Genomic DNA, 72,089 nt, shown 5'->3' on the forward strand with positions numbered 1-72,089 from the left:
CTTCTTAACAGGTGACAATGACTTTAACTTTTCATTAATATGTAACAATATTTTATTTTATTTTATTTTATTTTATTTTATTTTATTTTATATTATTTTATTTTATTTTATTTTATTTTCAATATATGAAATTTATTGTCAAATTGGTTTCCATACAACACCCAGTGCTCATCCCAAAAGGTGCCCTCCTCAATACCCATCACCCACCCTCCCCTCCCTCCCACCCCCCATCAACCCTCAGTTTGTTCTCAGTTTTTAACATTCTCTTATGTTTTGGCTCTCTCCCACTCTAACCTCTTTTTTTTTTCCTTCCCCTCCCCCATGGGTTTCTGTTAAGTTTCTCAAGATCCACATAAGAGGGAAACCATATGGTATCTGTGTTTCTCTGTATGGCTTATTTCACTTAGCATCACACTCTCCAGTTCCATCCACGTTGCTACAAAAGGCCGTATTTCATTCTTTCTCATTGCCACGTAGTATTCCATTGTGTATATAAACCACAATTTCTTTATCCATTCATCAGTTGATGGACATTTAGGCTCTTTCCATAATTTGGCTATTGTTGAGAGTGCTGCTATAAACATTGGGGTACAAGTGCCCCTATGCATCAGTACTCCTGTATCCCTTGGGTAAATTCCTAGCAGTGCTATTGCTGGGTCATAGGGTAGGTCTATTTTTAATTTTCTGAGGAACCTCCACACTGCTTTCCAGAGAGGCTGCACCAATTTGCATTGGGTTCCCACCAACAGTGCAAGAGGGTTCCCGTTTCTCCACATCCTCTCCAGCATCTATAGTCTCCTGATTTGTTCATTTTGGCCACTCTGACTGGCGTGAGGTGATACCTGAGTGTGGTTTTGATTTGTATTTCCCTGATAAGGAGCGACGTTGAACATCTTTTCATGTGCCTGTTGGCCATCCGGATGTCTTCTTTAGAGAAGTGTCTATTCATGTTTTCTGCCCATTGCTTCACTGGGTTATTTGTTTTTCGGGTGTGGAGTTTGGTGAGCTCTTTATAGATTTTGGATACTAGCCCTTGTCCGATATGTCATTTGCAAATATCTTTTCCATTCCATTGGCTGTCTTTTAGTTTTGTTGGTTGTTTCCTTTGCTGTGCAGAAGCTTTTTATCTTCATAAGGTCCCAGTAATTGATTTTTGCTTTTAATTCCCTTGCCTTTGGGGATGTGTCGAGTAAGAGATTGCTACGGCTGAGGTCAGAGAGGTCTTTTCCTGCTTTCTCCTCTAAGGTTTTGATGGTTTCCTGTCTCACATTCAGGTCCTTTATCCATTTTGAGTTTATTTTTGTGAATGGTGTGAGAAAGTGGTCTAGTTTCAACCTTCTGCATGTTGCTGTCCAGTTCTCCCAGCACCATTTGTTAAAGAGACTGTCTTTTTTCCATTGGATGTTCTTTCCTGCTTTGTCAAAGATGAGTTGGCCATACGTTTGTGGGTCTAGTTCTGGGGTTTCTATTCTATTCCATTGGTCTATGTGTCTGTTTTGGTGCCAATACCATGCTGTCTTGATGATGACAGCTTTGTAATAGAGGCTAAAGCCTGGGATTGTGATGCCTCTCCAAATTCCTTTGGCTATTCAGGGCCTTTTGTGGTTCCATATGAATTTTAGGATTGCTTGTTCTAGTTTCGAGAAGAATGCTGGTGCAATTTTGATTGGGATTGCATTGAATGTGTAGATAGCTTTGGGTAGTATTGACATTTTGACAATATTTAGTTTTCCAATCCATGAGCAGGGAATGTCTTTCCATTTCTTTAAATCTTCTCCAATTTCCTTCATAAGCTTTCTATAGTTTTCAGCATACAGATCCTTTACATCTTTGGTTAGATTTATTCCTAGGTATTTTATGCTTCTTGGTGCAATTGTGAATGGGATCAGTTTCTTTATTTGTCTTTCTGTTGCTTCATTGTTAGTGTATAAGAATGCAACTGATTTCTGTACATTGATTTTGTATCCTGCAACTTTGCTGAATTCATGTACCAGTTCTAGCAGACTTTTGGTGGAGTCTATCGGATTTTCCATGTATAATATCATGTCATCTGCAAAAAGTGAAAGCTTGACTTCATCTTTGCCAATTTTGATGCCTTTGATTTCCTTTTGTTGTCTGATTGCTGATGCTAGAACTTCCAGCACTATGTTAAACAACAGCGGTGAGAGTGGGCATCCTTGCCATGTTCCTGATCTCAGGGAAAAAGATCTCAGTTTTTCCCCATTGAGGATGATGTTAGCTGTGGGCTTTTCATAAATGGCTTTTATGATGTGTAAGTATGTTCCTTCTATCCCGACTTTCTCAAGGGTTTTTATTAAGAAAGGGTGCTGAATTTTGTTAAAGGCCTTTTCTGCATCGACTGACAGGATCATATGGTTCTTCTCTTTTTTTTTTATTAATGTGATGTATCACGTTGATTGATTTGCGAATGTTGAACCAGCCCTGCATCCCAGGAATGAATCCTACTTGATCATGGTGAATAATTCTTTTTATATGCCGTTGAATTCTATTTGCTAGTATCTTATTGAGAATTTTTGCATCCATATTCATCAGGGATATTGGCCTGTAGATCTCTTTTTTTACTGGGTCTCTGTCTGGTTTAGGAATCACAGTAATACTGGCTTCATAGAATGAGTCTGGAAGTTTTCCTTCCCTTTTTATTTCTTGGAATAGCTTGAGAAGGATAGGTATTATCTCTGCTTTAAACGTCTGGTAGAACTCCCCTGGGAAGCCATCTGGTCCTGGACTCTTATTTGTTGGGAGATTTTTGATAACTGATTCAATTTCTTCGCTGGTTATGGGTCTGTTCAAGCTTTCTCTTTCCTCCTGATTGAGTTTTGGAAGAGTGTGGGTGTTTAGGAATTTGTCCATTTCTTCCAGGTTGTCCAATTTGTTGGCATATAATTTTTCATAGTATTCCCTGATAATTGTTTGTATCTCTGAGGGATTGGTTGTAATCATTCCATTTTCCTTCATGATTTTATCTATTTGGGTCATCTCCCTTTTCTTTTTGAGAAGCCTGGCTAGAGGTTTGTCAATTTTGTTTATTTTTTCAAAAATCCAACTCCTGGTTTTGTTGATCTGCTCTACAGTTTTTTTAGATTCTATATTGTTTATTTCTGCTCTGATCTTTATTATTTCTCTTCTTCTGCTGGGTTTAGGCTGCCTTTGCTGTTCTGCTTCTATTTCCTTTAGGTGTGCTGTTAGATTTTGTATTTGGGATTTTTCTTGTTTCTTGAGATAAGCCTGGATTGCGATGTATTTTCCTCTCAGGACTGCCTTTGCTGCATCCCAAGGCGTCTGGATTGTTGCATTTTCATTTTCGTTTCCATATATTTTTTAATTTCTTCTCTAATTGCCTGGTTGACCCACTCATTCTTTAGTAGGGTGTTCTTTAACCTCCATGCTTTTGGAGGTTTTCCAGACTTTTTTCTGTGGTTGATTTCAAGCTTCATAGCATTGTGGTCTGAAAGTATGCATGGTATAATTTCAATTCTTGTAAACTTATGAAGGGCTGTTTTGTGACCCAGTATATGATCTATCTTGGAGAATGTTCCATGTGCACTCGAGAAGAAAGTATATTCTGTTGCTTTGGGATGCAGAGTTCTAAATATATCTGTCAAGCCCATCTGATCCAATGTGTCATTCAGGTCCCTTGTTTCTTTATTGACCATGTGTCTAGATGATCTATCCATTTCTGTAAGTGGAGTGTTAAAGTCCCCTGCAATTACCACATTCTTATCAATAAGGTTGCTTATGTTTGTGAGTAATTGTTTTATATATTTGGGGGCTCCGGTATTCAGAGCATAGACATTTATAACTGTTAGCTCTTCCTGATGGATAGACCCTGTAATTTTTATATAATGTCCTTCTTCATCTCTTGTTACAGCCTTTAATTTAAAGTCTAGTTTGTCTGATATAAGTATGGGTACTCCAGCTTTCTTTTGGCTTCCAGTTGCATGATAAATAGTTCTCCATCCCCTCACTCTCAATCTATATGTGTCCTCAGATCTAAAATGAGTCTCTTGTAGACAGCAAATAGATGGGTCTTGTTTTTTTATCCATTCTGATACCCTATGTCTTTTGGTTGGCGCATTTAATCCATTTACATTCAGTGTTATTATAGAAAGATACGGGTTTAGAGTCATTGTGATGTCTGTATGTTTTATGCTTGTAATGATGTCTCTGGTACTTTGTCTCACAGGATCCCCCTTAGGATCTCTTGTAGGGCTGGTTTAGTGGTGACGAATTCCTTCAGTTTTTGTTTGTTTGGGAAGACTTTTATCTCTCCTTCTATTCTAAATGACAGACTTGCTGGATAAAGGATTCTCAGCTGCATATTTTTTCTGTTTAGCACACTGAAGATCTCGTGCCAATACTTTCTGGCCTGCCAAGTTTCAAAAGAGAGATCAGTCACGAGTCTTATAGGTCTCCCTTTATATGTGAGGGCACGTTTATCCCTTGCTTTCAGAATTTTCTCTCTATCCTTGTATTTTGCCAGTTTCACTATGATATGTCGTGCAGAAGATCGATTCAAGTTACGTCTGAAGGGAGTTCTCTGTGCCTCTTGGGTTTCAATGCTTTTTTCCTTCCCCAGTTCAGGGAAGTTCTCAGCTATTATTTCTTCAAGTACCCCTTCAGCACCTTTCCCTCTCTCTTCCTCCTCTGGGATACCAATTATGTGTATATTATTTCTCTTTAGTGTATCACTTAGTTCTCTAATTTTCCCCTCATACTCCTGGATTTTTTTATCTCTCTTTTTCTCAGCTTTCTCATTTTCCATAACTTTATCTTCTAGTTCACCTATTCTCTCCTCTGCCTCTTGAATCTGAGCCGTGGTGGTTTCCATTTTATTTTGCATTTCGTTTAAAGCGTTTTTCAGCTCCTCGTGACTGTTCCTTAGTCCCTTGATCTCTGTAGCAAGAGATTCTCTGCTGTCCTCTATACTGTTTTCAAGCCCAGCGATTAATTTTATGACTATTATTCTAAATTCACTTTCTGTTATATTACTTAAATCCTTTTTGACCAGTTCATTAGCTGTTGTTATTTCCTGGAGATTCTTCTGAGGGGAATTCTTCCGTTTGGTCATTTTGGATAGTCCCTGGAGTGGTGAGGACCTGCAGGGCACTTCCCCTGTGCTGTGGTGTATAACTGGAGTTGGTGGGCGGGGCCGCAGTCAGACCTGATGTCTGCCCCCAGCCCACTGCTGGGGCCACAGTCAGACTTGTGTGTGCCTTCTCTTCCCCTCTCCTAGGGGCGGGATTCACTGTGGGGTGGCGTGGCCTGTCTGGGCTACTTGCACACTGCCAGGCTTGTGGTGCTGGGGATCTGGTGTATTAGCTGGGGTGGGTAGGCAAGGTGCACGGGGCAGGAGGGGCAGGCTTAGCTCGCTTCTCCTTAGGTAATCCACTTCAGGAGGGGCCCCGTGGCAGCGGGAGGGAGTCAGATCTGCTGCCAGAGGTTTGGCTCCGCAGAAGCACAGAGTTGGGTGTTTGCGCGGAGCAAGCAAGTTCCCTGGCAGGAACTGGTTCCCTTTGGGATTTTGGCTGGGGGATGGGCGGGGGAGATGGCGCTGGCGAGCGCCTTTGTTCCCCACCAAACTGAGCTCTGTCGTCCGGGGGCTCAGCAGCTCTCCCTCCCTTTGTCCTCTAGCCTTCCCGCTTTCGGAGCAGAGCTGTTAACTTATGACCTCCAGACGCTAAGTCGCGCTTGCTGTCGGAACACAGTCCGTCAGGCCCCTCCGCTTTTGCCAGACTTGGGGTCTCTGCTTGGCCGGCAGGCTGCCCCTCCGCCCTGGCTCCCTCCTGCCACTCCGTGGAGCGCTCACCGCCTTGCCGCCCTTCCTACCCTCTTCTGTGGGCCTCTCGTCTGCGCTTGGCTCCGGGGACTCCGTTCTGCTAATCCTCTGGTGGTTTTCTGGGTTATTTAGGCAGGTGTAGGTGGAATCTAAGTGATCAGTAGGACGCACGGGGAGCCCAGCGTCCTCCTATGCTGCCATCTTCCAGTTCTCCCAATATGTAACAGTTTTTTAACAGTTACTGTGAAGATGATATGTCAGATGGAAACTTGAAATGAGTGGGTTATTTGGCATCATGAAGAGTGGGGTTAAAAGTTGTATAATTCAGAAGTAAGAAGCATATTTTAAGACAAAATAATCCCTATTGAAGATTGTGAGTTTACTGTGATGTGTAAGAATTTTTCCTGTTGAGTATCTAAGGCGGTGTGGTAAAGCAAAACATAGTCCTAGTTACATGACAATGAAGTAGTGAGGTAACTGAAGATGCTTAAAAACTCCATGCAATGTTACCTGACAGTTAAAATGAGAAAGGAAGTCTATTGTAAGAGCAATACACATATAATTAGGAGGTTTATTGTTATTTATGATTGGAAATAAACAGCATATAATGGAAATACAATATAATGGAATGCATTACATTAGTGGATTTAAGCAACCATGTGTTGGTCAATGAAGTATATGAAGACACAGGTGTCAAGAGGAAGAATTCTAGAGTATTCACTGTCTTGTGACTACAAAAATTGAGTCAAAAAACCATTTGGGGTTCTTCCAAGTGGAGCAGAGTGAGCTGTCTAATAGTAAGCTGTGCTGATATTGCTGCTCAACCTGGATATAGGAAGTATCTGTGTCCAACCCAAAATAAAAAAAAAAACCACATGTAAGTAAAGTAAAATGTAGTTAATTGCAGAGCAATATATGGTGTTCAGAGCTTCACCTTGAAGGAGAAGAGATTGCTGGAGAGTTGGGGAGGGTTTTAAATGGAAGAAGAAGAATGAGATCTTTGGGGGAGGAGTTCATACAGTAAATAAGAGATTTACTGAGTTTTCCAAGAGTATATTGGGTATGACATCTGTCATTTATTTTGCTGGCATGGTTTCAGAATGTTCACCTGCCTCTTCCATGGAAGGAAATCCTAAGGAGTAAATATGCCAGCAATAGGAATGATTATATTATTGCTGAGATGTTAGAATTGATTTGAGTCTTTTTTTCCCCCCAAGCACTGAACTGATAAAACTTCTGGTTCTAAAGAGGGCTTCAAACTAAACATTTTGAGGACCATTGCTGAATGGGCTTCAAAGATTTGTGAACAATTTTCTTCCCAACTGACTTGAGAGTATTTGTCATTTGCATCATAGCTCAGCATGGGGAGTTTGGTGAGTTCAGCTACTGGTGTGATGGAGATAGAGCAAGTGAAGTTCTAAAGAGGAGAAGGTCTGAGACTATAAAGAGACCAGAATCCTTGTTTTCAAATCCAAAGGAGATTCAGCTGAGAAGCAAAGCAAAGGACAAATGAGGAGCACTCCTTGCCTAATAATGCCTTCACAGAGGTCGCTAATTTGTGATCCTATACAAGAGAAGAATATATCCCAGTTTCAAGCTTGGACTAGTGGACAACCAAGGTAGGCCATAATTGAGGAATATAATAATGTGACTGAGTTAGATTTGGGACCCAGGAGTATTTCCAGAGTTGAGTAGATGTAGTCATTTTATGTTCAGTTTCTGTAACTGTGTGTGGTGTGTCCCTTGTGATAGAAATATTAATAGGGAAGGGAGGTCACTTTAAAATGTCATGTACTGCAAGAGAATGAAGGTTTGGAGGAGCTCTGAAGTCTGGCTTGTTGGGGAACTTGAAAGCAAATGCAAAGATAGAGTTTGGAAAATAAACCAGAGAAGGCTATAAGGTAGAAGTAGGCACAGAAATGAATGGAAGCTTTGGGTTAGAAAGAAGATGCTTAAATAATATTAGCTATATGTTGTGCTGGGCAGGAAAAGTGTCTAAGTAGGATCTTTTATTGTGTATGGCTGTGAATAAATTAATGAGAGTTATGGCTACACTTACTCTGATTATTCTGGCAAAAATATTTTTTTGCCACAGTTGCCTAAATGAGGAAACATCTAATGATTAAAACTAGCTATTTAATATACTTCAATTCACCAGATAATTTATCCTCCTTTGTATTTTGTATCATAGAGTTAAGGACCTATCTTAAGTAGATTTTCCTATTTCTAGTCCTTAAATCTTTTTGTGAAATTGATCCAGCCTGTATAATTTCTGATAATTGAAAAAAAAAATACACTGCAGTGCATATTCCTTGGTCATCATTTGTTAAAGAATTAGCTTTTGTTTTCTTTTAAAACATTTTGGAATATATCCAAAGTCTCTTTCCTTTCTTTTTTAACTAAAAGGGTCTTTAAAATTTTTTTTAACATTTATTCATTTTTGAGAGACAGAGAGAGACAGAATGTGAGCAGAAAGGGGCAGAGAGAGAGGGAGACACAGAATCTAAATCAAGCTCCAGGCTCTAAGCTGTCAGCACAGAGCCTGACATGGGGCTCAAACCCATGAACTGTGAGATCATGACCTGAGCCAAAGTCGGTTAAGCAACAGAGCCAACCAGGTGCCTCTTAACTACAGGGGTCTTAACCAATTGTTCTAAATTTGCATATATTTTGGATTGAGTGGGGAGTGGCTCTTCTACTTTTTCTTACAATAGGAAATTCAGTGGGAGTAGAATTCAAATATAATGACCATTAGTCTCAAATATCATTACAATGTCAAATAACTGGTAGTTGTAAAATTTGGCTGTCTGTTCTGTGTTCCACAAACCTGTCACTTTTTCTAACAATATCTTGATTTTTGAGATGGTAGCTTTTCTATCTCCCTTACAGGTCATCATTAAAGTTAATAAATAACACTAATAAAACTTTTGACAAAATTTAGAAGCTACACTATATAGAAATCAAGATATTATTTATTATAAAGTTGATTGCTTATTGTTTAACTTCATACTTTAATTATTAGATAATAGTGCTATATTATTTTTATTATTTTATTATATTATTTTTGAGACAGAGAGAGACAGAACATGAACGGGGGAGGGTCAGAGAGAGGGAGACACAGAATCTGAAACAGGCTCCAGGCTCTGAGCTGTCAGCACAGAGCCTGACGCGGGGCTCAAACTCACGGACCGTGAGATCATGACCTGAGCCGAAGCTGGCCACTCAACCGACTGAGCCACCCAGGCGCCCCGTAAAAATATTTTAAAATTTAAAACATGTCCTTTTGACATACCTTTCAATCATTGCCTGTGGTTTTTGTATTTTGTTTTGTTTTGTTTTTATCTGTTTCTTACTTTTTGGAAGTACCAGATACTATATTTTCATTTTGTGTATTTTCTATATCAGCCCTAGACTCGGCCATTCCTCTAAGAAGTTTTGATTCTTTTTTTTTAATGTCTATTTATTTTTGAGAGAGAGAGAGAGTAGAGCGTGAGTGGGAAGGGGTGTAAAGAGAGGGATACACAGAATCTGAAACAGGCTCCAGGCTCTGAGCTGTCAGCACAGGACCCATGTGGGGCTCAAATTCAGGAATGCTGAGATCATGACCTGAGCTGAAGTCAGACACTCAATCAACTGATCACCTAGGCACCCCAAGAAGTTCTGATTCCTTTTATTGGGAATAGTATTAGTAACCAAGATCTGGCATGCTCATTGGTTCTGGAGTGATGTTGCTTCTTGGCCCCCTCAGCTGACATAGCAAAGGAATGTATGGGTTATACTAATCTGTGAGTGTGTGTGTGTGTGTGTGTGTGTGTGTGTATACACACATCTATAAATATCTAGAAATACATATAGGAATATATAGAAATATAAACAGTTCTGTATGTAACCATCTGTATCATGTTAAGCTAAACACAAGTTCATACTGATGTCTCCAACCTTCATTCATTACCATGTGGATCCTTCTAGTCTCCCCTTGCTTATGTGTAACCTGATTGAACAGTGAGAAATCTGGCTTTCACCATCTGCCATCTATTTATTTAATTGTTCACTTTCAGTATACATGTGTAGCAGTCTCAGAACTGCTAGTCTGTACCTCTGTGGTGAACAACATTATCAACTGCAATACAGTGCTTATGTATAGTTTATTTGGGCTTTCATTTTACAGCCTCCACTTTTTTCCAAAGTTACTCAGGTCTTTTCTTCCTCAACCCCTTTAGTGAATCTTTCATATGTTTTAGTACAGTTAGATTGTTTTGTGAAATTCTCCATTCCATTGTGGATTCTCCAAAGCTTCTAAATCATTTTTAAAAATTTTGCATACATTAAAGTTCACTCTTTGTGCTGTAAAATTTTGTGGGGTTTGACAAATTTGTAGTATCATGTGTCCATCACTACAGTGTCATACAGAATAACTTCACTGCCCTAAAAAATCCCTATACTTCACGTATGTAACACTTTGTTTTTAAATACCTAGCAGCCACTGATTTTTTTTAAAGTCATGTCTATGGTTTTACCTTTTCTAGAATGTTGTCCAATTTTTGATTATTTATTGTTTCCACACTGGTTTCTTTTACTTAGCAGTATGTATTTACAATTCATCCATTCTGTAGCTTAGTAGCTCATTTCTTTTTATCACTAAATAACATCACATTGTTTGGATTTAGCATAATTGTTTATCAACATCTATTGAAGGAGATCTTGGTTGCTTCCAGTTTTTGACAATTAGGAGTAAAGCTGCTATAAATATGAGCATGTAGGTTATTTTTTTCAGGATATTTTTATCTTTGATTTTCTGTAGTTTGAAAATAATATTCCCATGTGTAGTCTTTTAGAGTTTGTTCTCCTTGATGTTCTCTGAGTTCCCTGGATCTGTGATTTGGTATCTGACATCAACTTGGGGAAATTCTCAGTCAGTATTGTTTCAAATATTTCTCTATTCCTTCCTTCTTTCCTCCCTCCCTCCTTCCTTCCATCTCTTTCTTTCTTCCTTCTTTCCTTCCTTCCTTCCTTCCTTCCTTCCTTCCTCCCTCCCTCCCTCCTTCCTTCCATCTCTTTCTTTCTTTTTTCTTTCTTTCTTCTTTCTTTCTTTCTTTCTTTCTTTCTTTCTTTCTTTCTATCTTTCTTTCTTTCTTTCTTTCTTCTCCTTCTGGTATTCTCATACAAGTATGTTATACCTTTTGTAGTTGCTCCCCAGTTCTTGGATATTCTGTTCTCTGTTGTTTTTGTCTTTTTCTTTTTGCTTTAAACTCACAAAAGTATAGAAGCCCCCCCTATGAATGCATCTCCCTGTGGTTTTTAACTGTCAGAATTGTTTACACTGACCATCCAACAATTCATTAGTTACAGTTCAGTGTTTCCTACTTACACACTGGTTCTGGATGTGGGTCTCTGTTCAGGTAAGCCATGATTCCATGTATATGCCTGACTGACTCTCCAATTTGGGGGATGATGGTTTGTTCTGTGTCTTCCTCTCCTTTATGGATCTAAAAAGAGTTGTTGAGTTTTCAGTTGTTGCTGCTTTCTGTTTAGCTTTTTACTTGTTGTTAGGACAGAGTGGTGACTTCCAAGTTCCTTGTACTTAGGACAAGAAACCTGAAGTCTGTAGGTATTTTGTGAAAATAAGTTTTCAGGTAAGTTGGGTAAATACTTACAAGTATGACTGCTGGCTTATATAGTAAGAGTATGTTTAGCTTTGTAAGAAATTGCCAAACTGTCTTCCAAAGTGGCTGAACCATTTTGCATTCTTACTATAAATAAATGAGAGTTTCAGTTGCTTTGCATCCATGCCAACAACTGGCATTGTTAAATTTTTTATTTTAGCCATGCTAATGGTTGTGTAGTGGTATCTCTTTGTTTTAATTTGCAGTTTCCTAGTGACAAATGATTTTGAGCCTATTTTCATAGAAATATTTGCCATCTATATGTTGTCTTCGGTGAGGTCTCCAGATATTTTTTCCATTAAAAAATTATGTTTATTGTTGAGTTTAAAATTTTTTTCTATAACTTGGATATAAGACTTTTATTAGATATGTATTTTCCACATAGTTTATCCCAGTCACTGCAGAGAAAAATTTTAAATTTTTTAAATGTTTATTTTTGAGAGAGAGCATGAGAGAGTGAGGTGTTGAAAAAGAGACAGAAGATCCAAGGCAGACTCTGCACTGACAACAGTGAGCCTGATGTGACTCTTGAACTCATGAACCACAAGATCATGACCTGAGCTGAAGTTGGGTGCTCAACTGACTGAGCCACCCAGGCAGCCCAGAAAAATTTAATTTTAATGAAAATTCAACTTACAAAGTTTTTCTTTCACAGATGTGCTTTTGGTATTATATCTGAAAACTTAATCACTAAATTCAAATGTCACATAACTTTTTCTCTTTCTTTACATTTGTAGTGGTACAATTCAGTATCTTCTTGTTTACAAGCTTTTAACCATTGCAATTCAGTAAAAGCTCCAAAATCTGAAGATTTTTAACCACTTAATTATTGATTTTTAAGTCACACTGAGTAAGATGTAATCTAAATGTAAAGGACTTTTAACAAAAAGTTCCATGTTTTTAAAAGACACATAGTTTGTTTTACAAAGGTTTTGCTCAAAGACTTAAATATTTGAAATAGCAAAAGGAAAATGCATACTGCTATGTAGAAGCTCTTTTTTTTGGTTCTTGTTTTATTTTCACATTAGCTTTGTTGAAAAATTTGTAGTCAGGTGTATAGATATGTATAAAATATTTATAACGTTTTTTTGTAAAATTTTAATACCTCTACTTATTTTTCAACTGGTAGAATATTATGACATGTTTGGATACAGTTATGAATTATGTGTGCACCACAATCAGTTCTAAGTATACTTCTCTATCATATGTTTTCAATTTAATAAGAACATTGTTCTTATGATAATGTACTCTACTCCATCAAAATTTGTGTACATGTTTTTACTGGAAAAAGTACTTTTTCCTCAATAGCATGCATAATAATGTCAGATGTTTCATATTAAGTAGTATGAATTTTTAAGTGTTACTTTGATTCCATAAGTTGTATGAAAAAAATAAAATCATTAGAATTAACTCATTTTCTATTTGAAGTATCTGATAGCACAGACATGAAATTGGCATAATTGTTTATGATGTTTTCATTTTACTGATTGAGCCAACATGTTAACAGATATCACTTCACTTTTTATACAAGAAGATAAGCTAAATTAATATAGAAGCAGTGTCATTTGATCTAAATGAAAACTCATGCTTCACAGAGTAAGTGATGCACCTTCTATAGCTGCACATTTTCTTTATCATCTCTAGATGCAGCCTTGTTCATGTAAATATCAAAAGTTAAAACAGATGGTGGCATTCTTGATCAGATTTCTGACTACTGGTTTTGACACAGCCAATGATATCTCTATAATCCTCATGGCATGGAGGATAGTAAACATTTTGAGTAGGCTGTACATTTGTTATTGCCCTTTGAAAGGGATTTAGCGTGATTTTTGATTAAATATGTAGTTTGACTTTTTTGAGGCCATTGCTGCTGAAAGAATATGTAAAATAATAAAAAAATTACCAGATAGCAAGCTAAATAGTTGTAGATTTATATCCTATAATAAATGACTAAAGTGTAGCATATGGCATTCAGGCTAATATCTATCTACTGTACAGCAGAACTGTTATGCTTTTACTTCTTCCATATGTTTCATATATACCTAGCCTATAAGTTCTCATGTTCCATACTAATCTTTTCTCCTTTTCCCAGTTAGTGGTCTGGTGGCTTTATGCATCTAGCAGACCATGACACGAGTCATGCGCAACTAGCCATTAAGACAATTGACTCACAGGATAGAGGCACAGAGTATTTTTCCTGCTACCCACCTGAGATTTGAAAGAGATGACTGCCCTAGTCACTTGTGTTGAGGGACAGCTGGTGTCATAGGCAAGGATCTGCGAGCTGTCTTGGAGGGTAGCATTTGTTATGCCGAGTCTGGAAAATCTCTGTGAAGAAAGGCAGTTTATTGCTGATTATCTTTCAGATTTATATACACATTAAGGTGAGAACTGTACTGCACATGAGACTTTAAGTCACTAAATAAAGCCATGTCAGAAGCTGGAAAGTCCAAGAACAAACTTCATTAAAGATGAATAATCAAGGAAAATGCTAAATTGGACAGGAATAATACTGAGGAAAAACTCCATAAACAGACTATATGAGCAAAACAGAATATACAGTCTTCTTACTTATTATCCCAGAATCTCCAAAACATCCTTGTATCTTTTGGTAATGTCCTTCATTTCTTAATTTCTTGTCCTTAGAGGCAATTACTTTATACTTTCAACTTTTTAATTTTATTTTTGACATTTATTTCTATATTTTTAAATATGTGCAAACTATTCTTTTGATTCTTTACTTTTTCGGCAATGTCTACTGGCTTCTTAACATTTTATTTATTTTTTTAAGTTTATTTATTTATTTTGAGAGAGAGAGAGAGAGCAGGGGAGAGGAGAGAGAGAATCCCAAGCAGGCTCCACACAGACAGCATGTAGCCCAATGTGTGGCCCAAACCCACTAACCATGAAATCATGACCTGAGCTGAAATCAAGAGTCAGATGTTTAACTGACTGAGCCACCCAGGTGCCACTATAGGCTTCTTCTCGAAATAGATGAAGATTCCTTCTCTTTATTCTTTCCCCAATTCTTTTCTTTGTTCTGCTCCCCAGTATAATATCACAATTTTTGGTTAAACCTATTTTTTTTTTTTGTTTTTCATTACTATGGAAGTGTGTATGTGGATCTTTTTCACTGCTGAGCCCAGGTATTATAACATGAATACAATGTGTTGTTAGAACCTTTCCCCTTTGAAGTTGGCAATTGCCTTATTTTTTCCCATTTATCTACTTTTATTTAAGTCAAAATCTGAGGCTTTCTATACCCTCTAACAGTTCTATAAAATATTTATGAATATAATTTTCAAAGTAGTCAAACTTCTAAGATAATATGTCAGTAACTGCACCACTACCTTTTATTTATTTTTTATTAAAAGCATGTTTTTCTGGAACTTTACATCTTCTGTTCCATGATGGCTGTACTGTAGGCTTTCTGCATATCTCTTATCTTGGGACATCCTTTTGACAAGTTCATACAAATTCCTTTACCTCTTTCTGCTGTTGGATCCTTTTCCCAGATCCTGTGTATTCTTTCTTTCTTTATTCATTTTAGTGTAATATATCCTTTAGTAGCTTAAGAAAATCTACCTGAAAAGTTATATTTTTAGCCACTTGATTTTTTCCTGTGACTTGTGAACACATTGCTCTATTTTTTCTAGTATCCAATGTTGCTGATGGCAAATCCAATCATTCATATTCCTGGCTTGGTGGAAATTAGTACTAAGAAACATTTAACTGCTATTAAACATGTGCATGTTGATATGTGTGTGGTCTAGGCACTTCCCTGCAGTGTTTATAATGAGAAAGAAGAAAGAAAGAAAGAAAGAAAGAAAGAAAGAAAGAAAGAAAGAAAGAAACAGAAATAAAAAGAAAGAAAGACTTAAAGAAAAGAAAGAAAAAAAGAGAGTTCTTATCATAGCCAGTAGTATTTTTTTTTCCAAGAGATTCAGTGGTATGTTAAAATGTCATCTTTATAGGTATCAGATATGTTTTTAACTAAAGTGCCCTAGAATATACCCAATGTACTACAATTATCAAATGGAGATTTCATTTCATGACTATTGTACTTAACATTTTATAGAAATGTTTCTTTACAGAAAGAATCTCATGATTTCATTGCCTGCTTTTATCCTGAGTTTAATTAGAATCTTTTTCAAGTAGGACATATAATTAGCAATTATCACCCCAAAATACACTGTGTCAATTTTGTAATTATAAGATATTTCAGTTCAGAAGAAGAGTAAAATCATTAGAGATGACAAAATACTAATAAAATCTTGCAAAATCTTATCAGAGTGGTGTTGCAAAAGTAAGAGTGAGTTGTATTTATATTGTTATTAAAACAATGAAAAGTGCATTAAAGTGTTATAGAGGCTCATAGGTAAAATATATGAAAGGAAATGAACATTTTGTCTTCATATCAGGATGGTAGTTAAGGATTCCATGTGATTTCAAGTTACTAATATTAATATTGTTTCAAAGAGCCTCAATTAAAAAAAAAATCTTGCAGTGGCAAGACCAGTTAGAATACAGTTTTCCATAACTTGAGCTGGAAAATAATATGTCCCCAAATATCTGCTTTTGACAAGTTTAATTTCAATGACATTACAAGAATATCTGAGTACTTACCATGTTTAAGTTACTTTACCTTTGGAGGAGTTAAGATGGTGGAAAAGCAGGGGACCCTGGGCTTTCTTCTTCCCTCTAATACAACTGTATTGAGATCAGATCACTTGAAATGCCCAGGAAATCGATCTGTGGACGGAAAAAGTATCTCCACAATTGGAGGGAGACAACTTGGCAGATGCGAGGTGTGTGGAAGTAAATTGGGGGAATGAAAAACTATGATGCTATAGAGAGGAGGGAAAGGGTCCCATGGAGAGACAAAAGGGAGAGAAAGAGAGAGGGGCTGAGAGTGTGGCATCAGGTTTCCACAAGAGGAAAACCTCTCTGAACCAAGGACTGGGGAGCAAGAAGTACTAAGTGTGACAGTGTTTTTTTGCAAACAGTGTTTGGAGCTCAAACTCTGAGGTTTTGGAGGTGCATGACTTTCTCTAGAGTGGAGCTGTGTGCGCACTCCTGGGGAGGAAGGAGCTGGCCTGTAGCGCATAGCGTGGTGTAGGGATCTCCAGGGTGCACTGGGAGAGAACATTTCCCTTCCTGGAGTACTTTTGGAAGAGGATGTATTGGTCTCCAAGGACAAAAGAGCCTATAGGCACCAGCAAAAGGCCTTTCATCAGCAGGGGACAGAGGTGCACCCAGAGAGCAGATAACCTGGTCACTGCTTTTTGTGGTGCTACAGATAGATTCCATGCACTGCACAGGCATGGGACTGTTTTTCTGGGATAAAGGATATCAGACACAGTATGGAGAGGCTCTACTCTGGAGGAGGGGGCAGGTGCACATGGCGCTGGGTCCTTTAAAACTTAGAGTTTTGGGGGTGCCTGGGTGGTTCAGTTGGTTAAACATCCGACTCTTGATTTCAGCTGAGGTCATGATCTCACAGTTCATGAGTTCAAGTTGCACATTGGGCTCTGTGTGACACAGTGTGGAGCCTGCTTGGCAGGCGCTCTCTCTCTCTCTCTCTCTCTCTCTCTCTCTAACTAGGTGTGCTTTGATTTGTTTGTTAAAACAATGTGCATGGGCTCTCTCTCTCTTTCAAAATAAATAAACTATAAAAAATCATTAAAACAAACAAACAAACAAGCAAACAAAAACTTTTGAGTTTTGAATCCCAGCCACATACGACGGGAAAAATGCAGAGGAACTGTGATGCAGGGAGAGTTGACTTCCCTCACTATTCTGCAAGGGCTGCCTGAACAGCAAGTGGTGTGAGTTGCTTGTCTGGGAACAAAAGATTGGGGTGGTGCCATTTCTCCCCCAACACCAACATGGTGGACCTTCATAGAGCAACATAGTACTCCCAGGGGAGATGGGATCTGCTTACTCCAAACCCCACTCCCCTCTGTCTGGCAACTGCTTATTTACTGGAGCAAGACTGACTCTGAGCTGATGCATCAGGCCTCTCCTCCAGAAGACCAGCACAGCCAGCAGCCCCCATGCACCAAGTGTACTGAAAATTGAGTGCTTCAAAATGACACCTGAACAAGAATTTAGAACAACCGTCATAAGACTACTAACTGGGATTGAGAAAAACATAGAAGACACTAGAGAATCCCTTATTGCAGAGATAGAAGAACTAAAAACCATTCAATCTGAAATAAAAAAAAATGGTATAACCAATATAGCATTGGATACAGTCACAATGAAGATTGAAGAAGCAGAGCAGAAATGGGGGATATAGGAGAAAAAATTATGGAAAATAATGAATCTGAAAAGAAGAGGAAAAGAAAAGTATTAGATCACAAGGAGGTATTTAGAGAACTTAGTAATTCCATAAAATGAAACAGTATCCATATCATAGGAGTTCCAGGGGAAGAAGAGATGGAAAAGGGGGCAGAATGTTTATTTGAACAAATTAGAGCTGAGAACTTCCCTAATCTGGGGAAGGAAACAAACATCAAAATCCAGGAAGGACAGAGAACTCCCATCAAATTCAATGAAAGCTGATGAACACCAAGACATATCATAGTAAAAATTTTTAAATATAGACATAAGGAAAGAATCCTGAAAACAGAAAGAGAAAAGAAATCTCTAACCAACAAGGGAGAACAAATCAGGTTTGTAGCAGATCAGTCACAGAAACCTGACAGGCCAGAAGGGAGTGAGATGAGATATACAAAATGCTGAGGGGGAAAAATATACAGCCAAGAACTCATTATCCAGCAAGACTGTCATTCAGAATAGAAGGAGAAATGAAGAGTTTTCTAGACAAACAAAAACTAAAGGAGTCCATGACCTCTATACCAGCCCTGCAAGAAATTTTAAGGGAGACCCTGTGAGTGGAGAGAAAAAAAAAATAGCAAAGCAACAAAGACTACAAAGGACCAGAGAACATCACCAGAAACACAAACTTTACAGGTAACACAATGGCACTAAATTCATATCTTTCAATAATCACTCTGAATGTAAATGGTAAAATTGCTCCAATCAAAACACATAGGGTATTAGAATGGATAAAAAAACCCCAAAACAAAAAACAAGATCCATCTGTATGCTGTTTATAAGAGACTCATGTTAGATATAAAGACACCTGAAGATTAAAAGTGAGGAATTGAGAACCATCTATCATGTTAATTGATGTCAAAAGAAAGCTCAAGTAGCCATACTTCTATCAGACAAACTAGATTTTAAACTAAAGACTATAACAAGAGGTGAAGAAGGGCATTATATCATAATTAAGGGGTCTATCCACCAAGATCTAACAACTGTAAATATTTATGCCCCCAACCTGAACTAACCCAAATATATAAATCAATTAATAACAAACATAACAAAGGGCTTTGACAATAATACAATAATAGTAGGGGACTTTGACACTTCACTTATACCAATAGATCATCTAAGCAGAAAATCAATAAGGGAACAAAGGCTTTGAATGACACACTGGACAGATGTATTAACAGATGTATTAACAGATGTATTAACAGATGTATTCAGAACATTTCATTCTAAAGCAGAAGAATACAAATTCTTCTCAAGTGCACATGGATCATTCTCCAGAATGGATCACATACTGGATCACAAATAAGCCCTCAACAAGTACAAAAAGATCGAGATCATACCATGCATATTTTCAGATCACAACGCTATGAAACTTGAAGTCTACCACAAGAAAAAAATATGGAAAGCCCTCACATTGAGGTTAAAGAACATCCTACTAAAGAATAAATGGGTTAACCAGGAAATTGAAGAAGAAATTAAAAAATATAGGGAAGCAAATGAAAATGACAACACAAGTATATTGCAATTCAGGACTATCTCAAGAAGCATGAAAGTTCCCAAATACACAATCTAACCTTACACCTAAAAGAGCTAGAAAAGGAACATCAAATAAAGCCTAAAGCCAGCAGAAGATGGGAAATAATAAAGATTAGAGCAGAAATGAACATTATAGAAACAAACAAAAAACAGTAGGACAGATCAACGAAACTAATAACTGGTTCATTGGAAGAATAAAAAAAAAACCTAATAAACCCCTAGCCAGACTTATCAAAAAGAAAAGAGAAAGGATCAAAATAGATAAAGTCATAAATGAAAGAGGAAATATCACAATCAACACTGCAGAAATACAAAAAACATATAAGAGAATACTATGAAAAATTATATGCCAAAAAACTGGATAATCTGGAAAAATGGACAAATACTTAGAAACTCACAAACTACCAAAACTGAAACAGGAATAAATAGAAAATTTGAACAGATCTATAACCAGAAAAAAACCATGAATCAGTAATCAAAAATCTCCCAACAAACATGAGTCCTGGGCCAGATGGCTTCCCAGGGAAATTCTACCAGACATTTAGAGTTAATACCTATTCTCAAACTGTTCCAAAAAGTAGAAATGGAAGGAAAACTTCCAAACTCATTTCATGAAGCCAGCATAACCTTGATTCCAAAACCAGAAAAGTGCCCCACTAAAAAGAAGAATTATAGGCTAATATCCCTGATGAAACTGTATGCAAAAATTCTCAACAAGATACTAGCAAATTGAATCCAAAAGTACATTAAAAGAATTATTCACCATGATCAAGTGGGATTTATTCCTGGGCTGAAGGGCTGATTCAATATTCACAAATCAATCAATGTGATATACCACATTATAAAAGAAAGGATAAGAGTCATGTGATCCTCTTAATAGATGCAGAAAAAGCATGTGACAAAACACAGCATCCATTCTTGATAAAAAATCCTCAACAAAGTAGGGATAGATGGAACATACCTCAACATCATAAAGGCCATATATGAAAGGCCCACAGCTAATATCATCCTCAATGGGGAAAAAACAGAGCCTTTCCCATACGGTCAGGAACAACACAAGGATGCCCACACTCACCATTACTATTTAACATAGTACTGGAACTCTTAGCCTCAGCAATCAGACAATAAAAAGAAATAAAGGGAAAAGTCAAAACTTTTACTATTTGCAGATGACATGCTACTTCCTATGTAGAAAACCCAAAAGACTCCACCAAATTCACCAGAACAAATACAAGAATTCAGCAAAGTTTTAAGATATTAGATCAATGTGCAGACATTTGTTGCATTTCTATACATCAATAAAGAAGCATCAGAAAAAGAAATTAAGGAATAAATCCCATTTACAATAGCCACTAAATCAATAAGATACCTAGGAATAAACCTAACTAAAGGGGTAAAAGAACTGTACTCTGAAAACTAAAGAATACTTATGAAAGAAGTTGAAGAGGGGACAAGAAATGGAAAAACATTTTATGCTCATGGACTGGAATAACAAACATTTAAAAATATCTGTACTATCCAAAGCAATCTACACATTTAATGCAATCTCTATCAAAATACCACCAGCATTCTTTGCAGAACTAGCACAAACAATCCTAAAATTTGTATGGAACCTCACAAGACCCCAAGTAGCCCAAGTAATTGTGAAAAAGAAAAAAACTGGACTCATCATGATTCTGGATTTCAAGCTATATTACAAAACTGTAGTCATCAAGACAGTATGGTACTGGTACAAACACCGACACATGGATCAACGGGACATAATAGAACACCCAGAAATTACCCACAGCTATATGGTCAACTCATTTTCGACAAAGCAGGAAAGACTACCAATGAAAAAAGACAGTGTCTACAACAAATGGGATTGGGAAAATTGGACAGCAACATGGAGAAGAATGAAACTGGCCCACTTTCTTATATCATACACACAAATAAATTAAAAATGAATTAAAGTCTTAATTTTGAGACAGGAAACCATCTAAATCCTAGAGGAGAACACATCCATCAACCTCTTTGACCTCAACCAGAGCAAATTCTTACCAGGCTTGTCTCTAGAGGCAAGGGAAATGAAAGCAAAAATGAACTATTGGGACTTCATCAAGATACGAACTTCTTCACAGCAAAGGAAACAATCAACAAAACTAAAAGACAGCCTATGGGATAAGAGAAGATATTTGCAAATGACATATCAGATAAAGGGTTAGTATCCAAAATCTATAAAGAACGTATCAAACTCAACACCCCCGAAATTAATCATCCAGGTAAGAAATGGGCAGAAGACATGAATAGACACTTTTCCAAAGAAGACATCCAGATGGCTAATAGACACATGAAAAGATGCTCAATATCACTTATCATTAGGTAAATATGAATCAAAACCATGATGCGATACCGTCTTATACCTGTCAGAAGGGCTAAAATTAACAACAGAATAAACAACAGGTGTTGGCAAGGATGCAAGGAAAGAAACCTCTTGCACTTCTGGTGGGAATGCAAACTGGGGCAGCCACTGTGGAGAACAGTATGGAGTTTCTTCAAAAACTAAAAATAGAACTACCCTATGATCCAGCAGTTGCACTATTACATTTTACCTGAAGGATACAAATATACAGATTTGAATGGGTACATGCCCCGCAGTGTTTTAGCAGCATTATCAATAATAGCCAAACTATGGAGAGAGCCCATGTGTCCATTGACTGATGAATGGATAAAGAAGATGTGATATACATACATATATATATATATATATATATATATATATATATATATAATGGAATTTTACTCAGCCATCAAAAAAAAAATCTTGCCATTTGAAACAATGTGGATGGAGCTAGGATGTATTATGCTAAGAGAAATAAGTCAATCAGAGAAAGGCAAATATCATATCAATTTCACTGGCATGTGGTATTTAAGAAACAAAACAGAAGAACATATGAGAAGGGGGAAGAGAAAAAAGAGAAGAAAACCACAAAAGACTCTTAATAATAAAGAGCAAACTGAGGGTTGATGGAGGACGTGGTTAGGAGATGGGCTAGATGGGTGATGGGTATTAAGAAGGGCACTTGTGAAATGCCTGGGTTACTCAGTTGGTTAAGCATCTGACTCGACTTTGGCTCTGGTCATGATCTCAGCTCCAGTTATGATCTTGGTTTGTGAGTTCAAGCCCCACATCAGGCTCTGCACTGACAGTGTGGAGCCTGCTCTAGATTCTCTCTCTGCCCCTGCGTGGCTCTCTCTCTCTCTCTCTCTCAGAAATAAATAAATGAATATGAAAAAAAAGTAGGGCACTTGTTATGATGAACACTGGGTGTTGTATGTAAGTGATGAATCACAATCACTGAATTCCAATTCAGAAACAAATATTGCAATGTATATTAACTAAAATATAAAAAAAGATATTTTACCATCACAAAATAGACTTTTGCATTAAATATTTAAAAAATAAAAATGTAGGCATTCTGTTTAAAGTTTTGAAATAATACAGTCTTTTTAAGTGCAGTGATTGGTTTCATAGAATAAGTGGCATAGAGATTTCTGTGTCTTAGAACATACCCCATACAGATGCCTAGGCAATGAATATAAATGTGGATGGAAAATAAGGGCTGTAAGTACTTAATGTATTATAGTGAGCGTTACACATTCCTGTATGCATATTAACCAATCAAGAATTGTGAGAAAAAAATAATTCTTTCTTTTTGAAAGAGCAGAGGACTTATAATCAAAAGATTCCTGAGAAAGATATTTGAATTTGGTTTTTAATGAAAGGAAGGTAATATGATATTAAATTATTTAGAGTAAAGGAATAATCATTTCATTCCATAAATGAATGTCATACATGACTATTAGAATATCACTGCTGAATGCTACTTCTCAGAAGTATTGGTTAAGTTTTCAAAGAAATAATATTAGTCTGCTATAACAACTGCTAACATTTTTTCCCCACTTGGTCTTCCACAGTAATCTGTTCAATATATTGTACTTTACAAGGAATAATATTGCTGGCTGCAACACTTACTTGCTGGTAGTTAATGAATTTTTTTTATGCTTTCTTGTTTATGAATGTAATTCCAGTGTAGAAACTCTATTTGTTCATTCATTAAATATCAGGTCACTAAGAAGTATTAAGTTCTTTTCATCCAAATGTATCAAAGCAATGTCAGTAGTTTTGTGCTTGGATTGGAACATATATTGACTTTACTGAGCCCATGATTTTTTGTATTATGGTGATCAGTTCCGCACCTAATTTCCAAATGAAAACAGACACTTTATCAGAGAATACTCTGCCCCATTTTGTTTTCCTATTTTTCTTCAGCTAAGAATATTACAGTATCTCATTTTCTTTTCCTTATTGCTATTTTGTATGGATTGATTGTTTCAATGTTTTTCCCATAGTAAGCCAGTGCCTTTTTCCTATTCACAGTGCTAGATGATTGTCTCATTTAGCATATATTTGTTAGCTTGATTTCTTATTTCTCGACTAATTATTTTACTTTCTAAGGCACATTGGCAAAAAGAAGAGACAGTTAAACACTCTCTATAGGTTCTAATATCTTTTCTTTTCTTTTTTTTTTTTTCAACGTTTATTTATTTTTGGGACAGAGAGAGACAGAGCATGAACGGGGGAGGGGCAGAGAGAGAGGGAGACACAGAATCGGAAACAGGCTCCAGGCTCTGAGCCATCAGCCCAGAGCCTGACGCGGGGCTCGAACTCCCGGACCGCGAGATCGTGACCTGGCTGAAGTCGGACGCTTAACCGACTGCACCACCCAGGCGCCCCTAATATCTTTTCTTTTTAATTCACCAACAGTAAATACAACATTTACTTAAACAATAGCAATAAAACCTAACTAGAAGTTGTCAGATCACATTGCATTTTTCCGTGTTTGGAATGTTTCAAACTATCTCTATATTAGACATATTTTCTTTGAAGTGGAAACTCGTGGGATTGCTTGCCCCTCTGAGTTATCTTGGAGTACTCTTATTCCCCACTAACTCTGTCTACATGGCTAAAGTGAGAGTAGCCATGTTAACTGGACTCCTGGCCATCTCTATGCATCATGCTGGCCCAGTCAGAACCTCTCTGAAATTAAGCTATCAAGTTTTGGTAGTATTCTGGCTGGCCTTTTGAATTTCAACACTAGACTTCATTGTTGGTCATATTTTCTGCCCTATGGATTATATAAAAGCAGAGAATGCCTGGGTATAGAGATAGAAAGAAGACTAGAGCTGTTTTCAAATGAGTGTGGTAAAAGATGGGGAAAGAGCCATGATGGCATTTGAACTACTAGTTCTGTTTTTTCTGAGGCCCAGCTGCATCTATATCTTTGAGATACTTTTATATTCTTATGGTAAAGTCCCTTTAAGAAATTTATGCTACTCTGGTCTTCTTCCTTTTGTTAACAAAAGAGTTCTATTAAATATATTTCATAAGATTCCAAATATTGTATATTAGTACTGTATCTTTAGTACTGTACTAGTACTGTATCTTGACATTATAAAACAAATCATAACATAAAAACAAAACATAAATATATGATCTCCTCTATCATTTAATAAAAGAATATTTTCTAGTCTGTGGTCCTTCTTAGATGATATCAAACAGCCCAACAACACCCTTGAAATTTGATAACTGGATGTCATCTAGGTGGTGGTTTATCAGTGTTTTCCTGATATGTCAAAGATAACCTTCTTTAATATTTTAAATATTTTTACATATTTTATTTATTCCTTAAAGGCAATATTTATTATTGGGTTATATTTTCCTTCTGATTTTCTTTATATTTTGCTTATTTTTTCTCAAGGGAAAAAAACTATCTTTGTGTGTTTGTCTATGTACATACCCACATATGTGTGCACATATATATATGTCTGTATATATGTGTGTATGTTTATAAATATTAAATATTAAATATTAAAATGCACTGAGCCACACAGGTGCCCCTATATAGTCTTTATTATGTTGGCCCAAGTCTTACCTTTATTGTTAGTGCCCCTCAATTGTCTAAAGTATTCTGGGTCTTGGCAGTGACCGGTGACAGGCAAGGTAGAAGCCAGTGCCTTGGATAGCACCTGGGCAAGTTAGAATGTTGACTCCAACTCTGAAGTTGAGACTGGTGTTTTTTCACTCATTTGCTTAGGGCTGAATTATATGGGTGTGTACAGGCTATTCTAAATTGCTTCCTTTGTTCTCAGAAGCTCTCAACCTTGAGACCTTTCCTGTCATTGCTCAGATTCAGGCAAGGCAGAAACAAGTTTCTTAGGTAGTCTCTAGAAATAGATCTATGGATTTATGGTTCAATCCTTTCCTTCCCTTCCCAGAGAGAATGTGGGAGCTAGGGATTTCCTCCTGATTGTGTGGCACTGTTTTGGAGGTGGGAGGCACTTATAATGAGAGGGAATCATAAACTCAATGAGTTTTTTAAAAAAGTTTTTTTTTTTTTTATTTTGAGAAAGAGAGAGAGCATGTGCAAGAGGGGAAGGTACAGAAAGAGGGAGAGAGAGAATCCCAAGCAGGCTTCACACTACCAGTGCAAAGCCTGATGTGGGAATTGAACTCACAAACTTTGAGATCATGACCTGAACCAAAGTCCCATGTTCAACCAACTGAACCACCCAGGCCCTGTTTTTATGCTTGCTAGAAGCCTCTCAACTCGTTTCTGAATTTCTCATGAAGAAAATTGGGCTGTGCATTGTTGAATTAGTGTGTCCAGGCGGGGAAAGAGAGTAGAAACTTCCTATTCTGTCATTTTGACATCATTCCTCTTTGCTGTCACTTAAAAAAACATTTACTAATTGGCTACCGAATCCTGGGAGTTGTGCTAAACTCTGGAGGTTCTGAGGTTAAGTTTCATTATGCACACTGCTATAGGTGTTTTCTTCTTCTTCTTTTTTTTTTTAAATTAATGTTTATTTTTGAAAGAGAAAGACAGAGAGAGTCAGAGCATGAGCAGGGGAGGGGCAGAGAGAGAGGGAGACACACAATCCAAAGCAGGCTCCAGGCTCTGAGCTGTCAGCACAGAGCCTGATGTGGGGCTTGAAATCATGGACCACAAGATCATAACCTGAGCCAAAGTTGAACACTCAACTGACTGAGCCACCCAGGCACCCTGGTGTTTTCTTCTTATTTTCACATTTTTCTCTTTATATACTTGTTTTCAGAATAATGATTTATTTCTTTAACATCCTCAAATGTTGACCAATTAGTTCCTTTTTAAAAAAGCATCCAGAATTTTAAAATATTAAATGTTTCAAACTATTATAGTCAATATTATTTTTGCTCCATTTGTCCCATTTGTGAACAGTGGTACCTCTGTCTAGCTGGCTCTTGAATACTTATGTCACAGTTCTAGTAGTTGTCTTTGATAATTTATTGTTTTCAGGATAAGATGTTTCCAATGCATTTTGTACATTTCTTTCTGAGCTCTGGGATCAGCTAATTCTTCAAAAATCTCTACTCTTCCTGGTGGGGAATATTTAGACACTGATATATGGATGTGATTCCTTAGGATTTTTAATCTTCAGTATAACATTCTCGTTTTCTTGTTTTCATAGTTAAGCTGTTCTGGTTATCTATTGCTGTGAACAAACCACCTTAAAACTTAGTAGCCTAAAGTAACAATTATTATCTCTCACAATTTTGTGGGTTGGCTGGTCTCATCTGGCCACTTATTCCTTAGGGACTCTCATGAGATTGCAGCTGGATAATGTTCACGCTGAAATCATGTGAAGGCTTGAATGGGATGGATGTACAAAATGGTCTCTTCACTCCTATACCTGTCACCTCAGCTGGGAAGACTGTAAATGCTTGGGACTGGCCTGTCATCTATCTCTTTTTTCATGCAGTCTCTCTACAATGACAGGTTGACCTTCACAGTGTGTGGGTCTCAGAAGTGTCAGACATTTTGCTACCGTTGGCTGGCTTCCACCAGAATGAGTGTCATAAAAGACCATGGCAGAAACTATAAGATTTCTTCTGACCTAGCCTCGGAAGTCACATAGAATCCCTTCCACCACAGTCTATTGGTTACAATAGCTAGCTCACATTTAATATAGAAGGCCACTGCACTTATCTAAAAGGGATTCATATGGTACACTGTAGGGTCATACTCGGACAAAACCAAGTATTCATATCATCTCTTAATAGCATTACTAGATCTGAAAAGCATACAATGGGATCTTATCAAATGTTCATTTTATTTATTCAACTGTTCCTACTGTACTTTGTGCAAGGCACTACTCTAGGAGCTGGAAATACAGTTGAAAAAAAGGTACACAGACACACACACACACACACACACACACACACACACACACACACACAGTCCCAAACATGCTAATTGGTCTCAGTTTACATTTGTGACCACCAACATTAAATTCAATGTGGGACAGAACTAGAGAAGGAAAGACCTACTGGGAGGCATGGTTCATTGCGGGACTATCTATGCAGAATAGCTACCACATATATCAACCCCATTAATAATACCATTTAGACACTGAGAAATATACAGTAGCATTATAAAATGCTTATTTTATTTATTCATTTAATTTAGAATCAAACTCCCACACCCCTTCTTCCCACTATTATTTTAGCAAAAGTTGATTGATACAATTTTTGCACGATCAGTCTGGCTTCTGTGTTGAGAATAGACTGAAGGAGGGCAAAGACAAAAGTTTTAAAAAACGGATTGCAAAAAATCCAACAAGAAGATGATAGTGGTTTGGACCAGGACTCTATGACACTCTAAAGGTTTTCATTTCCCCTTTTGCGAGCACCTCTGTCAGATCCCATGGCTTTCTAGTCACTCACAGATATAAGAACAGGCTTCTTCTGAAGTTATTACTACTGTCTTTAGGCTTTCAAATATACCACTCAACCTAATTGTATCTCCAATTTAAAGCTTTTCCCCCTCTGACCGCTCCCTAGAGCCCAATCCTGGGCATGGCCTGTGGCTAGACACCAGCAGCAAGAACCAAGGCAAGGTGTGATTTCATGCTGTCTGCTGTTTTTTCCTCTCCTTTCCCTCTGTCTGTTGCTCTTGGCTCCCACAGGGTTGGAATAGGATGCAGGGGGGATTAGAGGAAGTAGCAGAAGTCTTAGAACTTAACTATTATTGTCATTGATGTCTTTGCAGACACCAGGCTGCAGGTGTTTGTTCTTTGGAGCACTGCAAGGACTTCTTTGCCACCCTACCAATACACCTGAAGTCTCTAATAGTAGGGTTTTTGGCTTCCCTTTTCCAAGACACCTTTAAGACTGTGGCACTTACTCTAAATGGTGCAAGTAAAGGCACCACTCTGCTATTCTCTCTCTGTGTCCTACTCTTGCCATCTGCTCAAAGAAGCTACAGGGAATATGTGTCAAATTTTCCCAGGACCTCTCATATCCTAATCCATATTGTATTAGCCATATATTCCAGGGGCCATGTATTCCACACTAAGTATCCAGATAGAGAAAGGGATGCCACTCTCCTCTTCTTTCAGCCACTCCTGATCTCTGTGACCGATTCTCTTGGAGATTATCCTCAATTAGATTGAAATGAGGAAATAGAGGGAAAAGCCATAATACTCTTCTCCCTAGGCTGACAACTCATATCTCAGATCAATTCTCTATTACAATAACTTTCTTTTGCATTGTTTTCTCTTTAAATCCAGCCTGAGGTGGATAGATTGAAGTAAAAGAATCAGATCTGATTTTAATTTCTTTTAATAAGCCCCACAGTGGATATTTGGCAGTTCCTTGGCATTCTCCTTAAAGTGGGGCTTCTTTGAACATTTATCCAATATTCCTAAATCACAGAAAAGTCTAATGTAAAATCCCATTTCCTAAGTATTTTGTTCATTGATTTAATTGTTAAAAATAGTTGTGTTCTTGGCTGGTGGGTGGGAATGTTTTCTTTTAAAAGCTTTTAAAAAAGTGTTTATTTAGTTTTGAGAGGGGGGAGAGAGGCAGAAGAGAGGGACACAGAGGATCCAAAGCAGGTTCTATGCTGACAGCAGTGAGCTCAACGTGGGCCTCAAACACACGAACCATGAGATCATGACCTGAGCCTTAACCGACTGAACCTCCCAGGTGCCCCTGAAAATATTCATTGTCTTATAAAATATCATCTGGGTTTTTTTTTATTCATAGTCATGTTATATAATCATTTATTAGATTTACTCCATTTTGCTTTTAGCTCTTCACAATTGGCCCCTAAGAGCCATGATATTAGAATTATGAATTTTGCTGAGATAAGAATGTAGACTGAGCCAGCCTGGGTCTGAGTGCAGCACTTTTATCTCAGTAGGGCTTTGTTGTGCTCTACTTGTCAACAGTAACTCTGTAAGTGATGAAATGTGTCCATCTTTGAGAAAATAACTATTAAGTGAGAGAAGACTTTAGCACAGGTGGAAAAAACAGCTAAATTGCTAGATAAGGATGTGCTGGGAATCACATGACTTTTTACTGAGGTGTGATTTAGGGTAAAGCTGAAAAAATATTTCAGTATTTATCATTCTGGAGATTATGAACACCTCACCATATAACCAGAGCAAATGTAAATTCTGTGTGTTATTTCATATATACATCTATTTTATAAAAGTCTCTCATATCTGCTGTTACAATCTCTTGTAGCTGTCTTTGTATGTGCCTGATTTCTTTTTTATTTTTTGGCAGTATTTTTCAGAGTTGTATTTACTATTTTTCCTAAGAATCACCTCTCAGTTTTCTGATTTACAAATGTCCACACCTTTTCATCAACTCTCTCACTAGACATTTGCTTGCCTTGCTTATTTCTTTTAAGTCTTTGTTCAAATGTCACCTCTTCAAAGAAACCTTCTGTGACCCTTTTATCTAAAAAAAAGTAACTTTCTGCTACCGCATTTTGCCTTATATTAAAATTTTTGATTGAAGTATAGTTGACATATAATATGAATTTCAATTATACAGCATAGTGATTCAGCATTACATTACAAAATGCTCATCATGATACGTATAGTTATCTTTCACCATACAAAGTTATAATATTATTGACTATATTCCCTACACTATATTTTTTATCCTCATGACATTTTATAACTGGAAGTTTGTACCTCTTAATATCCTTTATTTATTTATTTATTTTTAATTAAAAAAAAATTTTTTTTTTCAACGTTTATTTATTTTTGGGACAGAGAGAGACAGAGCATGAACGGGGGAGGGGCAGAGAGAGAGGGAGACACAGAATCAGAAACAGGCTCCAGGCTCTGAGCCCTCAGCCCTGAGCCTGACGCGGGGCTCGAACTCACGGACTGCAAGATCATGACCTGGCTGAAGTCGGACGCTTAACCGACTGTGCCACCCAGGCGCCCCTATTTTTAATTTTTTTAATGTTTATTTATTTTTGAGAGGAAGAGAGACAAAACACGAGTAGGAGAGGGGCAGAGAGAGAGGGAGACACAGAATCCGAAGCAGGCTCCAGGCTCTGAGCTGTCAGCACAGTCTGATGCAGGTCTCGAACTCACAAACCACAAAATCATGACCTGAGCTGAAGTTGGATGCTTACCTGACTGAGCCACTCAGGTGCCCCCATATCCTTGATTTTTTTTCCTTACTATATATTTCTTTACAGCATTAATGACAATATAACATTGTTATATAATTAGTTGTTTATGTACTTACATATTTACATATTTACTTACAGTGTCTGGAAAGCACTATGCCTTTGCCAAATACTTGTTAAGTAAATAATTGAATATAGCGAACAATTTTACTCATCCTGTTTTCTTAAGAATTTATTTCCTAACAATCTTAAGTTGAATTATGAGTGCATTTATTTCCACTTTTATTTAATGGGCAGAGCATTTAATTAAAAATAACTTATGACTGTAGTTTAGATTTTTTTGTTCATCCTAGAGTTAAAAGAGCAAGGCTTTTTTATATTTCCAAGTGATTTGATAATTTTTTAAGTGTTTTTGTTGTTAATTACCAGTGTTAACTTGCAAATATAGAATATGAGCTTTGTAATATGTGTTTCTTAGCATTTATTGGGATTACCTTTATGAAATACAACATAGTAATTTTTATAAGTGTTCTGTATAGAATAAAGTTCATTTTATTTAATATAAACTTAATTTTGCTATTTAAACCCTTATGGGATCTTGGTCAGTCTTTTTTTTTTTCTGTAAAAGACAGTTGCTTTAAATTCTTATAACAAAAATAATTTTTCCATTTGTATTGTCTTCTACCTTCAGCATGGAAGTTCACTTCTGTTTCATTGTGATTGTGAATTAAATTGCTTGTTGATACAAATGACTGCCTTTTTAATCCTTTATTATATTCAATTTTACTATGATTGAAATTAATATTACTACTTGCTTTCCTTTGGTCTGATTTTGCCTATTAGTATTTTGGTGTCTTAATGTTTGGTATGAACACTGAAGTTGAATATTTTTAGGTTTTGTCTTAATAGGTGAGTTCAGTTATTTTTTGTACAAACTTTTTAGGATGATCTTATTTCTGTTATCTTTATTTTTTCATTTTGAATATCTCTGTATTAGTTTTTTTTTCTCTGATTTTTCTTTTTCTAGTGATTGAAAAGAAAATATCTTCTTTAACTTCAAAAATAAGTTACTTTTTTAAAATTACTTGAAAATAAGTTTTATCTAATCAAATAGACAAGGATATGAATTTTTGAGTTCTATAGAAAATAAAAAATTTGGTGTATTTTCCTTTCCATCACTTCTTTTTGACTTCCTAATATAATATAGGGTTATAAATGTTAATTAACATTTTTGTTATTTTGTTATAGATTTAAGCTTTGTTTCTTTTTCAAGCCTTTTAATTTTTGCTTTTATAAGTGGCAAGGGCTGTTGTTAACAAATTGAATTCCAATATATATGATTCTCATCTTTTTTTTTTAAATAAACCTTCCCTTATACACACAGATGCAATCAGAGCTTTACATGGTCACATGTCTATTCAACTAGAGTCTTTAGTTCCTAATCTCCTGTAGGTAGTTGAGGCCTGTGACTAAGTTTTATTCAATAGGATATAAGCAAAGTGATGTGTGCTATTTCCAAATCATTATTGTGTAAGGAAATTACTTGTTTTCCACACGATCTATTTCCCATTTTCCATGGCCTAGAATGTGGAAATGATTGTCCTTGCCAGTTTTAACCCTATGTGTGTGTGTATATATATATATATATATATATATATATATATGGATAATATTCTAAGAGATGGGCAAGCAAGATGATAGAAGGATCTGAGTCTTATAACATTATGGACTGTCTACCTACCTACCAGGGACTGCCTTTCCTATCTTGACTCTTATGAGAGAGAAGTAGACTGCAATCTTGTGTGGGTTACTGCATTTTGCAAGTCTTTTGTTCCAGCTTATTAACCTGCTCCATAACTAGTACACCTTATTTTCAAGTTTTTACATTTTAAATTGTTGATATAGTCCTCTATACTTCTAGTTTCTCATTTTTTTATTTTTAATACTCCAAAGAAAAAATTTTAATTTTTCAATTAGATATATATATGAGTAGTATATGCCTTAGCCATTTCATTGTGTTATCTTTTCTGGGTGTAAAATAATTGCCGCATCTTTCTCTCCCCAATTTCTGAATAAAATTCCGGTGTTCTGGAGGCAGTGAGAGAGGCCTAACTTTTTTTTATTCCTTAAAAGTAATCTATTTCTACTTGAAGTTTTATAAAATCTTACTTTGGAATTTAATTTTTGTTTACTTTACATTTAATTTATCCTGTTTTATATTAATCTTGCCTAGGATTTAGTAAGTCTTTTTGATCTGTCAAAATCTGTGCTTTTATTTTTTCTTTCTAATAATTTTTTTTATCAATTACTAATCACAATTACTAATTTTGCTTTTTTGAAGGTCTCCTTGATTTTTATTTTTCTCTGTTAACTCATTTTTCATCATGTGTCTTATCTTTTATTTCATTTGGTCCACGGTTTCTTACATTTAATTGAGATCATTAAAAAACAGACACAATATAAGCTTTTATTTCTTGAATAAATGTTAGAGGTAGACACCTCTATGTATTTTTAGGGAAATAGGTAAGTTCTTTCTTATATGTCACAGAGGACTTTTTATTCCAAATGTTCCTTTTTCCCCATTTCTTTCTGATTTCTCAAACTTGAGTGAGGAATTATTTCTCTGGGCCTGCTATTTGTCAAGTAATGTGTTAGTTTTATTCCCTTTGAGTTTGTATGTTATCCGCACCTTTATTGCTAGAATTCCCCTATCAGTTCTTAACCTGACAACCATCTTCATGAGCACACATTTAGTACCTTTCTGGTGTATAGCAGATATTCATTTAGGATGGCTTTATTAGGTAAGTGAGAAATTTCTTCTCTCAGTTTTGGATTCTTGAAGTGTGAGGAAGTAAATTTATTTTTGGAATTTTCAAAAAATATTTTGAACTTTGGATAATTTATTATGGATCATACATGACCAGTACAATATCTAGACTGTGTGCTTTACTCTGATCTAACTGACCTTAATTTACCACTTCAAAACAATCACCACTACCTATTATGTACCAAGTATTTAGCACTAGAAGTTGTTGCTTCCTGAATGGGTGTAGAAAGAGAGGTAAAGGTAAGCATAGTGGGAAAATCTGAAGTATTTAGTAGTTGACTGGTATATTATGACTTTTTCCAATTCATTTTTATAAACTGAATAGCTGTATCAAAGGTCTTATCAATGATTATTTTATAACCAATGGAAGCCATAATTGGGGGTAGATAATTCATCAATAATTGATTTTTTACATGTTTCTATTGTTCTTACAAACGTCATAACTTTTTCCTTTATCTTTTTATGAGAATATAAAGCAATATGTGTCAGTTTCAGTTTTCGGTTAGTCAGCATTATTATGACCTAAATGTTCTAATACTTTACCTCAATTTTGTGTTAAGTCTTTTCATGCTTTGGGGAGAATAGTTCTTATTTTTTGAACTAAACAAAAAATGAATTGATGTGAATTTCAAGCCCAAAACCATTCAGAACTGTCATTGGCATTCCCAAAGGTGCTTACTTGCCTTTGGGAAAGACTTGTTTTGCCTGAAAACCCTCTGAATGTGCATGAAAATTCATAGAAGTCAATTTGCAGCTCACTCTGTGTAGTGGGTCTGTTAGACCTCCCCAGAAGTAAGTAATGTGTAAAAATGGTCACTTAGAGTGTCTTTAAGCAAATATTTCTACAAAGACAAACTTCCATTAGAAACTTATGAAAAATACAAACATTTCTAGCAGTCTAATGACAATGTGCATCCATTCTCTACCTTAAATTTAAAATGTTTCTCTCACAAAAGCTCTCAGGGTACAATCTCTTACAGGCTTTGCAGAAGATCCCCATTCCTAAGTGCTGAGCTAGTATATTCATCCTAGCTTTGAATGTTATGTATACTCTTCATCTAATCAGATTAACCCACTTATTATTTTTCAAATATGAATAACTTCTGTATTTAGGCCCTGGACTATTGCATTGTGGAACTGGCTTTTATTCTAGAAGGAAGTAGCAGAAATTTACTCATTGATCTGGTTTTGTCTCTCTCTTCTTCATTTTGATTTTTCATATTCTCATAGGTCCTGGGGCTCCATGTAATTACCTGTCTTAATCTTTGGCAATTTCATTCTCTTGCTAATTCCTGTGTGTCTAGTGTTGGTGTTTTTGTGTGTGTGTGTGTGTGTGTGTGTGTGTGTTTATTTCTGTGAGAGAGAAAGAGAGAGAGAGAGAGAGAGAGAGAGAGAGAGAGAGAGAGAGAAAGCATGAATGAGGGAGAGGCAGAGAGAGAGGGAGACACAGAATCTGAAGCAGATTCCAGGGTCTGAGCTGTCAGCCCAAAGCCTGACGTAGGGCTTGAACCCACGAGCTGTGAGATCTTGACTTGAGCCAAAGTCCTAGGCCCAACCAACGAGCCACGCAGGCACCCTGACTGTCTAATTTTGATCTCTAGTTCCAGCTTGGTTATTAGTTTCCAGACTTCTCTGTTACCTGACCTCTAACTTTTGTCCAAGTCATACCTTTGGTTATCTGAATTTGGTTCCACTCTTAAGTCTTCAGTTTCAACTGCTGAAAGTTTTGAAATAACAAAACTATTGGCAAATTCATATTTAATGTATGTGTGAGTTTTGGTATGTATATGTGATTATACCACAATTTAACAAAATGTAGATATTACAAAGCTTCCTAAATTGCCTCCAAAAGTAACTACCATTTAAATTAAGAAAAAAAAAAACGCGAGTACTTTTCTACCATGCCCTCCTCAATGTGGCTTTCAAAAACTTAATAAGTTCTTTAAAAACATCAGTATTGCAGAAATCAAAGATTATGCATTTCCAACTGCTTGTGTTGCCTCTAAGCCAAGACCACAGAGTTCTGTATCTCCTTTTTCAAGTTAGAGATTATTAAAGTATATTCATCTTTGTTATATTATATCCACCACCGCCTGAGAAGTAATAAAACTACTGAATTAAAAGTATCGTTAGGTAGAGGGGAAAAGAGTAGGAAAGAAAAAAGGAATGGAGGTATTATATTTATTCTTGGGAAACTGATATATTAAAGAAATTACATTTTTAAAGTAATTTTTACCTTGATAAGCCTATTTACCCTCTTTAAAATAAGGGGATTAACTGAGCTTAGTTTTCTGGAATCTGACAGTGTTCTTCTTAGACAACTTATTAATAATTCCTATCCTTAAAACATTTTTCACCCCTGTAAAAATATATGGGGACAAGATGATTTTATATAATATGTTTCCTTTTTGGAATGTTGATAATACATTCTAGGGAACTGATGAGTCATAAAGGTACAGGTGTGTGACATTTAATAACAGTTTAACTTCATCATGTATAGTTAGCACTCACTACAAATACATAAGGGAAAAAGCCATAGTAGAGAGCCTTAGCACAGGGAAGAGAAATACAGACTGGTGGCTAATGATGAATCTGTTATAAAAGGTAACTATCACTGTGACTTTAATTTAAATACATTTCTCTCTATATGTCTCATACATATATCTCATAAATTTCATGTATGAATAATTTTTAAACTGCTGCATTTTGCTTGAAATAAAAATCAAAATATTTTTTCCTTTGTGTATATTTAAGCACTTCTAATTTTTTTTTTAGAAATATTATTCTTTCTGGTCTCCTGTTTGGAACTCCTTGGTGTTGTATTTGATAAGTTAGCTACTTTCTCTTGGATCAACTGTTAGCTATCTACATTATAAAGTTAGCATTTTATTTTAGAATATTTTTTATTTTGCTTTTGCTTAAGTTGTCCTTTTATTTTTCAATATTCCAGTTTTTCTCAATTATTCTGAGTTTAAACATTTTAGTTGATTTATCATTGATTTCCCAACTTTATTACTGTCGTTCATTAATGTAATGCCAGAACTGCACTTTGTGGTTTATACACTTGTTAAATACAAATAAGATGGGTCATTGCTTGAGGTACAGCTTCCTACCTTAGAATATGAATGACATTTTCATAGTACATACAACCCCTGAATAGATATGAGAGTTCTTACCTAATAGAGGTAAAAGTTTTTCACGGTAGAAAGCTAGTGTGATAAGGTCACAAGGTACCTATCTCATGCGAGGGTAAAAGGATGCTGTTTAATATTGACTTATAGAAAAGAAATGAAATACCTTCTAATCCTTTAAATTTTTGTGTCAGTAGGCATTGATGGGCATTAGAAGATATATTTATCATCTCATATATTTTCTCAACAATTAATAATAGGATAGTCTAAAGACAAATCATTATAGGAGTGCCTGGGTAGCTCAGTCAGTTAAGTGCCCAACTCTTGATTTTGGCTCAGGTCATGATCTCATGGTTTGTAGGATTGAGCCCCATGTTGGGCTCTATGCTGACAGCACAGAGCCTGCTTGAGATTCTCTCTCTCTGCCCCTCCCCTGCTCATGCTGTCTCTCTCTCTCTCTCTCTCTTTCTCTCTAAATAGATGAATAAACATTTAAAAAAAGAAAAAAAATCATTATAGCTCAAAACTACAGGGACAGGTAGCAAGAGAAACACAATGTTCAATTTGCAGAAAAACCTCCAAGTTTGTTTCTTTGTAAAATGTTTTACTGAGAAAAGTAAATCAATAAGGAGTAAGAAACATAACATGGGATAGAATACATATGCTTAAAATTCTAAAAATATTCTTCAACATACAACAAGATCAGGCAAAACCAAAAAGTTATAAATTTCCATTACTGTCTGTAATTTGTCTGAAAAAAATTAATTCAGATTTTAGTTCCAGAACTGAATTAAGGTATCTATACATGGTTGGAGTCTTAATATTCTTCTCTGAGGACAAATAAAGTAACAAAATAAACCCACCACTTGTTTGTAAACATATAGTCAAGCTGTCACCAAGTACTTTGGCTGTAATCTTCACCTTTCTTAAGCAGCTAAAACCCTTGAAATTTTAAATCCAAGTTAAAAAAAATGTCTTGGAATTCTTCCTACTGTGTGAGCTTTCTTGATTCTTTCCTATTGTCTTTGCCCAGTAACCCTACAGAGTTTATTACTGTGCCCTTGGGAGCATGGAGAGAGGAAGCCATTATATCAAAGTATAATCCTTGTTTTGTAATGGAGGCTGGTCCAGCAATCAATTCCTGTCTGAAAGATCACCACATTGACATACTAATGATTTTTTTTGTTTTGTTCTCAACATTTAATTTTAATTTTAAAATTTAAATTTAATTTTAATTAAATTAAATTTAATTTAATTTTAATTTTAATTTAGTTTTAAATTTAACATATTTAATTCATCATCTCATTAGGGGCTGTGAGTACAATATAGCTGTTTGTGAGCATAAATTAAACTTTGATTTAATCATAACATACTGTAATACACGGAGTAAGGGATTGGGCACACTAACTGGTTTCAGAAACAAGAAGAGGATGCATAGAACCTTTATTTCTATTAATTTAGGAAGTCTTTTTATTTTGGCAAAGTTTTGAACTGATTCATTAATTCCTGAAATTCAAAGTGAACTCTATTTAGTAGTGGAGAGTTATAGTGAGTTTAGTTTAACATTCTACTGGGAGCCCATATTTAGTCTTTGTTAAAATCCGTGTTTAAACAGAATTTCTACCAAGTTCCTATGACCCTATTCTCATAGAGTATTCAAGTTCTCAGAGTTTTCTAGCATGAAGACTTGGTAGGGTATTTTGCAAATGTTCACAACCCCTCAAAAGAAAGCTATCCTGTGCCCTGACTCTGCTAATGGAGAGTCATAGGCAGCCTGTCCTTGTACCAGCTTTTTTTCTACTCTTCCCTTTACTCCCACATGTGGTTTTCCACATGGATTTAGAAAGCCAAGATAGAACTTGGTGCTCATGTCTTGATTATAATGTGAGTGAACCAATGAGCATCTAGCCCAAGGGCAGTTAATCGGTGGGCTAGCAGGTGACTAGAAGGTGCTTCCTTGTGGAAAGTGGCCCATGCAAAGTATACTTGTGCCAGTTAGTTCTGGCTGTGGGTCATGTCAGTTATGCAGTTCAGAGACAGTTAGTAGAGGGAGGCAATGCTAAATGGCTATGACAACAGTGGAGCCACATGAAGCTCCATAGAGCTCATTGACAGAAGCCATGAGAAGTAAGCAAAGAGGGTGAGAGGTGGGTGGTAGCAGAAGAAGAAAGAAGTACTCAGGGGGTAGCTGTCACATTAGCTATGGGGCACTAGGGTGAGATCTAGATTCCTACTGCTTGGCTTCCCAACAGCCTTATACTCTGAACTACATTATAGCTCCAGGGTCTAAGAGGTCAGCTCTACTTTAGTCCTGCTTTTCTTAAGGCCCAACTAAATTGTTTTTGGGTATCCCTGAGGCTGGCCATGGACACTGTTCTTTTTTCTTGTTACTGATATGGCCTGCTTCACCCCCATGAGGTAGAAGGGAATCATATTTATTTTATCTTTCAAATTAATTCATGTGTCCAAATAATTAGAAAATCCAGTGCCTTATATATGAGGGTTTTAGCTCTTCAATCAAATTGTAAATTACTTAAACTTCGGAAGCTTACTTAGTTCAAAGGGGTAGTTATATTTCAAAATTTGCTGGAAAAAGAGGTCTTTGTCCTCTGTGGACTTTGCTTCTGTCACTGCCACATGCTGCTTCTAAAAATGGAAGGTTTTGCAATTTCCTCTGCCATTCAATATATTGTTTCAATGACACCATTGCAGATATACTAGTAGGTTTGCAGTATAGAAAGATGTTATAGAGATCTCTCCCCATATTGGTAAATCTATCTGTGGTCACATTAGTATTGTGACCAATACTAGTATTTTTTAACTATGAGGGGTAGGATGCCAAGAAGCTACATAGGGAAGATAATGTCACTCCCTTAGTGTGATGCTTCACAAGAGTGCTCTAGATTTGGGCTACAAAGTTCAACTCTTTGATTCACTCACATTATAATCAAAACATGGGCACCTATCAGGGAGCTACTTCAGCAAGAGAGTTGAGCCACAGCCATGTGCTCTAATGCTATCGGCCCTTCCACTATGAACTTTTGGTACTGGCTCTGAGTCAGCTCACCAGTCCAGATGCCATTTTCCTCATGGTAAAGTCCCCCTTGAGACTGTAGTATATCATTCTTATTAATGGGGTTATATTGATCAATAGGAAAATTTTTAATAACAATCTGAAGAGATGAGGTCAAGATCTCAATGTATGTGTCCACAGGGGCCTTCTTAATCTTTAGTCCCTAGTCAGTTTTGCCCGCACTTCCTTAATAGAGACTAGCTCTCCACAATGGGCATTAGTAAGATTGACGTTCATCTGGTCACATAGATGTAATGCCACACCCTTCCCCTAATGCTTGGGTAACTACTTCCCTTGCAGCTACATTACTATGATGTCCACTCAGTAAAGAAGTTATGCTCCAGGACAGAACAAACTCCACAAATAAAGGAAGAGAAGAGGCCTCATCAAAGAAGGTAGCAAGTACAGAGACATGGTTTAAGGAAAAAATGGATCACAGGTGCTGCAGAGGGGAGGGAGCCATGGTCATGGAGAAAGCAAGTGAGAGAGAAGAGCACAAAGGGGAATGCACAAAGAGAACGTTTTCCCAAAGCCATTGTCTTGGAAATTGAGAGGGATTGAATTTCATGAGTTCTTGCAACCAGTGGGGCTTAAAGCCTAGAGTTTTAAAGGTCAGCAGGCTTGGTTGAGATATACCCAGGAGGGCACTGGGTTGCTCCTGGAGAGAAATCAGGGAAACAATGCAGGGGGCAGACATCATGGAAACAGCCATCTAAAGAACTCCCGTGGCACACAGTGGGGGAGATTATTCACTCTTTTCAGAGTACATTCCTGGGAGGTAGTGTTCATGGAGATGCCTCTCTGGGAAGAAAGGAGCTGATTGGCACCATTTTCCTCCCCTGCCCCTCACCATAAACACGGAGCCACCTGTGGGAAGCAGTGCAGTGCTGACACTGGATGCCTAACTTGCGTACACAAGCCCTTCCCACTGTTCTCTGGTGAGACTGCTCTTTCCAGTCACAATTGCCTCTGTCCCAGCACAGCAGGCCCCTCCCCCAGAAGACCAGCACAAATCCCTTATACACCATGTTTCCTGACCAGAGAGTTTTACAGGAGCTCAGTTCTGGTGGAGTTGGTATCAGGTCTCATTTCATAAGCAGACCAGAATGCACCTAGTTAAAACTCACCATATTCAGGCCAGGGACCAAATACTGACCACAGTAGGCAAGAAGAGCCTCTGCAGACAATTGGCCTGATCGATAGAGCAGCCAAAACACAACAGCAGAGTGCATGCAGCACACCCTGGAAACCTCCTGAAGGGCTGGGCCCTGGGAACTACTTGACCTCTTATTCATAAGGCTATTACTTTCAGGAGTGGAAGACATAATCAGATTTTCTAACACAGAGAAGAAAGGAGAGACTTAAACAAAATACCAAAGTGGATGAATTTATCCCAAATGAAAAAACAAGATAAGGCCACAGCCAGAGATCTAAGTAAAACAGATATAAGTAGCATGCCTGATTTAAAGCAATAATCATAAGGATATGATGGCTTGAGAAAAGAGTGGAAAACAGCAGGGGAGATCCTCACTGCAGAGATAAAAGAGTTAAAAAAGAATCAATCAGAGATGAAAAATGCAATAAATGAGATTAGAAACAGGCTTGATGCAATGAACAACAGGCTGGCATAAGTAAAGAAACTAATTAGTGACATAGAAGATAAAGTAATGGAAAGTAATGAAACTGACAAAAAGAGAAAAAGAATTATGCAACATGAGAGTAGACCTAGGGACCTCAGTGACTCCATCAAACATAATAATATTTGTATTACAGGAGTCCCAGAAGAAAACAAGAGGCAAAAGGAAGCAGAAAATTTATTTTAAGGAATAATAGTAGAAAACTTCCCTAATCTGAGGAATGAAACAGACATCCAGATCCAGGAAGCACAGAGAACTCCCATCAAAAGCAACAAAAGCGGGCCAACACCAAGACATGTTGTATATAAATTTGCAAAATATAGTGATACAGAAAATAATCTTAAAAGCAGCATGACAAAAGTAGTCCTTCACTTACAAGGGAAAACTCATAAGACTAGGTAGAGATTTCTCAACAGGAATTTGGCAAGTCAGAAGGGAATGGCATAATATATTCCAAGTGCTGAATAAGAAAAATCTGCAGACTTGGAGAGATAAAGACAAACAAAAACTAAAGGCATCCATGACTACTAAACCAGCCCTGCAAGAAATATTAAAAGAGATCTTTGAGTGGGAAAGAAAGTCCAAAAGTGAAAAAGATAAGAAAGGATGAGAGAAATCTTCAGGAACAATGACAAAATAAGTAGTAAAATGGCACTAAATACATATATTCCAATAATTACTTTGAATGGAAATGGATTAAACATTCCAAACAAAAGACATAGGGTGTCAGAATGGATTAAAAAACAAGAACCGTCTATATGCTGCTTGCAAGAGACTCATTTTAGACCTAAAGACACCTGCTAATTGAAAGTGAGGGGATGGAGAGGGGCGCATGGGTGGCTCACTTGGTTGAGCATCTGACTCTTAATTTCAACTTAGGTTGTGAGCCCAGGGTCATGGGATCAAGCTCTGCACTGGGCTCCTTATTGAGCATGGAGCCTGCTTAAGATTCTCTATCTTCCTTGCTTGTGTTCTCTCTCTCTCTCTCAAATAATAATAATAATAACAATAACAATAACAATAATAATAATAATAATAATAATAAAAGAAACTGAGGGGATGGGGAAATATTTACCACATAAATGGATGTCAAAACAAAGCTGGAATAGCAATACTTATATTGGGAAAACTAGATTTTAAAACAAAGATTGTAACAAGAGACAAAGAAGGGTACTATATTATAATAAAGGGGACAATCCAATAAGAAGATCTAACAATTGTAAATATTTATGCCCCCAACTTGAAACACCCAAATATATAAATCAATTAATAATAAACATAAATGAACCAATTGAAAATAATACAATAATAGTAGGGACTTTAACACTATACTTACATTGACGGAAAGATAATCTGAACAGAAAATCAACAAAGAAACAATGGTTTTGAATGACACACTGGACCAGAGGGACTTAACAGATATATTCAGAGCATTCCATCCTGAAACAGCAGAATACATGTATTTTTCAAGTGCACTTGGGGCATTCCCCAGAATAGATCACTTATTAGGTCACAAATCTGGCCTCCACAAATACAAAAAGATTTAAATTACACCACACATCTTCTGTGACCACAACACCATGACACTAGAAGTCAACCACAAGAAAAAATTTGGAAAAACCACAAATACATGGAGGTTAAATAATATGCTACTAAACAATGAATGGGTCAACCAGGAAATCAAAGAAATAAAAAAAATACACAGAAACATATGAAAATGAAAACACAATGGCTCAAAACTATTGAGATACAACAAAAGCAACCCTAAGAGAGAAGAATATAGCAAAGAGGTCTACCTCAAGAAGCAAGAAAAATCTCAAATAAACAACCTAAACTTACACCTAAAGGAGCTGTGAAGAGAACAACAGAGAAGCCTAAATCCAGGAGGAGAAAGGAAATAATAAAGATTAGAGCAGAAATAAATAATATAGAAACTAAAAAACAATAGATCAACAAAACCAGGAGCTGGTTCTCTCAAAAAAAAAAATCAATAAAATTGATAAACCTCTAGTCAGACTTACCAAAGAGAAAAAACCAAGGACCCAAATTAATAAAATTACAAATGAAAGAGCAGAAATAACAACCAACACCACAGAAATACAAACATTTGTAAGAGAATATTATGAAAAACTATATGCCAACAAATCTGACAACCTGGAAGAAATGGATAAATTCTTAGAAACAAATAAACTACCAAAACTAAAACAGGAAGAAACAGTGAACTTTAACAGACCAATATCCAGCAATGAAATTGAATCAGTAATCAAAAAACTCCCATCAAACAAAAGTCTGGGACCAGATGGCTTCACAGGTGAATTCTACTAAACATTTAAATAAGAGTTAATATCTATTCTCAAACTGTTCCAAAAAAATAGAAAAGGAGAGGAAACTTCCAAATTCATTATATGAGCCCAGCATTACCCTGATACCAAAACCAGAGAAAGACTCCACTAAGGGGAGCTTGGTTGGCTCAGTTGGTTAAGCGTCCAGCTCTTGATTTTGGCTCAGGTCATGATCTCATGGTCGTGAGATTGAGCCCCCATGTCGGGATCTGTGCTGGGTGTGGAGACTGCTTGAGATTTTCGCTCTCCCTCTGCCCCTTCTGTGCTCATTCTCTCTCTCTCTCTCTTTCTCTTTCTCTCTCAAAAACAAAAACAAAAACAAAAACAAAACTCCACTAAAACAGAACTTATGGCCAATATCCCTGAAGAACATGGATGCAAAATTCTCAATAAAATACTAGCAAACCAAATCCAACAATAAATTAAAAAAAAAATCATTCACCATAATCAAGTAGAATTTATTCCTGGCTTGCAAGCATGACTCCATATTTGCAAATCAATTAATGTGATACAGCACATTAATAAAATAAAGGATAAGAACCATATTATCCTTTCAATTGTTGCATAAAAAGCATTTGATAAAGTATAACATCCATTTTTGATAAAAACTCTCAACAAAGTTGGCTCAGAGGGAACATGCCTCAGCATAAGAAAGGCCATATATGGGGGCACCTGGGTGGCTCAGTTGGTTAAGCATCCAACTCTTGATTTCAGCTAAGGTCATGATCTCATGGTTTGTGAGTTCGAGCCCCACATCCAGTTCCATGCTGACAGTGCTGAGCCTTCCAGGGATCCTCTCTCTCCCTCTCCCACTGCCCCTTTCACCCCCCTTTCAAATATAAATAAAATTTTAAAAAAGAAAGGCTATATATGAAAAATCCATAGCTAATATCATCCTCAATGAGAAAAATCTGAGAGCGTTTCTTCTACAGTCAGGAACAAGACAAGGATGTCCACTCTCACCACTGTTATTTAACATAGCCCTAGACACTGCAATCAGCCAAAGAGACAAAAATGATCCAAATTGACAAAGAAGAGGGGTATCTGGGTGGCTCAGTTGGTTAAGCACCTGACTCTTGATTTGGCTTAGGTCATGATCTTGTGATTTGTGAGATCAAGCCCTGTGACGGCATAGAGCCTGCTTGGGATTTTCTGTCTCCATCTCTCTCTGCCTCTTGCCTCCTGTCTCTCTCAAAATAAATAAATAAACTTTAAAAAAATTGGCAAGAAAGAAGTAAAACTTTCCCCATTTGCAGATGATGTGATACTATATATAAAAAACCCAAAAGACTTCACCGAAAAACTGCTAGAGCTGATAAATGAATTTAGTAATTTTGAAGGATACAAAACCAACATACAGAAATCTGTTACATTTTTTTATACCAATAATGAAGCAGCAGAAAGAGAAAATAAAGAATCAATCCCATTTATGATTGCACCAAAACAAAAGATCCCTAGGAATAAACCTAACAAAAGGGGTGAAAGAATTGTACTCTGAAAAGTATAAAACACTGATGAAAGAAATTGAAGATGACATAAAGAAATGGAAAGATGTTCCATGCTCACAGATTAGAAGAATAAATATTGTTAAAATGTTTATACTACCCAAAGCAATCTACACATTTAATGCAATCCCTATCAAAATACCAACAACATTTTTCACAGAGCTAGAACAATCTTTAAATTTATATGGAACCACAATGAACTGAATAGCCAAAGCAACCTTGAAAAAGAGAAAGCAAAATTTGAGGCATCATAATTCTAGACTTCAGGTTATATTACAAAGCTGTAGTGATTGTAAAAGTATGGTATTGGCAGAAAAATAGATTCATAGATCAATAGAACAGAATAGGAAACCCAGAAATGAACCCGCAACTATATGGTCAACTAATCTTTGACAAAGGAAGGAATATCCAATGGAAAAAAGACAGTCTCTTCAACAAATGGTATTGGGAAAACTGGATAGCAACATGCAAAAGAATGAAACTGGACCACTTTCTTATACTATACATAAAAATAGACTCAAAATGGATTAAAGATCTAAATGTGCAACCTGAAACAATAAAACCCTAGAGAAGAACATGAGCAGTAACCTCTTTGACATTGGCCATAGCAACTTTTTTCTAGATATGTCTCCTGTGGCAAGAGAAACAAAAGCAGAAATGAACTTTTGGGACTTCATCAAAATAAAAATATTCTGCTCAGCAAAGGAAACAATCAACAAAACTAAAAGGAAACTATGGAATGGGAGAAGATATTTGAAAATGACATATCCAATAAAGGTTTAGTATTTAAAATACATAAATAACTTACAAAACTTAACACCCCAAAAATGAATAATTTAACTGAAAAATGTCAGAGTGCATGAATAGGAATTTTGCCAGAGAAGACATATATATGGCCAACAGACACGTGAAAAGATGCTCAACATCACTGATTGTCAGAGAAATACAAAGTAAAAGTATAGTGAGATATCATTTTACATCTTTCGGAGTGGCTATAACCAACAACATGAGAAACAATAGGTGTTGGCAAGGATGTAGAGAAAGGAACCCTCTTGCATTGTTAGTGGGAATGCAAACTGGTATAGACACTCTGGCGTTTCCTCAAAGATAGTACTACCCTATGACCCAGCAATTGCACTGCTAGGTATTTACCTAAAGAATACAAAAATACTAATCAAAGGGATACTTGCACCCCAATGTTTATAGGGCATTATCTACAAGAGCCAAATTATGGAAACAGCCCATGTCCATCTACTGATGAATGAACACACACACACACACACACACACACACACACACACACACACACTGGAATATTTATTATTCATCCATCAAAAAAGAATGAAATCTTGCCATTTGCAACCACATGAATGGAATGAGAGTGTATTATGCTAAGTGAAATAAGTCAGAGAAAGACAAATACCATATGATTTCACTTATATTTGGAATTTAAGAAACAAAACAAATGAGCAAAGTGAAAAAAGAGAGAGCAGCAAACCAGGAAATAGACTCTTAACTATAGAGAACAAACTGATGGTTACCAAAGGGGAGGTGGATTGGGTAATGGGAGGTGGATTGGGTAAATGGATGGGGATTAAGAAGGGCACTTGTGATGAGCACCAGGTGTTGTATGGAAGTGTTGAGTCACTATATTGTACACCTGAAACCAATGTTACACTGTATGTTAACTAACTGGCATTTAAATAAAAACTTAAAATAAAATAATGAAATAAAAAATAATAAAAAAAAACTTAAATCACCACACAAGGAGTATTTCTGATACCTCACAAAATAGAATGATCCCTAAGAATTAATAAAACATTAAGTTCCAAGTTTATGAATTTATTAAAAAGGAAATTCATGCACCAGCTCCAGAATTCAAAAGGTCCAAAAGCATTTATTTTGAAAAACAAATCTCTTTTTCATCTTTCCCTCTGGTTGTGTAGTTCCCCTTTGCCAGAGGTATGTATATTCTTTAATGATACTATACATATATTTATACTGTACATAAACACAATACTATCTTATAAATACAATTCTATAGTACTCTGCTTCTTTTCACTTAACAATATCAGCTCCATAATAGTACATATAAAAAAGTTGCCTTACTGTTTTTTAAGGTGTCATATATTCAAGGCGGAGCCAAGATGGTGGAACAGCATGGAAGTTTTTTGTGTGTGTCACATCCATGAAATACAGCTAGACCAACACTAAACCATCTTGCACACCTGGAAAGCAGATTTGAGGATTAACACAACAATCTGCACGACCTGAACCATAGAATTCAGCAGGTATGCGGCATGGAGAGGTGAACTTGGGGAGCGAGAAGCTGCAAGAAGGGAGGTGCTTTTGCGGGTGGAGAGAGGACTGAGACGGGGCAGGGGGGTAATATGGGAAAAGCACCCCTCCCCAAAAGCAGCTGGAGAGAAAGTGGAAAATTGGAAATAGCTACAGGGACTAAACTAAAAAGGGTGAAAGGAGAAAGGAGAGGGTTTAAATTCCATTAAGACTGTAAACAAGGGGAGTGCAAAGTCTGCAACCCCACATCTTGATACCTGGCGGTGCTCTGGTGGGAAGGGCGAATCTCCAGGAACAGAGTGGGGTCCAGGAGGTTCTCGGGCCACACAGGGAAAAAGTGGTTCCACTGTTGGAATGACATTTGGTAGAGACTGTTGAAGCACCCTGGTCCCAGCAGACCCCAGAAAATGGCCACATTTGCTGGTGCTGGAACAAGGTCGTTAAGGGTGAAGCCTGGTGCCAGATGTGTGTTGTGATTTCCCATAATCCCTGAAAAGCTGCTGCTACACTATTTTGCAAACTTTTTCTGGGGCGGGCTGGCACCTGGCTGAAGTCTCAGGGCACCGCAGCAACAGGGTCCAGCAAGTGTTTCTTGGTGCAGCCGACATTCGGCCATTGCTCATTTGGCCATTGCTCGGTAAGACCCTCCTGCAGAGGGGTGGAGCGGGTCAAAGCCACAGTCCTTCAGAAGTAAGGCCCTGGGGAAAACAGCTATATCTGAGACAAAACTCAGGAGAGAGGTACTTCCTGGGGCTTGGTCATGGACAGTGAAAAAGCGGGGAGTGAGCAGCACTCTCAACAATAGCCAAATTATGGAAAGAGCCTAAATGTCCATTAACTGATGAATGGATAAAGAAATTGTGGTTTATATACACAATGGAATATTACGTGGCAATGCGAAAAAATGAAATATGGCCTTTTGTAGCAACGTGGATGGAACTGGAGAGTGTGATGCTAAGTGAAATAAGCCATACAGAGAAAGACAGATACCATATGGTTTCACTCTTATGTGGATCCTGAGAAACTTAACAGGAACCCATGGGGGAGGGGAAGGAAAAAAAAAAAAAAGAGGTTAGAGTGGGAGAGAGCCAAAGGATAAGAGACTGTTAAAAACTGAGAACAAACTGAGGGTTGATGGGGGGTGGGAGGGAGGAGAGGGTGGGTGATGGGTATTGAGGAGGGCACCTTTTGGGATGAGCACTGGGTGTTGTATGGAAACCAATTTGTCAATAAATTTCATAAAAAAAAAAAGCGGGGAGTGAACGAAAGCTGAAGACAGAGGACAGGTGTGCGATGGCTGATGAGGGAGAACGGAGTTCCGATACTAGAGACAGGATAGCTGGGTGACACCATTTTCACCGCTCCCACGCATGAGCATATGCACCTACGAGAGCCACAACACTCCACCCCAGTAGGCTAACAGAACCATCTAGTGGAGAATGGAGCCATTACACTAAGCTCCGCCCATATGGGCCAACTTTGCTCTTCAAGAACCTCACTTCAAGAGTCTCACTGCCTGCTTAGTTTACGGACTATAAAGCCAATCATAGTCTGACTTCTAGGGGAAAACTAAGTAATTTCAGACCTATTTCAATCTGTTAGCAAGTCCATCTATTCAATTTTCTTTCTTTCTTTCTTTCTTTTTTTTTCTCTTTTTCACTTCTTTTCTTTTTCTTGAATACAGAGAGAAAATTCATTTTTATTTTCAATTTTTATTAAAAATATTTTTCTTTAATTTTTTACCGTATTTTTTACTTTTGTATAAATTTTTTCAAATTCTATTTTACTTCCGTCATTTTATTTTAGTCAACTTCAGTGTATTCACTTTTTCAAATTTTCAAACGATTTCCTTGTTTTAATCTTTCTTTTTTCTCTTTTTCATTTATTTTCTTTTTCTTGAATACATAAAGAGAAAAAATTCATTTTTATTTTCAGTTTCTATTAAAAATATTTTTCTTTAATTTTTTTACTATATGTTTTACTTTTATGTATTTTTTTCGAATTCTATTTTACTTCTATCATTTTATTTTAGTCTACTACAGTGTATTCACTTTTTCAAATTTTCAAACAATATCCTTTTATTTTCTTTTTTCTATTTTTCATTTATTTTCTTTTTCTTGAATACAGAAAGAGAAAAAATTCATTTTTATGTTTAGTTTCTGTTAAAAATATTTTTCTTTAATTTTTGTCTACTATATTCTTTACTTTTGTGTAAATTTTTTCAAATTCTATTTTACTCCCATCATTTCATTTTAGTCTACTACAGTGTATTCAATTTTTAAATTCTCAAATGATTCCCTCACCCCCCTTTTTTCTCTAATCTATCAAACCACACTCAACATCCAGAACAAAACACACCTAGGATCTAGCATCATTTATTTGATTTTTATGTGTGTGTGTTTTTAATTTTTTAATTTTAATATTTTTTTATTTTAATTTTTTTAATTTTAATTTTTCTACCTTATTAATTCCTTTTATCACTTCAAAATGATGAAATGAAGGAAGTCACCCCAAAAGAAAGAGCAGGAAGAAACAAAAGCCACGGATTTAACCAATACAGATACAAGCAAGATTTCTGAAACAGAATTTAGAATCACGATAATAAGAATCCTAGCTGGAGTCAAAAATAGATTAGAATCCCTTTCTGCAGAGATAAAAGACATAAAAACTAGTCAGGATGAAATAAAAAATGTTATAACTGAGCTGCAATCATGGATGGATGCCACAGTGGCAAGGGTGGATGAGGCAGAACAGAGAATCAGCGAAATAGAGGACAAACATATGGAGAATGATGAATCAGAAAAAAAGAGGGAGATTAAGGCAGAAGAGCAGTTTAAGAATTAGAGAAATCAGTGACTCATTACAAAGGAACAACATCAGAATAATAGGGGTCCCAGAAGAGGAAGAGAGAGAAATAGGGGTAGAAGGGTTATGTGAGCAAATCATAGTGGAAAACTTTCCTAACCTGGGGAAAGACACACTAAATCCAGGAAGCACAGAGGACCCCCATAGATTAAACAAAAACCGACCATCAAAAAGGCATATCATATTCAAATTCACAAAATACTCAGGCAAGGAGAGAATCATGAAAGCAGCAAGGGAAAAAAAGTCCCAAACATACAAGGGAAGACAGATCAGGTTTGCAGCAGACCTAACCACAGAAACTTGGCAGTCCAGAAAGGAGTGACAGGATATATTCAATGTGCTGAATCAGAAAAATATGCAGCCAAGAATTCTTTATCCAGCAAGGCTGTAATTCAAAATAGAAGGAGAGATAAAAAGTTTCCCAGACAAACAAAAATTAAAGGAGTTTGTGACCACTAAACCAGCACTGCAAGAAATTTTAAGGGGGACTCTCTGAAGGGAGAAAAGATGAAAACATAAATACATACATACATACATACATACATAAATAAATAAATATCAAAAGCAACAAAGATTAGAAAGGACTAGAGAACACCACCAGAAATTCCAACTCTACACGCATCATAATGGCAATAAATTCATATCTTTCAGTACTCACTCTAATGTCAATGGGCTCAGTGCTCCAATCAAAAGACATAGGATAACAGAATGGATAAGAAAACAAGATCCATCTATATGATGTTTACAAGAGACCCACTTTAGACCTAAAGACACCTTCAGATTGAAAATAAGGGGATGGAGAACCATCTATCATGCTAATGGTCAACAAAAGAAAGCTGGAGAAGCCATGCTTATAATCAGACAATCTAGACTTTAAAATAAAGTCTGTATCAAGAGATGCAGAAGGGCATTCTGTCATAATCAAGGGGTGATCCACCAAGAATACCTCACAATTGTAAACATTTATGTGTCAAATGTGAAAGCACCCAAAAATATAAATCAATTAATCACAAACATACAGAAACTCATCGATAGTAACACCATAATAATAGGAGACTTCAACAACCCATTCACAGCAATGGACAGATGATCTAATAAAAAAATCAACAAGGAAACAATGGCTTTGAATGACACACTGGACCAGATAGACTTAAAAGATATATTCAGAACATTTCATCCTAAATCAGCAGAATATACATTCTTCTCCATTGCACATGGAATGTTCTCCAGAATAAATCATATACTGGGACACAAATCAGCCCTAAGCAAGTACAAAAAGTTCGAGAGCATACCGTGCATATTTTCAGACCACAGTGCTATTAAACTTGAAATCAACCACAAGAAAAAATTTGGAAAGGCAACAAATACTTGGAGACTGAAGAACATCCTACTAAAGAATGAATGGGCTAACCAAGAAGTTAAAAAGGAAATTAAAAAGTATATGGAAGGCAGTGAAAATGATAACACCACAACCCAAAACCTCTGGGACACAGCAAAGGCGGTTATAAGAGGAAAGTATAGCAATCCAGGGCTTCCTAAAGAAGGAAGAAAGATCTCAGATATACAACCTAACCTTACGCCTTAAGAAGCTGGAAAAAGAACAGCAAATAAAACCCCAAAACAGCAGAATACAGGAAATAATAAAGATTAGAGCAGAAATTAATGCTATTGAAACCAAAAACAACAAAAACAAAGCAAAACAGTAGAACAGATCAATGAAACCAGAGCTGGTTCTTTGAAAGAATTAAAAAAAATTGATAAACCACTGGCCGGTTTGATCAAAAAGGAAAGGAAAGGACCCAAATAAATAAAATCATGAATGAAAGAGGAGAGATCACAACTAACACAGCAGAAATAAAAACAATAATAAGAGATTATTATGAGCAATTATATGCCAATAAAATGGGCAATCTGGAAGAAATGGACAAATTCCTAGAAACATATACACTACCAAAACTGAAACAGGAAGAAATAGGAAATTTGAACAGACGCATAACCAGTAAGGAAATTGAATTAGTCATCAAAAATCTGCCAAAAAACAAGAGTCCAGGACAGATGGCTTTCCAGAGGAATTCTACCAAACATTTAAGGAAGAATTAACACATATTCTCTTGAAGCTGTTCCAAAAAATAGAAATGGGAGGAAAACTTCCAAACTCTTTCTATGAAGCCATCATTACCTTGATTCCAAAACCAGACAGAGACCCCACTAAAAAAGGAGAACTATGGACCAATTTCCCTGATGAACATGGATGCAAAAATCCTCAACAAGGGATTAGCCAACCAGATCCAACAATACATTAAAAAAATTATTCACCACAACCTCATGGGATATATACCTGGGATGCAGGGCTGATTCAATGTCTGCAAAACAATTAATGTGATTCATCACATCAATAAAGGAAAGGACAAGAACCATATGATCCTCACAATAGATGGAGAGAAACCATTTGACAAAATACAGCATCCTTTCTTCATAAAAACCCTCAAGAAAAGAGTATACCTCGAGATCATAAAAGCCATACAGGAATGACCAACGCTAATATTATCCTAAATTGGGAAAAACTGAGAACTTTGCCCCTAAGGTCAAGAACAAGACAGGCATGTCCACTCTCACCACTGTTATTCAACATAGTATTGGAAGTCTTAGCCTTTGCAATCAGACAACACAAAGAAATAAAAGGCTTCCAAATCGTCCAAGAGGAGGTCAAACTTTCACTCTTCGCAGATGACATGATAGTCTATATGGAAAACCCAAAAGATTCCACCAAAAAAACTGCTAGAATTTATTCATGAATTCAGCAAAGTTTCAAGATATAAAATCAAAGCACAGAAGTCGGTTGCATTCTTATACACCAACAATGAAGCAACAGAAAGAGAAATCAAGGAATAAATCCCATTTACAGTTGCACCAAAAACCATAAAATACCTAGGAATAAATCTAACCAAAGAGGTGAAAAATCTATACCCTGAAAACTATAGAAAGCTTATGTAAGAAATTGAACAAGACACACAGAAAAAAAAAATGAAAAAAGATTCCATGCTCCTGGATAGGAAGAACAAATATTGTTAAAATGTCAGTACTACCCAAAGCAATCTACATAGGCAATGCAATTCCTATCAAAATAACACCAGCATTCTTCACAGAGCTAGGACAAGTAATCCTAAAATTTGTATGGAACCAGAAAAGACCCTGAATAGCCAAAGCAATCTTGAAAAAGAAAACCAAATCAGGAGGCATCACAATCCCAGACTTCAAACTATACTACAAAGCTGTAACCCATCAAGACACTATGGTACTGGCACAAGAACAAACACTCAGATCAATGGAACTGAATAGAGAACCCAGAAATGGACCCACAAACTATGGCCAACTAATCTTTGACAAAGCAGAAAAGAATATCCAATGGAATAAAGACAGTCTCTTCAGCAAGGGGTGCTGGGAAAACTGGACAGCGACATGCAGAAGAATGAACCTGGACCCCTTTCTTACACCATACACAAAAATAAACTCAAAATGGATGAAAGACCTCAATGTAAGACAGGAAGCCATCAAAATGCTTGAGGAGAAAGCAGGCAAAAACCTCTTTGATCTTGCCCGTAGCAACTTCTTAGTCAACACGTCTCTGGAGGCAAGGTAAACAAAAGCAAAAATGAACTACTGGGACCTCATCAAAATAAAAAGCTTCTGCACAGCGAAGGAAACAATCAGCAAAACTAAAAGGCAACCGACGGAATGGGAGAAGATATTTGCAAATGACATATCAGATAAAGGGTTAGTATCCAAAATCTATAAAGAACTTCTCAAACTCAACACCCAAAAATCAAATAATCCAGTGAAGAAATGGGCAAAAGACATGAATAGACATGTCTCCAAAGAAGACATCCACATGGCCAACCAACACATGAAGAAATGTTCAACTTCACTCATCATGAGGGAAATGCAAATCAAAACCACCATGAGATACCACCTCACACTTGTCAGAATGGCTAACATTAACAACTCAGGCAACAACAGATGTTGGCGAGGATGCAGAGAAAGAGGATCTCTTTTGCATTGTTGGTGGGAATGCAAGCTGGTGCAGCCACTCTGGAAAACAGTGTGGAGGTTCCTCAAAAAACTAAAAATAGAACTACCCTATGACCCAGTAATTGCACTACTAGGCATTTATCCATGGGATATAGGTGTGCTGCTTTGAAGGGACACATGCACCCCCATATTTATAGCAGCACTATCAACAATAGGCAAAGTATGGAAAGAGCCCAAATGCCCATCGATTGATGAATGGATACAGAAGATGTGGTGTATATATATATATATATATATATATACACACACACACACAATGGAGTATTACTCAGCAATAAAAAAGAATGAAATCTTGCCATTTGCAACTACGTGGATGGAACTGGAGGGTATTATGCTAAGTGAAATTAGTCAGTCAGAGAAAGACAAATATCATATGACTTCACTCATGTGCGGACTTTAAGAGACAAAACAGATGAACATAAGGGAGGAGAAACAAAAATAATGTAAAAACAGGGAGGGGGACAAAACAGAAGAGACTCATAAATATGGAGAACAAACTGAGGGTTACTGGAGAGGTTGTGAGAGGGGGGATGGGCTAAATGGGTAAGGGGCATTAAGGAATCTACTCCTGAAATCATTGTTGCACTATATGCTAACAAATTTGGATGTAAATTTAAAAAAATAAAGAAATAAAATTAAAATTAAAAAAGGTGTCATATATTCTATTATATTCATGGCATATAATCTACTCATGCATCTGTTAATAAATATTTAAATTATTGCCAGTGTTTTGCTATTATAAAGAATGCTGAATGTGTATCTTTTATAACATATCTATAGAAAAAAATTTCCAGAAGTGTAATAGGTGCATTTGTCCATGATTTTCCTTTTTTAAATTTTTTCAAATGTTTATTTATTTTTGAGAGACAGAGCACAAGCAGGGGAGGAGCTGAGAGAGAAGGAGACACAGAATCCAAAGGAGGCTCCAGGCTCTGAACTGTCAACACAGAGCCCAAAGCAGGGCTCGGATTCACGAACTGTGAGATCATGACCTGAGCTGAAGTTGGTCACTCAACCAGCTGAGCCACCCAGGCTCTGCATTGACCATGATTTTTAAGTAACGATAAAGTTGGCAGGCAGGTCAACCCAGTGTCAGGGCTCATAACTCTGGTGATGTTATTTTGAACAAAAGTTTGAACTGAGACCTTGAGGAAAAGATAGAATCTCAAATAATAATAGCTTTGAAGCAAGACAGTATTTGTGGGAAATGAGGCGAATGTTTGACTTGGGAAATATTAATCAAACATATTTAGAGTATAGACAATAGCGATTTAGACACATTTTATCTACTTTTAATTTTTAAGACCTTTTCCATCACATATTTCTGATTCATGTATTCAATAAATAGTAATTTGTGTAATTTTTCTGTGTATAACTTTCTTAGGCACCATGAGGTTTAAAGAATTAGATGCAATTGTTCTTGACCTTTTGGAACTTATACATTCACATGAGAATTTATGAGTCAAGAAAGTATGTATGTGTGAAACCAACAACGTGTACAGGGATATGTATCAGCTAAAACATTGCAAATTGTATTTATAAATGTGTAGAAGTCAGTGAGTTTTAATATTGAGAAGTAGACTAAAGAGCAGACATTCCTGTTTTTACAAAAGCATTTATCATTATTGAAGACTTAGGAAACAGATAAGCAAAAACAAAGGGAAAAAATATAGCACACCTGAGGGGTCCATTTTGAGCATGGAGTTTTTCTTTCCTTCTTTCTCTGAGTCAAACTATACATTATATATACTGTTTGGTAGCAGTTTTTCACTTAACAATAGATGAGGTACATCTTTGCATGCCATTGCATGTTTACCTAAAACACTTGCGGTGTTTTATTGTAGAAATATACCATATTTATTTAATTGATTCCATATTGTTGAATTTTGGATGGTATCTAAATGTTCAAGATGGTAAATAATGGTGCTAAATCATTGTATGCATCTTTATTTTGTTAGGATACAGTGAGTAATGGTAATTGATGAGTCAAGAGCCTTTAATATTTATTTATTTGATATTTCAAGGTCTTTGATATTTATTTATTTATTTAGGTATTTAATCTCTTTGTAGAAAGATTACTCCAATTTATACTCCCACCGTGTCCTTGCTAACAATAAAAATTATTTAGAAACGTCTATGTTAATTTGATGTCCAAAAGTAGGGACTCATTTTAATTTTAATTTTCCCAAACGCTAGCAAGACTTAACATATTTTTTACAAATTACATTGCCTTGTATGTTTCTATGGGCAGCTTTTTGAGGGAAACAGTTTTTTTTTTTGAGTCAAGTATCAGAAAACGGAATTATTTTGTAAATTAAATAAATTAAGAATTGTTTATCAGGGGTGCCTGGGTGACTCAGTAGGTTAAAAGTCCGACTTTGGCTCAGGTCAGGATCTCATGGTTCGGAGGGTGAGTTCAGAGACCCTGCATTGGTCTCTGTGCTGACAGCTCAGAACCCAGAGCCTGCTTTGGATTCCGTGTCTCCCTCTCTCTTTGCCCCTCTCCCGCTCACACTCTGTCTCTCTCTCTCTCCCTCCCTCTAAAAAATAAACATTAAAAAATTTAAAAAAAGAATCATTTATTAGATCAATAAATATTTTAAAGCCAGATATGATTTGCAATTTTTAATTACAATCATTTATCTTCATTTGATAATTCTTATATATTGTATTATAGTGAATATACAAGAATAGCAAGAAGAAACATAGTACCAGAAAATTTCAGTCAGATTATATTTATAGGACATTGGTGACAAAAATTAAGCAGCTTCTGTTTCAAATATTAATCATTTTCACCATCCCTTCCCCCAACAATATCTCATAGAGATAAGTAGCATGTAGCACAATTCTGATCATTGACAGGTGGAGGCAGCCCCAGGCCTAAGCATCTATTGCCTTCCAGCATGGACAGGAAGCTCCTTTCCTGGAAGTGAATTCAGGGAGGAAGGAGGTAGTACTGGATGCCTTATGTTTATATCTTAAGAGTTAAAAAACAGATCCAAATTGAGCTTGTGATTATTCATTTTAGGTGAAAATTTTAAGGAGTCCATTTTGGTTTGAGATGTTTCTAAGAGATGTAACCAAAATCCTCCTGGTCACCCTAGTCTATAGGCCTCTAGGGAAAATGAACCAGGTTAGAAGGTAGAATGTGGGTGACTTAAGTCATCTGGATGTGACTTAAGAAGGAACTTTTATCTTCTTTGTGTTGTTCATATTAAGGGTTGCTATGGACTGAATTGTGTATCCTCCCATGCCCATCACAATTCACATTTTGAGGCCCTAACTCCCAATGTGTTGGTATTTGAGATGGAGACTTTGAAACATAATTAGGTTTAGGTGAGGTCATCAGGTGGAGCCCTCATGATGGGATTATAAGAAGAGACACCAAAGACCATACCCTCTCTTTCTGCCATATGAGGACACAGTAAATGAGAAATAGTGGTATAAAGCAGAACATTTCAATAAATTTTAACAACTGATATTTGACCTTGAAAAAATTTTTAAATGATCTTTTTAAAAAAAGAATGAATTATGACCAAGTTCGCAGTCCTTGGTGCTACCCTCCTCATACTTCCTCAGACTAACTACCTTAGAAAAATTTTTGACCTCTCTCTTTCCTCCTTTACTTCCACCCTCCTTCCTCCTTTGCTATTCTTCCTTCTTTTCCTCCCTGCCTCTTTCCTTTTCTCCTTACCTCTCTCTTGCTTTATTTTCTTCTTCCTCTCAGGTACTAGGTGCCAGACACTATTCCAAATGCCCCAGTGGGACTTTCATATTGACGAGATGCATTTGACTGTAAGCCAAAAGCAAGCAAATAGATATGGTGTCAGGTGTTGATTAACAATGAAGGAATATAAAGCAGGATAAAGGGGGATAGGAAGTACTAGGGGGTATTATTTTATAATTACTTCTTTTATATAGAGTGGTCTGGAAGAGTGTCTTGGATAAGGTGACATTAGACAAGATACAACTAAAGGAGTGACAACAGCAGATATCTGGAAGAATAGTATTCCAAGCATAAGTTTAGGTGGGAGTACACATGGCATCTTTAAGAAACTGCAAAGCTGAGTGGGTAAAAATGTGGGTGGTAAGGGTTGAGATCTAAGAGATAGCAGAGGGCAATACCAAATAGCTCCTTGTAGACTATTACAGAGAATTTGGCTTTTACTTCGAACGAGATGAAAAGCCATTACAGGGTTTTAAGCAGAGAAGTGATTGTCTCCATGGGCCCCTCACATTTCTGCAAATCTTCAAAGGCATTGACAGATAAGTTGCTTTGAACTGTCTTTTTAAGGTTGTTTGCATGGCAAGCAGCCTTGGAAGATAGAGTTATTTCCTTTCCTGTAACAGGTTTGTTTATATTGTAGGATAATAGAGCTATCTTTCTTGGGAGAGGAAGATAGGCAGGTTTATTGCCAACCAGTTATATAACATCAAGGCTTTCTGATTCCTATAACACAGCCCAGTGCATATACTGGCAATACCTGGCCCTCATCACATCAACCTGTGATAACTGGGGCTTAGGGAACTTATGCAACAATGTTACAATGACTACTGTTATTACTACAAATTGTCTTTTGTCTCTGACCCAGCTTTGGGCCTTCTGTCAGTATCTGTGAAACTCTAGCAGGCTATTTTATTATCTTGCTGGTAGGTAAGATCTCACAACCCTCCCAGATCCTGTCCTTACTGTGATATGATCTGACATATTTGAAAGCACAGTTCTGGCTGACATGTGGAAAGCAGAGTGTAGGAGAAGAATGGTAGAATCAGGGAGACTGGTTAGTAAGGTCTTGGAATAATCTTGGAGAGAAATAACGGTGGCTTGGACCAAGGGGTAGAAATAGTGATATATATTGAACATTAAACAAAAGAGTTTGGTAATGAACTGGATGAAGGGTGTGAGAGAAAGAGAAATGCCAAGGATGATTCCCAAGTTCTTGGTCAGAGCAATAAGAAGAATTGATGAAAAAGATTGCAGAAATCTTGGAGTAGAAGTGGGAAGAGCTAAAAAATTGTTTTGGTCATGTTAAGTTTATTTTTAGTTTTTTATTTTCCTACAGCTTTACTGATATATAATTGACATAACATTGTGTATGTGTAAGATATGTAAGGTGATTGATACATGTATATATTGTGAAATAATTATCATAATAAATTAACACATCCATCACTTCATATAGCTATAATTTTTTTGTAAATGTAGTGAGAACATTTAACATCAATACTTAAAGCAACTTTCAAATGTATAACTCAGTATTGTTAGTTATAGTCACCATGCTGTATGTTAGATACCCAGAACTTACTCAGCTTAGAGTTGGAAGTTTGTACCCTTTGACCATCATCTCTCCATTTCTATCATTCCCTAGTCCCTGGAAACCACCATTCTACTCAGTTTCTATGAGTTCCTCTTTTTTTTTTTTTTTTTAGAGTATACATATAAGTGAGGTCATATAGTATTTGTCTTTTTTCTGACTTATGTCACTCAGCATAATGCTCTCAAGTTTCACTTATGTTGTAAATGGCAGGATTTCCTTCTTTTTTATGGATGAATAAAATTCCAGTGTGTGTGTGTGTATGATATCTTCTTTATCCATTCCTCTGTTTATGGACACTTAGGTTGTTTTCGTATCTTGGATATAGGGAATAATGATGGACATGGAGTGCAGAAATCTCTTCAAGGTAGTGATCTTTTCCTTCAGATATATATTCAGAAGTGGGATTGCTGAATCATATCATAATTATATATATATATATATGAACTTCTATACTGTCTTGCATAGAGGCTACACCAATTTACATTTTCACCATTACTGTACAAGAGTTCATATTTCTCCTCACATCCTCAATAGCCTTCTTCTTGTCTTTTTGATAAAAGCATTCTAATAGGTGTGAGGTGATATCTCATTGTGGTTTTGATTTGCATTTCTTAGATGATTAGGGATGTTGAGTATCTTTTCATGTACCTGTTGGACATTTGTATGTCTTCCTTGGGAAAATATCTATTCAGGCCCTTTGCTCATTTTTGTTTGTTTTTGTTTGAGAGAGAGAGAGAGAGGAGGAGGAGGAGAGAGAGGTAGAGGGACAATCCCAAGCAGGCTCCATGCTATCAGTGCAGAGCCCGATGCAGGGCTCAAACCCACCAACCATGAGATCATGACCTGAGCTGAAATCAAGAGTCAGATGCTTAACTGACTGAGCCACCCAGGTGCGCCAGCATTAATCCCTTTTAAAGTGTTTGATAGAGTTTACCAATGAAATCATCTGGTTCTGGGTTTTGTTTTATTTTGTTTTGTTTTACTACTGATTTAATCTCCTTACTAGTTGGTAGGTCTGTTCAAACTTTTATTTCTTCATGATTCAGTCTTGGTAGGCTGTATGCTACAAATTTATTAATTATTTTTTTAGATTATCCAGTTTGTTCGTGTATAATGACTCATAGTATCCTCTATACTTGGTATTTCTGTGATGTCAATTTTAATGTCTTTTCTTTCATTTAAAATGTGTTTGAGAATTTTTTTTTCTTGGTTAGTATAGCTAAAAGTTTGTTAATTTGTTTATCTTTTTTAAAAACCAAACTCTAGTATTGATTTTTTTATTGTCTTGTCTCTATTTTATTAATTTCTGGTATAATCTTTTTAAAATTAATTAATTTTTTTTAGTTTCATAAAATTAACATAAAGTGTTATATTAGTTTCAGGTGTCCAATGTAGTGATTTGACAGTTCTGAACATTACTCAGTGCTCATCACAAGTTTACTCTTATTACCTGTCACCTGTTTCACCCATTCACACACCCACATCCCCTCTGGTAACCATCAATTTGTTCTGTAGTTAAGAGTTCATTTCTTGGTTTGTCCATTTGTTTTTTGTTTCATTTGTTTTGGTTCTTAAATTTCATGTATGAGTGAAATCATAGGATATTTGTCTTTCTCTTACTGACATATTTCACTTACCATTGTACCCTCTAGAACCATCCATATTGTGGCAAATGGCAATATTTCGTTCCTTTTTATGGCTGAGTAATATTCCATTGTATTCATTTACCACATTTTCTGTATCCATTAATCTATTGATGGACAGTTTGGTTGCTTCCATATTTTGGCTACCGAAAATAATGCTGCAATAAACATAGGGGTGCGTATATCCTTTGTAATTAGTGTTTTCATTCTCTTTGGGTAAATACTTTGGGTAAATATTTACCCAATAGTGGAATTACTAGATCAATAGTGGAATTACTGGATCATATGGTTATTCTATTTTTAACTTTTTGAGAAAACTCCATACTGTTTATCACAGTGGCTACACCAGTTTGCATTCCCACTAATGGTGCATGAGGATTTCTTTTTCTCCACATCCTTGTCAACACTCGTTTCTTGTGTTTTTGATTTTAGCCATTCTGACGGGTATAAAGTAGTATATCATTGTGGTTTTGATTTATCTTTCCCTGATGGTGAGTGATGTTAACATCTTTTCCTGTGTCTGTCGTTCATCTGTATGTCTTCTTTGGAGAAATGTCTGTTCAGGTCTTCTGCCCATTTTTAATTGGATTATTTTTTAAATAAGTTCTCTATATATTTTGCATATTAACCCCTTATTGTATATATCATCTGCAAGTATCTTCCCCATTCAGTAAGTTGTCTTTTTGTTTTGTTGATTATTTATTTTGATGTGTGGAAGCTTTTTAATTTGGTATAGTCCCAATAGTTTATTTTTGCTTTTGTTTCCCTTGCCCTAGGAGACATACCTAGAAAAATGTGGCTGTGGCCAATGTCAGAGAAATTACTGCCTGTGCTATCTTTTAGGATTTTTATGTTTTCAGGTCTCACATTAGGTCCTAGATATATTTAGATTATATTTTTGTGTATAGCATAAGAAAGTGGTTCAGTTTTGTTCTTTTGCTTGTAGCTGTCCAGTTTTCTCAACACAATTTACTGAAGAGACTGTCTTTTTCCCATTGCATAGTCTTGCCTCCTTTGTCACAAATTAATTGACCATATAGTTGTGGGTTTATTTCTGGGCTTTCTATTCTGTTCTATTTATCTATGTATGTATTTTTGTGCCAGTGCCATACTGATCTGATTACTACAGATTTGTAGTATATTTTGAAATCTGGATTTGTGATACTTCCCGCTGTGTTCTTCTTTGTCAACATAGCTTTGACTATTCAGGGTCTTTTGTGGTTCCATACAAATTTTAGGATTATTTGTTCTGGTTCTGTGAAAAATGCTGTTGGCATTTTGATAGGGATTGCATTATATCTGAAGATTGCTTTGCGTACCATAGAAATTTTAACAATATTTGTTCTTCCAATCCATGAGCATGGAATATCTTTCCATTTTGTTTGTGTCATCTTAGATTTCTTTCATCATTCATTTATAGTTTTCAGATTATAAGTCTTCTCCTTATTTATGTTTATTCCTAAGTGTTTTATTATTTTTGGTGAAATTGTAAATGGGATGTTTTCTTAATTTCTATTTCTGCCACTTCATTATTAGTATATAGAAATGCAATAGATTTCTGTATATTGACTTTATATCCTGCAACTTTACTGAATTCAATCTGTTCTAGTGGTTTTTTGGTGGTCTTTAGCATTTTCTATATATTGTATCATGTCATCTGCAAATAGTGAAAATTTTACTTCTTCCTTACCTATTTGGATGCCTTTTATTCATTTTTCTTGTCTGATTGTTGTGACTAGGACTTCTAGTATTATGTTGAATAAAAGTAGTGAGAGTGGACACCCCTGTCTTGTTCCCTATTTTAGGGCAAAAGCTCTCAGATTTTCACCATTGAAGTTAATGTTGGTTGTGGGTTTTTCATATACAGTCTTTACTATTTTGAGGTATGTTTTCTCTAAACTTACTTTATTGGGGATTTTTATCATGAATAGATGTACTTTGTCAAATGTTTTTTCTGTATCTGTTGAAAAGATAATATAGTTTTTATCCTTTCTCTTGATGTGATGTATTATGTTGATTGATTTGTGAATATTGAACACACTTGCATCCCAGGAATAAATTGCACTTGATCATGATGGATGATTTTTTTAATGTATTGTTGCGTTCAGCTTGTTAATATTTTAATGAGAATTTTTGAATCTGTGTTCATCAGAGATATTGGCCTACAGTTGTAGTGTCTTTATCTGGTTTTGGTATTAGAGTAATGGCCTCATGGAATGAATTTGGAAATGTGCCTCCTCTTCTAATTTTTGGAATAGTTTGAGAAGAGTAGGTATTACCTCTACATTAAATGTTTGGTAGAATTCATCTGTGAAGCTGTCTGGTCCTGGACTTTTGTTTGTTGGGAGTTTTTTAATTACTGATTCAATTTAATTGCTGGCAATCAGTCTGTTCAATTTTTCTATTTATTCCTGATTCAGTTTGGGGAGTTTATATTTCTAGGAATTTATCCATTTCTTCTAGGTTGTCCAGTTTGTTGGCGTATGATTTTTTCATAATATTCTCTTATAATAATTTGTATTTTTGCAGTATTAGTTGTTGTTTTTCTTCATTTCTGATTTTGTTTATTTGAGTCCTCTCTCTTTCTCTCTATCAATGAGTCAGGTTAAAGGTTTATCAATTTTGTTGATATTTTCAAAGAAACAGCTCTTGGTTTGATCGATATGTTCTATTACTTTCTTTTTTGTTTGTTTTTTTATATTTCATTTATTTCTGGTCTGATCTTTATTATTTCCTTCCTTCTACTATTTTGGGGTTTCATTTAATCTTCTTTTTCTAGCTCCATTAGGTGTAAGGTTAGGCATTTTTCTGAGATTTTTCTTATTTCTGGAGGTAGGCCTCTATTACTATATTTTTCCTTCATAGAACAGCCTTTGTCGCATCACAAAGATTTTGACCATTGTCTTTTCATTTTCATTTGTCTCCATATATTTTTAATTTCCTCTTTGATTTCTTGGCTGACCCATTCATTGTTTAGTAGGATGTTATTTAACCTCCATGTATTTTTGCTCTTCCCAGATTTTTTTTTAATTTTGGTTGATTTCTATGTTCATAGTGTTGTGATCAGAAAAGATGCATAGTGTGACATCATTATTTCTGAACTTGTTGAGATTTGTTTTGTGGCCTAACATATGATCAGTTCTGGAGAATATCCCATGTGCGCTTGGAAAGAATGTGTCCTGCACTGTTTTAGGATGGAATCTTCTGAGAATATCTGTTAGATTCATCTGGTTCAATGTGTCATTCAAAGCCAGAGTGTCCTTGTTGATTTTCTCTTGGATGATCTATCCATTGATGTAAGTATGGTTTTAAAGTTCCCTACTATCATTGTGTTACTATTGATTATTTCCTATATATTTGTTAACAGCTACACTATGTATTTAGGTGCTCGCATGTTCAGTGCATAAATATTTACAATTGTTATCTCTTTTTTAAAAATATGTGTAAAATATTGAGATATGGTTGACATACAATATGCTGCATATTTAAAGTATATGATTTAATAACTTTGGATATATGTATGTACCTGTGAATCCAATACTAGTCAAGATAATGAACATATCCATCATCTTAAAAACCTTCTTTGTGCCCCCTTGGTAATGATACCATCTATCTCTCTCCATCCTTTCTCTCCACATCACCTTACCCCATTCTCAGGCAACTACTGATATTTTGCCAGTATGAATCATTTTCTTTTCTTGTAATTTTATGTGAATGGAATATACAATGTGTATTTTTGTGTCTTGTTTCCTGCAACCTAATTATTTCTAGATTTATATCCAGAATATAGAAAATCTCACAAAGGTCAATAATAAGAAAACAGATACTCCAATAAATAAATGGGCAAAAACTTTGAATAGACACTCCATTAAAAAAGATATATAAATGTCAAATAAGCACATGAAAAGATGCTAAACACACTTTTTCAAATATTCAAAGTCATTAGGGATATGTCAATAAAAACTACAAGATACCAATATATACCTCTGAGAATAGCCAACATTAAAAAGACTGACCATACCTAGACCTGGCAGGATTGTGGAGAATGGAACTCTTATACACTGCCAGTGGGAACGAAAAACGGTGCCAACATTTTGGAAGATAGTTTGGCAGTTTCTTAAAATGTCAATCTTACAACTACTATATGACCCAGCCATTGTACTCCTAAATATTTACCCTAGAGAAATAAAACATATGTTCAAGCAAATACTCATACACAAATGTTCATAGAAGCTTTATTTAAAACAGCCTCAAATTGGAAACAATCCAAATATCCATGACCAGGTAAATGGATAGAACAAATTGTGTTATATCTGTATAATGGAATATTAGTCAATCATAAAAGAAAGAACTATTCATACATACCACTGTTATATATTCTTGTTGGATTGTTCCCTTTATGATTATGTAGTGTCCTTCTTTGTTTCTTGTTACAGTCTTTGTTTTAAAGTCTACTTTGTACAATATAAATATTGCTACTCAGGTTTTCTTTTGACATCCATTTGTATGAAAATGTTTTTCATCCCTTAACTTTCAATCTGCATATGTCTTTAGGTCTGAAAAGGGTCTCCTATGGGCAGCATATAGATGGGTCCTTAGTTTTTTATCCACTCAGTCACCCTATGTCTTTTTATTGGAGCATTTAGTCCATTTTCATTCAAAGTAATTATTGATAGGTATGTACTTACTGAAATATTTTGTTTTTTGGTTATTTTTATTTCTCCTCTGTTCTTTTCTTCTCTTGCTGTCTTCTCTTGTGGTTTGCTAGCTTTCCTCAGTGATAAAGAATTCCTTGAATTCCTTTCTATTTATTTATTTTTTTGCTTACCTATTACCAGTTTTTGATTTGTGGTTACCATTGCATTTATATATAATGTTGTATGTATACAGATGTCTGTATTAAGTTGATGGTTGCTTAGGTTTGAACCCATTCTCAAAGTACTAAATTTTTGCCCCTTTATTTTAGGTATATGGTGTCATACTTTATATCCTTTTATTTATGTTTTTGAAAGGTAAGTGTACACATTTAATTTATTTTTGAGAGTATATTTATATTTTGGAAACAGGACATGTCTTACTTAAGCAGACTAGCTGAGAGTAGGTGCACACACATGGGGATGCAAGATGGCAGCAAGAATGGTTCTTTTTTGTTTAAGAAGTTTTTTTTTTTATGTTTGTTTATTTTTGAGAGACAGAGAAAGACAGAGAATGAGCAGGGAAAGGGAAGAGAGAGAGGCAGACACAGAATCTGAAGGAGGCTCTAGGCTCTGAGCTATCAGCCTACAGCCCAGTGCAGGTGGCTCAAACCCAAGAACAGTGAGATGATGACCTGAGCAGAAGTCGGGTGCTTAACCAACTGAGCCACCCAGGTGCTCTGGTACTCTTTTGTTTTCTGTCTCTTTGTTGAGAGTCTCACTGAGGTTCTCCACTCTTTTCTCAATTTCACTGAGTATCTTCATGACCATTAACTTTAAATTCTCTATCAGGCATATTACTTATCTGTGTTTTGTTTCACTTTCTTGCTGTGATTTTGTCCTATCTTTTCATTTGGAACATATTCTTGTCTTCTCATTTTGTCTAACTCTCTGTGTCTGATTCTATGTATTAGGAAAGTCAGCTATGTCTCCTGCTTGAAAAGTAGTGGCCTTATGAAGAAGAGGTCCTGTAGTGGCCTGCAGTGCAATGTTCTCCATTCACCAGGACTTGTGGCTTCAGGGGTGGGTGTCTCCCATGTGTGTTGCAGGCACTCTACTATAGTGGCTGAGCTGTTTTTGCTGTCAATCCAGTTGTCTGCAATGGATCTCTTTGCCTGCTATGGGCAGGGTTTGCTCCCTGTGTTGTTACTGCGTCAGTCTGGGACGTCCTTCAGCCTGAGTTGGGTCTGACCAGATGTTTGCCAGAGCTGTGGTCACATGGAACTGCAAGATGCTCTCCCTGTGTTATCCCCAGAGAAGCTTTCATTAGTGGGTGAAGCCTGCTATCAGACCAGATGTCTGCTTCAGCCCACTGCTGGAGCCACAGTAGAACTGTTTTATGTGGTTATCTTCCCCTTTACCCAGGTAAGCAATCACTTTGGAGTTGTGTTGACCTGTCAGGGCTACTGCACAATGCCATGCTTGAGGCCCATCTTTGGATGGACTCCTGTGGAGGGTGTGTTGGATGAGACAAATATGCAGGAGAATGCGGAGGCAGGGCATTGGGTGGAAGCTATCTAGGTAGAGAGTGTCCATGCTCCTTCCCATCTGGATACCTAGGCTTAGGGGCAGGGAGGGTGCCTGCCTGCTCTTTTGTTCTTGGAGAAGCTTCTTAGACTCTCTGCTTCTCCTGCACTGTTCTGAGATTAGTAAATAAGCCTCCTTCACTACACCCCAGGAGTTTTTTTAAACTGCAGCTTCTATGCCTCATCTCCACAGGGTTGTTTGTTATGTTGGCTTTTTAAGGTTGGGGACTCAGTATCCTATTGCCATCTTATTCTCCTAGAGTAGAATACACTGATTTTTAATGTTCCCAGTGTTAAGTCCCACTGATTATAAAAACTTGTGAAGTGAAGCCCCCTTTAGTTTTCAAAGCCAAATGTTATGGGGATTCATCTCCCCAGTGCAGGTCCCCTGTGCTTGGGGTGCCTGGTGTGGAGTCTGCTCCTCCCCCTTTTGTGTCCTTGCAGTCCTCCCTCCCATGGACAGTCTCAGTAGCCACTTTGGCTCCAGAATATGTCTCTTCCCTTTCCACCATTTTAAATGTGACCTCTTTTCTAAATTAACTGTGGAGAGTCTGTTCTCCCCAATCCATGAGTCATTTTCTGGGTTGTTTACACTGATGTGGGTGTTTTCTAGGGCCAAGGTGTACTTAGGATCCTCTTACTCTGTCGTCTTCCCTGGTTTTGTTTCTGCTATAATATTTATTATATCCTTCCTTCTGCTAATGTTGGGCTTAGATTTTTCTTTTTGCAATTCCTTGAGCTTAAAGTTAGGTTGTTTAAGAGTGTGTTGTTTAATTTCTACATTTTTTCTGAATTTTCCCATTTTCCTCCTGTTATTGATTTCTAGTTTCATACCACTGTGGTCAGAAAAGGTACTTGATATGATTTCAGTTTTCCTTAATTTGTTAAGGCTTGCTTTGTGGCCCAATATTTGATGTATCCTGGAGAGTATTTCATGTGCACTTGAGAAAGATAGCATATTCTGGTGCTGTTCGATGGAATATTCTATATATATATATATATCTATAGAATGTACATATTCTATAGATAGATATAGATATAGATATAGAATAGGTATAAATATAGATATAGGTGCATTTGGTCTTTAGTGTTATTCAGGTCTGGTTTTTCATTTTATGTCTGGATACTCTATCCAGTGTTAAAAGTAAGGTGTTGAAGTTCCCTACTATTATTGTATTGCTATCTACTTCTCCTTTGAGTTCTGTTAATATTTACTTTAATATTTAGGTGCTTCAATGTTGGGTGCATATATACTTATAATTGTTATATCTTCTTGATGAATTGACTCCTTTTGTCATGTTAATTTTAGAATGACAATTATACATCCAACTGAAGTGTAAATATTCTATACTCACATATTGTTAACCCAATCATAGACATACAATCAGGAATGTAGGACATATGGGTTTAGAGTTCAGAATAAAGGTCTGGATAAAGAAGATATATTTGGCAGTTATATCCATGTTGATGATTTTTAAAGCCATGAGACTAAATTTTACCACCTTTAGAGGTATATAGATAGAAGAGGGAAGAGGTTTGAAGACTGAGCACTGAACCACTATACTATGTACAGATTGGGGTATATGGAAAGAGACCACCAAAAAAAATAGGAGGAGAACCAAGAGGAAGTGGCATCCTAGAAAGCTTGCAAAGAAAATGTCTCAAAGTGGAAGTGATCAATTGTACTAAAAGCTTATGATGGCTAAGATAAAGACTGAGAATTTACCATTGCATATAGCAATTGTGGGGCAATTGGTGACCTGATATAAGCAGTTTCTATTAAGTGTTAATAGCACAAACCTACTTGAAATAGATTAAATAGAAAAGAAAGCTCAGAACAGAAAATTAAGTTTCGCAACAGTCTGGGATAAAGAAATGAGGTAATAATTGAATAAGAGTATGGAACCAAGACTTTTTTTTTTAAACTGTTATGTTTGTATGCTAATAGTAATAATCTAGGAGAAAGGAAAAATGATAATGAAAAAGATGGAAGAGGGATAAATGTTGGAGTGATGTCTTTGAGTAGGTAGAGGGTATCAGACCTAGAGACAAGAGGAAGCATTAGACTTTGAGAAGAGCATGGACCATTCTTTTCTAACATCAAAAAGAAAGGCAGATTTAAGCAGATATGATGATGAGAGCTTGAAAATTGTCTCTAATGATCTCATCCCTCTTTTCACAGAAATGGGAAGCAAGATCATCAGCTGAGGGGAGATGGTGTTGAAGGTTTAACGACAGAGAAGGCATGGAATGATTAAGTGAGTGGGAGAGGGAATGGGCAAGGAAGACAGGATAAATGCTGAGCAAGTGTTCTCTTAAGGTTAGGGACTATGAAATACAATGGAGAAGGGTAAGCATGGTTGTGCTTTCTTGAGCCTCATTCTTGGAGTGGAGCATCCACTCCATCCTAGAGTTATGCAGGTACAAGGACGGAGTGTGGGGAGCTGGGCTTTATGAGCACTGGGATTTAGCCAGGTGAGTATAATTGGAGGAGAGAGGAGTAAGGAGTTGGGAGTTGTGGAAATGAGTGATTATAATTATGAACTATGCTATTAATTTGTGTAGGGAAGCAAGTGAGGACCAGATGGAGATGAGGGAAATAAAATAGTTATTGAATTTAATGGAATATAGGCAAAGCATTGATGGAAAATTTACTTGAGAGTGGTAGAATAAAAGATTGGAATTTTTGGGGCGCCTGGGTGGCGCAGTCGGTTAAGCGTCCGACTTCAGCCAGGTCATGATCTCGCGGCCCGTGTGTTCGAGCCCCGCGTCGGGCTCTGGGCTGATGGCTCAGAGCCTGGAGCCTGTTTCCGATTCTGTGTCTCCCTCTCTCTCTGCCCCTCCCCCATTCATGCTCTGTCTCTCTCTGTCCCCAAAATAAATAAATGTTAAAAAAATAAATAAATAAAAAAAAAAGATTGGAATTTTTGGCTGAAAAATTTATGGAAGGAAGGCAGATCTAAGTGCAAGTCTGTTTTATCTAATCCACTTTGAATTCTGTGTCCTGGTCTTTTTACAGACCTAACCCAGTCTGGGTACTCATTGCCTCATTTGAATTTTTTTTTACTGCAGTCTCTGTTCCATATACTATCCATCTCACAGAAGCAGTAAGAAGCATCTTTCTGAAGAATAATTTTGATCTTGCTACTCAAATTGTAACACATGTATAATGATTGCAGTTCATTTTCACACCAAATTTTGATGTTCTTTACAAATAATATCTCCATAACTTCTTACTGTGCCCCTATTCACTCCATTCTATATATTTTTTTTTCATTTTGCACTTATAAACACAGGATAAACACTAGTTCTCTAAATGAAAAATAAGTAGTTTCCCCCCTTTATCTCCCTGCAATTTCATTGTTTCAAGAAAAAGGATCTTAAGTCTAAAGTTTTTCTTTTGCTGCTCGATGGTTCTTTGTAGTATGTTTTCACCATCTCTCTAGAGTAATTTCACCACAATGCCAGACCTTGATCTCTAAGTTTTGATTTATTTCCTCCTGTGATATCTTATAGGCTCAAAGAATAGAGAGGCAGGTTGGGTTTTTTTAATCCAAGTATGTGGTAAGATTCAGCCACACAGCCCTCAAACAGGAGTGGGCCTTTGTCCTTTCCATTCCCTCTGGCAGTCTTTGCACAAATGACTCCCTTTGATGTGTTATCAAGGAGTTCCAGATGAAACCCTAACACTTTGTTTGCTTTCATTACTGTATGTTGCTCCAGGCTCAGTGTTCTAATTGGGTGTCTTTCCTTTTAAAGGGACATGTATTTGGGCCTCAGGCTATTGTTTTTTCTCTATTGATTGGTTATTTTGAGTGATTAGTTATCATTTTCATTTGATGACCTCTTCTGTAGAACCCTGGGACTAATGGCACTTGGGTAGTTTTTTATATAATGGATCCTACAAGGATTTTTTTTTTCTCCTCATATTTACTTCCCATCATTTTTTCAGGACTTTCAGGTAAATCATTAGTTTGTTTATGAAGACAGTTTAAGAAATATTTTTCTGATATTTCTGAAGAGGGATGCAGGCTCAACAAAACTAAGTTCTGATAGAAAACAGTTCTTTTGATTTTTGGATGATCCTTTTGAGCCAAGTTGCAGGACTTGGCTCCCTTATTTCTTTTTGTTAGGTACATAAGTTTCCTAGCGTTGCCATAACAAAGCACCACATACTAGGTGGCTTTCAATAACAGAAATGTATTCGCTTACAGTTCTAGACACCAGAAGTCCAAAATCAAGATATTGGCAGGGCTCTGCTCCCTCAGAAGCTGGTAGGGGAGG

At 36.4% G+C, this 72,089-nt stretch overlaps 1 long non-coding RNA gene across 1 annotated transcript; it reads left to right on the plus strand.

Moving 5' to 3' along the window:
- The first annotated feature begins 36,210 nt into the window (after window positions 1-36,210).
- On the plus strand, window positions 36,211-47,599 carry LOC125163339 (uncharacterized). The gene is made up of 3 exons (XR_007151413.1): window positions 36,211-36,288; window positions 40,189-40,283; window positions 47,493-47,599. It is a non-coding gene; the product is annotated as an uncharacterized LOC125163339 (long non-coding RNA).
- The last annotated feature ends 24,490 nt before the right edge of the window (window positions 47,600-72,089 follow it).

This window comes from Prionailurus viverrinus, chromosome B1 (genome assembly GCF_022837055.1).
Source record: "Prionailurus viverrinus isolate Anna chromosome B1, UM_Priviv_1.0, whole genome shotgun sequence".
NCBI classification, from domain to species: Eukaryota; Metazoa; Chordata; class Mammalia; order Carnivora; family Felidae; genus Prionailurus; species Prionailurus viverrinus.